Raw genomic sequence first — 72089 nt, forward strand, 5'->3', positions numbered from 1 at the left:
GGTGGATGATTCTTGGGAGTATGATATTTAATCTATTAGCTAGCGCTTTGGCCTAGATCTTTATATCAGTAATTAAGAGGGAGATGGGTCTGTAATTCTGTATGTTCTGGAGATTTACCGGGTTTGGGTAACACAACAATGTGCTTCTCTAACATAGATTCGGGAAAAGCTTTGCTTTTCAAAATAGCATTGAAAAGATCAGCTAGAACAAGAGCTATTATTCCACTAAATTGAGAGCAGTATTTAGTGGTATAGCTGTCTGTGCCCGGCACTTTACCTTTTGCTAATTTCTTAATTATCCCTTGTATTTCTTCTACAATAAATGGCTTGTGCAGTAAATGTATTTCCTCTTGAGTTACAGAGGGCAAATATATCGAGGATAGATACTCTGAGAACATGGTTTTGAGTTAGGTCTAACATTTTACAATTGTTCTTTCTCTGTACTCTTTTTATCTTCTTTTTTTTCTTAATTCACTCTCAACCATGCTGTGTTATGCTCTAAATATTAAGGCCTAGATTGCAAGTGGAGCGATATTGATCATGTGCTGTGCGTTATTTTGCGCTCATCCTCACACAATAAATGTTTAATCTGGTATAGCAAGTTTATTTAAATGTTTAATCAAAGCATTTTTCTTTTTAAATTAATCTTTTATTGAGGTTTTGAGGTAAATGGTACATATAACATTGGTCATGTCACAATAGAAGCAGTTTCAAAGACAATTTTCAAACCAATAATCAACATTAATACTAAGTAACAGTTAAGTATATTATATGTTAAACCAATATAACAAAAAACCTCAATAATTAATATAGGGTTCTCCCACTGAAATAAAAGGGCTATTTTTTAACCTGTCAGCATTCACCTAGTTTGTATAAGGGAGTCTAGCAATCTGAGGAGCTTCTTTTTTGGCCCTATAATAATGCAATGCAATGAATGCTGTATATTAAGAAAATAATTCTATATGCACAAGACAACTATTATGTAGGGATAATTAAAATTCTATATGCAAAACACAACTATGATCTAGGTATAATGGTTTAGTATATGAAAAACCACTATGAGAAAATTAGGAATTAAAATAAGTATGCCAAAAGGTGAGCTTGCTAAGAATGGTGGGCTAAGTGGGACTCGACAAAGTAAGAATGAGACTAGAAATCAAAAATCTTATGTTAGTGCCTATATAAGACTGTATAAATACGGTGAGGACTCTAGAAGGACATACAGCAAATAGCATGATAAAATAAATGGTTCAATTTCTATCAATATATTTAGCATCTGAACAGATTTGTTGTGACAAGGAAATCCATAGAGGTCTCATGAGAGTGACTATACTCTACTGTCCAGGCCGAAGATGTGGAGATACGGCACCACATATGAAGGAGGGTAACTAGTGATACATTACAAACCTCATCTTGGGGATACCACAATAACTAGTCACACTGTTAAATAATCCCATAGTCAGGGGCTGTGTTTGCAATAACTAGTAATGACATAAATGTCTGTTGTATCATTTTAAAATATCTCAAGGAGGAAAATAATGATAATATTTTGGACTCTTAAATGACAGATAAATGACTACTAGCATCAATAGCTAACAGATACATCTCATAAAAGAAAGTAAGATGCAATTCCTCGCACTCAAATCATGAGTAATTGCATATTACTTTGTGTTATTTCTGAGGCCAAGGTAGAGCCTCTTGTTCCCGGGCACCTGTTTCATGCACTGCAGTTCCGGAGGATTTGTTTGTGTTGAGCACATACGTCATGAAGCACTCTAAACCCAAGATATTTATGTCTTTCTTTCTATCTATCTATCTATCTATCTATCTATCTGTTTGTCTGTCTATCTATATATCCATCCAACTATCCGTATTTTAACATTTACTTAGGCTCTTTAATTATCTTCCTAAGCAGAGACTAATGTCATGAGATGCCTAGATTTAATGATTTTGTTATTAATGGGACAAAGAAGAAATTCATTGAGTTAGCTGCAACCTTTCAAGTCACTTTTAATACTGCATGCTTTGCTTTTGCATACTATAAAATAAGCTCACTTTATTTCTGCAGGTTACAGTTGCTTCAGCTTTTTTTTAAATTGGGCTGTGTGTAAAAAGGCCAATTAAATATTGCATTCCCAAGCCATTGTATGCAAAAAGTGCATTGGAGAGGAGGGGTTAAGAGAAACAGTAAAGCTCTGTAAATACACAAAGGAGCAAATTTATCAAGCGGCATTTGCAGAATGTGAGGCTTTCTGGTGCAGGCTCACTGCAACCAGAAACTGCTAATTTAGCTTCTTTGCTACCTCAGAGGTGGCGAGATAAAACAAGCTGACACTCACCTGTTCAGGGTGATTGACATGCCCTGATTTTGCGCAATTGGTTGTATGAGAGTAGGGAACAATATAGCACAAGAGAGCTCTTTTGCAGTGGTAAATTTTGCCACGTAATGCTGTAATGCATGTGGCAATGGCAGATGGACGGGTTCTCTACTTAAAGGGCCATTAACGTCATAATAAGACAATCATGATTTAGACAGAGCATACCATTTTAAACAACTTTCCAGTTTACTTTTATTATTTAATTTGCTTCCTTCTCTTGTTATAATTGCTGAAGGGTTTATCTAGGAAAGCTTAGGAGAAGCAAAGAACCTAGGTTCTAGCTGCTGATTGGTGGCTGCATATATATACCGATTGTCATTGGCTCACCCATGTGTTCAGTTAGAAACCAGTACTGCATTGCTGCTCCTTCAACAAATGATACCAAGAGAAGGAAGGAAATGTGATAATAGGAGTAAACTGAAAAGTTGTTTAACATTGTATGTTCTATCTAAATCATGAAAGAAAATGTTTGGGTTTCATGACCCTTTAAGAATTTGCTCACCTATTTTGTCTCTGTTCCCTGAGGCAGTGAACACCCAGGAGTATTCTCCTATTGAAGATAATAAGGTGAAAAAGGCCTTCAATTGACTGTATCTCCTACAGCCTAATTAAAAAAGTATATGTTGGGTAGATGCTACAGAAATAGGATGAGTTTAATTTGAAACATGCAAAATGAAGCACCCTGCACCTTATAATACTGTACTGTCTTGAAGAGATGATTTCAACTTAATGTATCCATGATATTTTTTTATTGTAATGTAAAATATGTTTCCCCTTAAAGGGACATTCCAGTCAAAATATAAATGCACATAGATTTATTGCATCTTTGAATAGAAACATATTTGCAATATACATGTATTGGCAAAAAAGCTTCTATTAAGAGTTATAACTGTTTTAGTGTTAACATTTTTCTCTGCACGTGCATGTGAAGCATAGCTAGATATTTTCACTGCACCCACATTTTAAAAAATGCAGCTGCTCAGATCATCAGTGGGACCTGTATCATGTCAGCAATTAACAAATTGATTTATTAACAGATGGTACAAGCACCTTAGGCTCTCTGAACAAGTGTTGTGTTTAAAATGCTGGTGCACGGTGCATACTTAAATACACTTTTGAAACAGCTATAGCTTTTATTAGAAGCATTTTTGCTAATGCATGTATATTACAAAATTGCTTCTGTTCAACACCAAAATGCACCCAAGGGGTTTCCAATTTTAGCTGGAATATCTCTTTAATGTGTTTCTAATGATTTATACCAGCTGCATAGTATTAAATGTATGGGAAATGGTTACTTTATTTATTTTTTGTTAATTTAATACAACTACTTTTGCTAATTGACTGATTGAAACCACAGCAAATTGTTCTCAAAAACATACCTATTCAAATGGGCTGAAACTGCAGGAAGTGCAGACTCCTTATTTTGTCTTACTTTATACATAAAGGCCAATACTTATGTACTGACATTTTCATTATGGGTAGGGATTTTAATGAGAAAAAACAGCTATATAAATTGCAACCCTAAAGTTGCAATTTGAAATAAATTTAAAGGGGCATTAAATATTTTTCTTTCATGATTCAGATCATGTGATTTTAAACACATTTTAAATTTACTTCTATTATCTAATTTCGTTGGTTCTTTTGGTATCCTTCCTGTGTTCAAAGGCTCAAGAGCTACTGATTAGTGGCTGCACATTTATGTCTCATGTTTTTGGCTCACACAATGCGTTAACCAGCTTCTTCAACAAAGAATACCAAGTGAACGTAGCAAGCTAGATAACAGAAGTAAATTGTAAAGTTGTTTAAAATTGTATTCTCTATCAGAATCATAAAAGAAAAAAAATCAATGTCATCCCCCTTTAATACTATTCAGCTTGTATAATATGTCTTCGGGAACATATTAAGGGGAAAACATAGTGTACAGTGTAGTTTTATGGTAAAGGGCAGTGAATTGAAAATGTAATCCCATATCAAATGTTTGTATATAATTAAAGCATTTTGCATTACGCTTTTATTTTTTAGTTTGCCTCCTTTTCGCATAATTTTACTCTGAAAGTAGTGATGTTTCCACTTCTCTCAGAGAGGCTTGATTAGGGTTAGAAAACGTTACTGCTATACACAGGAATTAGATCAAACTGAAGCACAATCATTTCAATAACATCAAAGAATCATAAAGAGGGCAGGAAACAAGGAGGAAAAAAAAACAGCACTTCCTTCTATAACATTCTGCTACAGCGCCACCTACTGTCCTGTGACCTGTCTGCTAAACACATTTTATTTATACATAGTTTACATTGAAAGCTACCCAAACACCATCTGCATGGGGGGGGGGGGGGGGGTCCGTTTTTTTTTATAGTTAATACAACCATAGAGTAGTATTGTAAAACATTTGTTTGAGTAAATTAATAGGTTGTATTATATGGGAGACTTTAGGGTGGTTAAATAGTGTAAACAAAGATTAGATAGACGAATATAGATTTAAAAAATTTTTTTTTTAGAGATATATCAACATAATTTAAATCACCATCTCTGAAATGCATATAATACTGTGTAATTAGATATATGAACACATTATTTTATGCATAAGGGACATAGTAACAAATGGCTAGTTTTTATTGGAAACTCTAGATATAGCCAGGGCCGGATTTGCCATTAGGCACAGTAGGCATGTGCCTACAGGCGCCTTGCAGTGAGGGGCGCCTGCCTGTCAGTAAAAAAAAAAATATATATATTTTTTTGTGAGTGCATTAATTTTAGTAAGAATTGTGCTGCCAGGTGCTTACAGAGTCGAGTGTTTCATTGGGAATATGTTACAGCAGTTGAGGGAGCCATGAAGGAGAGAAGGGCAAAGATTAAAACTAAACCCCTCCCATTTTCGCCAGTCATGTTTAGTTTCACTTTTATTTTCTGTACTTCTGTTGCCTCACACAGCCAAGCTCCATGCTGATGTCTAGCAGATACTTTTGTTGAGGAATGAAAGCTTCAGAATCAGAACAACAGGTTAGGACTGTACAAGGCTTCTAATGCTGCCTAGCATGACAACATAACAAGCAGAGCACTTTAACCCCTTGGCTACCAGAGAGGGTTGTAGTGTATTCACTTGTTATGTGCTGTAGGGCATTTTTATAGCCAGGGGGTTAAATTCTGCTTCAGGATTAATGTTTTTGTTCTATAAAGGCATTGGAGGTGAGGAGTTTATGTGGGACTAGCTGCTCTGCTCTTTATTACAAGCTGCTGATTTACAGCCTTTAGGGCACTTTGACAACAAAGTTTGTAGACTGTAAGGCTGTAAAATGTGTATGTGTGTAAACCACTCACATGGCATATTTGTTTTTGTATATATGTATATGTATGTGTGTGTATATATAAATACACATACACATACACACACATCACATTAAAAATTGTTAATCTGTTATTTTATCAAGTAAGTGTGGTATGTTTGTGTTTTGTGGTAAATTGAATTTCTAATTTCTAATTTTAAACACATTTGTTGACCCATGGATTACATATAATCTACAACATTCCATTTTTTCCTTTAAGAGCAACATCATATTATATTTATATTTCAGAACAAAATAAATGTAACATCTGTGTGTATTTGTACCAAAAATATCAGAGTTCACAAGATTTTTTTCATGTAGTGGAAAAAAGACCTACATTTTATATTTTCTTCCACTGGCTGCAAAGGTTGTTGATGAGCTTGCATGCTGCTAGTTTTAATATTGCTATTGTTTACACAAAACTGTGTTTAACTCCAACAAAATGTTAAGCACATAGTCAAATTCATCTCCAGAAAAGCAATACACTAATGGCTTTTAAGTAAACATGTGCTATGAGCCCATTTGGGTCTGCACAGATGTGTATTACTGTCTCAGAACTGACATTGACTATGTGTTTAACTCTTTTGTGAGAGGCTAACACACTTCTGTGCAAGCACTAGTGCAATAATAAAATGCCCTAGAAAACTGTCACATTTTATGTCCCTTTAAATAGGGTTTTCTTTAGAATATTTTGCATTAAAAGTTTAACATGATTTGTTTATGTTATACATAATAGAAATTGTATGGCCATTTGAGTCAAGTGAATATTGATTTTTGGTGTAGCTTCCATTACAACAAATATTGCAATTGGTGTGTGTATTTATGTATCTCCATAAAAGCGAAAATGTAATTTTACATCTAATATTTATTTCTAGTTGTCCTAAATAATAATAAAAAAGTCCTCATTTTTTCCACTTTTTTGGGGTGGGGGGGCCTCAGGTTTTTGTGCCTACAGGCACCTGAGATGTGAATCCGGCCCTGGATATAGCATTTTAGTGTGTTTTGTTTATAAAATGTGTATTTATACTAATATAAAAAAACAACTGTTTGAAAAAAAGAATGACACTTTTTTAGGGATGTACTAAAAGGAATGACAAGGGTGAATGACAAAATGGAATGCCCATGGACTTTAATAGGATGTAATATTTAAAGTGTAGAAGCAACAAAACTATGAGACAATATCAAATAGATATTACAAGATTTGTTTTCCAGGTACAGTAGCAAATTCTGAAAGTGAGATTACATCAGATTATAGCTGCTTGCTATGGAATGACAAGGGTGAATGACAAAGTGGAATACCCATATACTTTAATAGGATGTAATATTAAAAGTGTTGAAGCAACAAAACTATGAGATGTATCAAATAGATATTTACCAGATATGTTTCCCAGGTACAGTAGCATATTCTGAAAGTGAGATTACATCAGATTATAGCTGCTTTCTATGGAATGACAAGGGTGAATAACAAAATGGAATGTCCATAGACTTTAATAGGATGTAATATTAAAAGTGTTGAAGCAACAAAACTATTAAACATATCAAATAGATATTTATCAGATATGTTCTTCAGGTACAGTAGCATATTATGAAAGTGAGATTTCTTCAGATTATTGCTGCTTTCTATGGAATGACAAGGGTGAATGTCAAAATGGAATGCCCATAGACTATAATGGGATTACATTTTAAAGTTCTATAGCAAGAAAACTATGAGATATATCAACTAGATATTTATCATATATGTTCCCCTGGTACAGTAACATACTCTGAAAGTGAGATTACATCAGATAATAGCTGCTTTCTATGGAATAACAAGGGTGGATGGCAAAATGGAATGCCCATAGACTTTAATAGGATATAAAATTAAAAGTGTTGAAGCAACAAAAATATTTGACATATCATATTGATATTTACCAGATATGTTCCCCAGGTACAAAAGCATATTCTGAAAGTGAGATTATGTCACATTATAGAAGTTTTCTATGGAATGACAAGGGTGAATGACAAATAGAATGTCCATAGACTTCAATGGGATGTAAAAACAAAACTAAGACATATCAAGTAAATATTTACCAGTTATGTTCCCCAGGTACAGTATCACATTCTGAAAGTGAGATTATGTCAGATTATAGCTGCTTTTTATGAAATAACAAGGGTGAATGACAAAATGGAATGCTTATAGACGATAATGGGATTACATTTAAAAGTGCTATAACAACAAAACTATGAGACATATCAAATAGATATTTACCAGATATGTTCCCCAAGTACAGTAGTATGTTCTGATTGCATGGAATTATAGCTGCTTTTTATGGAATAACATATGTGAATGACAAAATAGACTTCAAAAGGATGTGAAGTTAAAAGTGTTATAGCACATAGTATAAATTAACCCCTGACATCTAAAAATCATTCATAAGACTTTTACTAGAAGAATTGCTGATACTGTATATTATATATATATATATATATATATATATATATATACAGGTGAAACTTGAAAAATTAGAATATCGTGCAAAAGATAATTTATTTCACTAATGCAACCTAAAAGGTGAAACTAATATATGAGATAGACTAATTACATGCAAAGCAAGATAGTTCAAGCTGTGATTTGTCATAATTGTGAGGATTATGGTTTACGGCTCATGAAAACCCCAAATCCACAATCTCAGAAAATTAGAATATTACATGCAATCAATAAAACAAGGATTGTACATAGAACAATATCGGACCTCTGAAAAGTATAAGCATGCATACTGTATGTACTCAGTACTTGGTTTGGGCCCCTTTTGCAGCAATTACTGCCTCAATGCGGCATGGCATGGAAGCTATCAGCCTGTGGCACTACTGAGGTGTTATGGAAGACCAGGATGCTTCAATAGCGGCCTTCAGCTCTTCTGCATTGTTCGGTCTCATGTCTCTCATCTTTCTCTTGGCAATGCCCATAGATTCTCTATGGGGTTTAGGTCAGGCGAGTTTGCTGTCCAATCAAGCACAGTAATCCCACGGTCATTGAACCAGGTTTTGGTGTTTTTGGCAGTGTGGGCAGGTGCCAAGTCCTGCTGGAAAATGAAATCAGCATCCCCATAGAGCTTGTCTGCGGAAGGAAGCATGAAGTGCTCCAAAATCTCCTGGTAGACGGCTGTGTTGACCCTGGACTTAATGAAGCACAGTGGACCAACACCAGCAGATGACATGGCTCCCCAAATCAACGCAGACGGTGGAAACTTCACACTGGACTTCAAGCATCTTGCAGTGTGTGCCTCTCCATTCTTCCTCCATACTCTGGGTCCTTGGTTTCCAAATGAGATGCAAAATTTGCTCTCATCAGAAAAAAGGACTTTGGACCACTGAGCAACAGACCAGGTCTGTTTTTCTTTAGCCCAGGTAAGACACTTCTGATGTTGTTTGTTGTTCAGGAGTGGCTTAACAAGAGGAATACAACATTTGAAGCCCATGTCCAGGATCCTTATGTGTGTGGTGGCTCTTGATGCACTGACTCCAGCCTCAGTCCACTCCTTGTGAAAGTTCCCAACACTTTTGAATGGCCTTTTCCTGACAATCCTCTCCATGCTGTGGTCATCCCTGCTGCTTGTGTACCTTTTTCTTCCAGACTTTTCCCTTCCATATAACTTTCTATTAATGTGATTTGATACAGCACGTTGGGAACATCCAACTTCTTTTGCTATTACCTTTTCAGGCTTTCCCTCTTTATGGAGCGTGTCAATGATGGTTTTCTGCACAACTGTCAGGTCAGCAGTCTTTTCCATGATTGTGATTCCTACTGAACTAGACTGAGAGACCATTTAAAGGCTCAGGAACCCTTTGCAGGTGTTATGGCTTAATTATCTGATTAGAGTGGGACACTTTGAGCCTAGAATATTGCACCTTTTCACAATATTCTAATTTTCTGAGATTGTGGATTTGGGGTTTCATGAGCTGTAAGCCATAATCATCACAATTATGACAAATCACGGCTTGAACTATCTTGCTTTGCATGTAATGAGTCTCTCTCATATATTAGTTTCACCTTTTAGGTTGCATTAGTGAAATAAATGAACCTTTGCACAATATTCAAATTTTTCGAGTTTCACCTGTATAAATATATAATATATACACATACAGTATATATTGTAAATATGTTTCTATCTAAAGATGTAATTAACCTAAGTGCACTTTAATTTAGACCACAATGACCCTTGACTTTCATTCCTACATGGAATGCTACACCAACAGCTCCATAAGCAAATTGGCCTCAATGGCTACCAATATCCACTAAATGCATTATTTGCCTATTAGGGTGCTTAAAAGTGCAAGCACCACTGCTGACATACATTTGTGTTAGCAGGAGCAGTGATGTGTATGTCGTTTGAGGGATATGTTTAACCCAAATTATTTTGTGATTTAGACAGAGCATATCATTTAAAAAGTTTCCAATTTACTTCTATAATCAAATTAGCTTCATTCTTATTGTATTCCTTGTTAAATAAATACCTAGGTAGGTGTCTGGAGCACTACGTAGCAGGAAATAGTGCTTCAATCTAGTGCTCTTGCAAATATATAAAATTCTTGCAAAACTGCTGCTGTATAGTTCTCCAGACACAGGCACGCTCCTTAGCATACATTCCTGCTATCCAACAAAAGATACCAAGATAAAGAAAAATTGATTATAGAAGTAAAATAGAAAGTTACATAAAACTGCATGGTATCTGAATCATGAAAGAAAAAAAAAATGGTTTCATTTCCCTTTAATGCTCCTGTTCAGAGAGTTTGAGGAGTCTGGAACATTGGCAAATGGTGCTGGAACACTGAACACAACCCTTAATTCCAGGGCTGCTCCTACAGGGAGGCTCTTTCATTGAGAGTGTACTACTCGCTTCACTATAAACCCATTGCAGTTTTTGGAGTTGTTTGTCAAATATTTGTTTGAAGGAAAGCTATCATCATTATATGAAATTATGGGTTTCATAACAGGATTGGTGCTCCCTTTATGTTCAGTAAAGTAGGTACGCATATGAGTGGTCAATGTCATAGATAATGGGGTCAGCTCTTTGGCAGCCTGATGTGGTCCTTTAAAAAATACAACAAGCATTACCGAAAACAGCTAACATTATTGCAGGGGAGCTTTAGTGAGATAAGTTACACAGTTTAAATTACCAAATAGCCTTACAGTGTAATATATCTTTCAGGGTTCAAAATATGGAGGTATCTAACTTGAGAGGCTTTAAAGGACACTAAATCCAAATTTTTCTTTTATAATTCAGATAGAGCATGCAATTTTCAGCAACTTTCTAATTTACTCCTATTATTGAATGTTCTTTGTTCTCTTGCTATCTTTATTTGAAAAAGAAGGTATCTAAAGAGACAGTCAATTTTTGGTTCAGACCTCTGGAAGGAACTTTATTGGTGCTGTTCAATCAGCAAGGACAACCCAGGTTGTTCACCAAAAATGGGCCGGCATCTAAACTTACATTCTTGCTTTTTGAATAAAGATACCAAGAGAATGAAGAAAATTTCAATATAGGTGTAAATTAGAAGGTTGCTTACAATTGCATGCTCTATCTAAATCACGAAAGAAAAAAATTGGGTTCAGTGTCCCTTTAATCTGAAATAAGTGACCTCTCTTTGTATTACTAAAATAAGACTGATATAGAGTGTAAGTGTAATTTATATACTGTATATGATTCAATAAGCCCTTTGTATATAGCCTTATCTAGTATAACAATTTTATTGCTAACTCTATGTCAACTAGTGTATTGTATTATTGCATTATTGCGATATAAACTTATTTGCTTTCTAATATAATACAATAGTTGTTGTTTTTTACTTTGTGCATCAGGGAATTTTTCAAAATAAATGTTATATGATATTTACTGAAGTTTCTTCACAATGAGGTGGTGGAAATAAAAACAAAAACAAATTACTTATGTGACATACATTAGTGTATTCTAAATATTACCTACACCTGTAAAAACTGCTGTACATGGTCTAGAGGAGAGAAATGCAGAATATGTTTTACAGATTAGTGATTTGTTTATATCCAGGATGAGATTTAAACATAAGAAATTAAGTGTTATAACCAGGTCAGATTAGCAAATGTCTGCAGGCCCTCAGTCACTTCTTATTGGCTGTCTTTCAAAACTTAGATGCAGTTGGAACATAGTCTTTTTCTTTAGCAATTTAGATAGAGCATGCAATTTTAAGCAACTTTCTAATTTACTCCTATTATCAAATTTTCTTCATTCTCTTGGTATCTTTATTTGAAATGCAAAAATGTAAGTTTAGATGCCGGCCCATTTTTGGTGAACAACCTGGGTTGTTCTTGCTCATTGGTGGATTAATTCATCCACCAATGAACAAGTGCTTTCCATGGTTCTGAACCAAACAAATAGCTTAGATGCCTTCTTTTTCAAATAAAATTAGCAAGACAAAGAAGAAAAATTGATAATAGGAGTAAATTAGAAAGTTGCTTAAAATTGCATGCTCTATCTGAATCATGAAAGAAAATTGGGTTCAGTGTCCCTTTAAAACTTTATGCCATGGCTCACATTAATGCTTATATGAGTAGCCGCAATGATGAAATGTCTTTGGAAGAAGTTTACAATATTCTTTTCAAAACAGACTGTGATGAGAAGAAAATTATTTCACTGCCCCCTATTTTACAAAGGGGGGGAGAGCTGTTTCTCTACTGTGCCTCAAATAATAATCCTGACCATCAGGGCCGCCATTAGGGGGTGACAGGGGTGACTCCTGTCAGGGGCCCAATGGGCTAGGGGGGCCCCATGAGGCAAGAACTAAAAAAAAAAAAAAAAATGTTTTTTTTTTTTTTTTTTAATTTTGGCAGCCACCAGTGGGTACTACAGCAGAGTGCTAATTGAGCATGGGAAATGTTATTACAATAAGTAAAGTATTAGCATTTGAGAGGATTTCTGAGTGTGCACTAAACCACTATGCACAGTGTGAGACAGACTTGGCACTTTGTTTGTAGAGTGTGTGCCTGAGTCAGACGGCTGATCACTTTCATTTGCAGAGGAGGTAGGAATTACTTATCAAATGTTTTTTTATTTCTTTGTGCAATTTAAGATTGTAACTTCAGTGTGGTAGTAGTTGTATGGTGGGGCCAGGGATCCATAAAAATACATTTTTTAGCAGCAGTGTATTTATGATTATTTGACAATGCTGTAGAAATTCTATATTTAAAACCATGCAGAAATGTTTCCTCCTCAATACACAAATGATATATATTACATTCCAGTTTACTGCCCCTTTATGCAAGGACTTTCCAGATACAAGGAGGCATTTTATCTAAGATTTTTACATCTGCATAACATGTTATACTCTCAGACTAAGATTGCTCAGTGTTGGAAATGAGACAGGTTAACTTAAAACTATTCAGTTTACTCTACAGCTGACTTAATTTTGAAATGCATACCAACAATCTTAAATCCTGCATTTAACCAGATCTAATGGCATGAGTACCACAGCTTATGGTTCCACCAAGACCATATAGAGTACAGCATTTTCAAAATCCACAAGTACAGCTGACAGATGGGAACATTTGTACACTATATTTGAAGTGGTGCTCTTGGTTGGGGAAAATGGAGAAAATATCAAACAAACATATGTCAACCTTTTAAAAATACTTTTCTTCATCTAGCCATCTACCCAGATCATTAATGTACAATTTTGAATTCACAGAATTATTTTTGTTTGCACATTTACAAATATGATTCTTTAAAAAGTGATCTCTTAATTTCTGCATTTTTTTATCATGCATGTCACACACTGTTGATTTAGGGGATGCAAGGTGCATAAATGTTTCCTACTGTGAGTGTTTCTGTGGGTGTCTGTGTTTATGTCTTTGTGCTTTTGTTTGTGTCTCTATGAGTGTGTATGTATTTTTTTTCTGTTGGTATCTCTGTGAGGGTGAGTGTGTATGTCTTTGTGCATTTTCTGTGGATGTCTGTGAGGGTGTGTGCATATGTCTTTGAGATTTTTCTATGGGTGTCTCTGTGAGGGTGGGCGTGTGTTTGTCTTTGTGTATTTTCTCTGGATGCCTCTGTGAGGGTGGGTGTGTATGTCTGTGTTTTCTGTGGATGTCTCTGTGAGGGTGTGTGTGTGTGTGTGTGTGTGTATGTATGTCTGTGTTTTCTGTGGATGTCTCTGTGAGGGTGTGTATTTTCTGTGGGTGTCTCTGTGAGGGTGTGTGTATGTCTTTGTGTGTTTTCTGTGGATGTCTCAGTGAGGGTGTGTATGTATGTCTTTCTCTCTGTGTGTGTGTGTGTGTCTTTGTGTGTTTTCTGAGGCTGTCTCTGTTGGTGTTTCCTTGGGTGTATGTGCAAGTTTGAGTTTGTGTGTGTGTGTGTGTGTGTGTCCATTGTCTGTTCATTTTTAGGACATTTTGATCTTACTACTGATTATTCACATCTTTCTACAGACTTTGAGACTAATGAGACCTTTCCGGAAGTCACCAATCTACCATTTAACCTTTAAATTATTGTTTAGGCAGTTCAGGGCCCTTCCTTTCAGCCCCTGCATGCTGTTGTCATCATTTACTTGGTATCTTCCTTTACAAAAAGATAATCAGAACTCCATATTTTGTTTTCTAAATCTCCTTTTTTTTACAAAACTGTAGTTTACCTCATTACTTGTCAGGTCAATGTAAACCAGTGCTAAGTGTCTGTTTGGGTGACTGTGTCTGAGTTTCTTTGCGTGTTTGCTAGAGTGTCTATATGTGAATTCTTATGTGTGAGTGTGTGTGTGTTTCAGTGTATGTTACTACCTTTACAACATTTCCAAGTTTAAATAGACACTTAAGAATAAAGTGCATATACGTTTTAGTCACTTGGTCAAAAATTGCACATGTCAAAGGAGGGGGGGGGAGGGCCCTGATCAATGGTTAAGTCAGGGGCCCCAAAATTTCTAGTGGCGGCCCTGCTGACCATGAACTAGACTTCTGTTTTGATCAGTACCGTTGGATATCTAAAGGATCAAACTTCCACCCTAAGCGTGGGAATCCTCCATTGGTACTCAAAAGATACTACTACTTAAATGATCCAAATGGAAAAAAAAGGAATCTCTTCATGGTTTTCAAAAACATGTATGCTGCTTACTAGCATGCGCCAAACCAAGGAAACTATATCTTTTACATTACTTGGGGGTTGATACTTTGTATCGTGCAGTGTGCCATGGAAATAGTAAAAGCCGTAAAAGACTTTTTCTTGGCACAATGAAAAATGCTATCATGAGCTCACATTCATACCATGGATCTGACAAAAAACATGAGTGTTGATCGTCCCAGAAATTTGAAACAAGTCCAACATTTCTCCCACCAAGAAAAAAAGAAGAAAATAATTTGCAATGATGAAATCGTTAGTCTAGCAGTCCATCTTGATGAGTACATAAAAAAGATAATATTTTTTTTCAGATCTTGTGGTGTCATTTAGTCACACAGAGATAATAATGGAAGCATACAAGATTATTAATTTATCTAATAACGATGCTTCATTGCCACAACTCGTATCCTATGATACCACATTTAGCATTGGAGACTTTTACTTATCAGCATTTGTAATGAGAAATATTGCTTTAACTGGCAACCCAATATTTCCAGTTTCTTTTCTTCTACATGAGAGGAAATTCACACCATGCCACAAAGATTTTTTATGTGATCTTCTCAACTCTTTAAATGGCAAGATAATTACATGCATTCCATTTGTTACTGACAGAGAAAGAGGTATTGTGGAATCTCTACAGACTTATTTCCCAAATATACCACATATATTCTGTACAAACCATATATATTTTTTTTTTTAAGATTTAAACTTTTATTGAGATTCAAAGTGGCTTACAATAATAAAATGTTACAGAAAAGTCAAAGACAAGCATTACAATTATTTCGCAAATTACATCTACATATGTCACAAGGTTAATAAGTATCCACTTATATCTTAAACCATCATACACACGTGTGAACTCTAGAGGTCTAGAGCAACATTCGGTTCAGTAGGAATCTCAAACAAGGAAACAAGGAAATTTAATGCGTAACGCAAGAAACTTGCGCCTAGATTTAGAGTTCTTCGTTAGCCATCAAAACCAGCGTTAGGGGCTCCTAACGCTGGTTTTGGCCGCCCGCTGGTATTTAGAGTCAGTCAGGAAAGGGTCTAACGCTCACTTTGCAGACGCGACTTTTCCATACCGCAGATCCCCCTACGCCAATTGTGTATCCTATATTTTCAATGGGATCTTTCTAACGCTGGTATTTAGAGTCTTGGCTGAAGTGAGCATTAGAAATCTAACGACAAGACTCCAGCCGCAGAGAAAAGCCAGGAGTTAAGAGCTTTCTGGGCTAACGCCGGTTCATAAAGCTCTTAACTACTGTGCTCTAAAGTACACTAACACCGATAAACTACCTATGTACCACTAAACCGAGGCCCCCCCACATCGCCGCCACTCTAATAAAAAATTTTAACCCCTAATCTGCCGACCGCACACCGCCGCAACCTACGTTATCCCTATGAACCCCTAATCTGCTGCCCCTAACACCGCCGACCCCTATATTATATTTATTAACCCCTAATCTGCCGCCCCCAACGTTGCCGCCACCTACCTACAATTATTAACCCCTAATCTGCCTATCGGACCTCACCGCTACTATAATAAAGTTATTAACCCCTAATCCGCCACACTCCCGCCTCAATAACCCTATAATAAATAGTATTAACCCCTAATCTGCCCTCCCTAACATCACCGACACCTAACTTCATGTATTAATCCCTAATCTGCTGACCGGACCTCACCGCTACTATAATAAATGTATTAACCCCTAAAGCTAAGTCTAACACTAACACCCCCCTAAGTTAAATATAATTTTTATCTAACGAAATAAATTAACTCTTATTAAATAAATTATTCCTATTTAAAGCTAAATTCTTACCTGTAAAATAAACCCTAATATAGCTACAATATAAATTATAATTATATTGTAGATATTTTAGGATTAATATTTATTTTACAGGTAACTTTGTTTTAACCAGGTACAATAGCTATTAAATAGTTAATAACTATTTAATAGCTACCTAGTTAAAATAATTACAAAATTACCTGTAAAATAAATCCTAACCTAAGTTACAATTAAACCTAACACTACTCTATCAATAAATTAATTACATACAAATACCTACAATTATCTACAATTAAACCTAACACTACACTATACTATCAATAAATTAATTACATACAAATACCTACAAATAAATACAATTAAATAAACTAACTAAAGTACAAAAAATAAAAAAAGAACTAAGTTACAAAAAATAAAAAAATTATTTACAAACATTAGAAAAATATTACAACAATTTTAAGCTAATTACACCTACTCTAAGCCCCCCAAAATAAAAAAAATGCCCTACCCTATTCTAAAATACAAATAGAAAAGCTCTTTAACCTTACCAGCCCTTAAAAGGGCCTTTTGCGGGGCATGCCCAAAATAATTCTGCTCTTTTGCCTGTAAAAAAAAACATACAATACCCCCCCAACATTACAACCCAACACCCACAGCCAATAGAATGCAAGCTCAATCTGATTGGCTGATTGGATCAGCCAATCGGATTGAACTTGAATCTGATTGGCTGATTCCATCAGCCAATCAGAATTTTCCTACCTTAATTCCGATTGGCTGATAGAATCCTATCAGCCAATCGGAATTCGAGGGACGCCATCTTGGATGACGTCCCTTAAAGGAACCGTCATTCGTCGGGAAGTTGTCGGTGAAGATGGATGTTCCGCGTCGGCGGGATGAACTACATGGATCCGGAAGAAAGAAGATTGAAGATGCCGCTTGATAGAAGACTTCAGTCGGATCATGGACCTCTTCAGCTCCCGCTTGGATGAAGACTTCAGCCAGATCAATGACATCTTCAGCCCCCCGCTTGGGCTTGGATCAAGACATCGGAGGCTCTTCTGGATCGATCGGTGAACCCGGCGTGGTGAAGACAAGGTAGGGAGATCTTCAGGGGCTTAGTGTTAGGTTTATTTAAGGGGGGTTTGGGTTAGATTAGGGGTATGTGGGTGGTGGGTTGTAATGTTGGGGGGGGGAGTATTGTATGTTTTTTTTTACAGGCAAAAGAGCTAAATTCTTTGGGGCATGCCCCGCAAAGGGCCCTTTTCAGGGCTGGTAAGGTAAAAGAGCTTTTCTATTTTAATTTTAGAATAGGGCAGGGCATTTTTTTATTTTGGGGGTCTTTATTATTTTATTAAGGGGCTTAGAGTAGGTGTAATTAGTTTAAAATTGTTGTAATATTTTTCTAATGTTTGTAAATATTTTTTTATTTTTTGTAACTTAGTTCTTTTTTATTTGTTGTACTTTAGTTAGTTTATTTCATTGTATTTATTTGTAGGTATTGTATTTAATTAATTTATTGATAGTGTAGTGTTAGGTTTAATTGTAGATAATTGTAGGTAGTTTATTTAATTTATTTATTGATAGTGTAGTGTTAGGTTTAATTGTAACTTAGGTTAGGATTTATTTTACAGGTAATTTTGTAGTTATTTTAACTAGGTAACTATTAAATAGTTATTAACTATTTAATAGCTATTGTACCTGGTTAAAATAATTAAAAAGTTGTATGTAAAATAAATATTAATCCTAAAATAGCTACAATATAATGTTAATTATTGTAGGTAGGTGGAGGCCACATTGGGGGCGGCAGATTAGGGGTTAATAAATATAATATAGGGGTCGGTGGTGTTAGGGGCAGCAGATTAAGGGTACATAGGGATAATGTAGGTTGCGGTGGTGTACGGAGCGGCAGATTAGGGGTTAATAATAATATGCAGGAGTCAGCGATAGCGGGGGTGGCAGATTAGGGGTTAATAAGTGTAAGGTTAGGGGTGTTTAGACTCGGGTACATGTTAGGGTGTAAGGTGCAGACTTAGGAAGTGTTTCCCCATAGGAAACAATGGGGCTGCGTTAGGAGCTTAACGCTGCTTTTTTGCAGGTGTTAGGTTTTTTTCAGCTCAAAATGGCCCATTGTTTCCTATGGGGTAATCGTGCACGAGAGTTGCAGTGGCGGTAAATTATGCTCTATGCTCCTTTTTTGGAGCCTAACGCACTGAAAACGCAGCCATTCTGTGAACTCTAAATACCAGCGGTATTTAAAAGGTGCGGGGAAAAAAAAGCATGCGTTAGCTACGCGGGTCGTTACCGACAAAACTCTAAATCTAGCCATTAGGCAGTTGTTTGTCGAATATATGGAAGAGAGCCTGGCCAAGAGTCAGCTGCACATTCACATTCATGGAATGCAGAAGAGTCTCAACATCTCGCCAGAGATCGTGAATCTTAGGGCAGGAACACCACACGTGGGGGTCCGATCCCTCGCCTCCACAAAGCCTCCAGCACCTTGAAGAGGTGGCAGGGAACATTTTAGATAATCTAGTAGGCACTCTATACCAACGAAGGATGAGTTTCATATAGCCTTCGAAGATTGTTTTGCATTGAATAGTTTTCTTCGTTAGAGTGATAGCAATGCTCAATTCTGCATCTGATATTTTTAAGGACAATTCTCTACACCACTTTTTAATTTGTCCGGGGAACCTATCGAATGATCCTGTAATATAGCCCGGTAGTGGAACCTGAGAGCCTTGTGTTTACCCATCTCACTCGTCCATCTCTCCTCCCACTGAGAATGTGGTCTAAGCCCCTGGGCTCCAAATTTCCAAGAATGCAACAAACTCAGATTTAGAGTTCTGCGTTAGCCATCAAAACCAGCGTTAGAGGCTCCTAACGCTGGTTTTGGGCTACCGCTGGTATTTAGAGTCTTGTAGGTAAGGGTCTAACGCTCACTTTCCAGCCGCGACTTTTCCATACCGCAGATCCCCCTACGCCATTTGCGTATCCTATCTTTTCAATGGGATCTTTCTAACGCTGGTATTTAGAGTCTTGGCTGAAGTGAGCGTTAGAAATCTTACAACAAGACTCCAGCCGCAGAAAAAAGTCAGTAGTTAAGAGCTTTCTGGGCTAACGTCAGTTCATAAAGCTCTTAACTACTGTGCTCTAAAGTACACTAACTCCCATAAACTACCTATGTACCCCTAAACCGAGGCCCCCCCCACATCGCCGCCACTCTATTAAAATTTTTTAACCCCTAATCTGCCGACCGCACACCGCCGCAACCTACGTTATCCCTATGTACCCCTAATCTGCTGCCCCTAACACCGCCGACCCCTATATTATATTTATTAACCCCTAATCTGCCGCCCCCAACGTCGCCTCCACCTACCTACAATTATTAACCCCTAATCTGCCGACCGGACCTCGCCGCTACTATAATAAAGTTATTAACCCCTAATCCGCCTCACTCCCACCTCAATAACCCTATAATAAATAGTATTAACCCCTAATCTGCCCTCCCTAACATTGCCGACACCTAACTTCAAGTATTAACCCCTAATATGCCGACCGGACCTCACCGCTACTCTAATAAATGTATTAACCCCTAAAGCTAAGTCTAACCCTAACCCTAACACCCCCTAAGTTAAATATAATTATTATCTAACAAAATAAATTAACTCTTATTAAATAAATTATTCCTATTTAAAGCTAAATACTTACCTGTAAAATAAACCCTAATATAGCTACAATATAAATAATAATTATATTGTAGCTATTTTAGGATTTATTTTTATTTTACAGGCAACTTTCAATTTATTTTAACTAGGTACAATAGCTATTAAATAGTTATTAACTATTTAATAGCTACCTAGCTAAAATAAAGAGAAATTTACCTGTAAAATAAAAACTAACCTAAGTTACAATTACACCTAACACTACACTATACTTTAATAAATTATTCCTATTTAAAACTAAATACTTACCTGTAAAATAAACCCTAAGATAGCTACAATGTAATTAATAATTACATTGTAGCTATTTTAGGATTTATATTTATTTTATAGGTAACTTTGTATTTATTTTAGTTATTAACTATTTAATAACTACCTAGCTAAAAGAAATACAAAATTACCTGTAAAATAAATCCTAACCTAAGTTACAATTAAACCTAACACTACACTATCATTAAATTAATTAAATAAATTAACTACAAATAACTACAATTAAATACAATTACATAAACTAACTAAAGTACAAAAATTACAAAAAGCTAAGTTACAAAAAATAAAAAAAATAAGTTACAAACATTTTAAAAATATTACAACAATTTTAAGCTAATTACACCTAATCTAAGCCCCCTAATAAAATAACAAAGCCCCCCAAAATAAAAAAATGCCCTACCCTATTCTAAATTAAAAAAGTTCAAAGCTCTTTTACTTTACCAGCCCTTAAAAGGGCCTTTTGCGGGGCATGCTCCAAAGAAAACTGCTCCAAAGAAAACGTTATTTGTAGTTAATTTATTTAATTAATTTAATGATAGTGTAGTGTTAGGTTTAATTGTAACTTAGGTTAGGATTTATTTTACAGGTAATTTTGTATTTCTTTTAGCTAGGTAGTTATTAAATAGTTAATAACTATTTAATAACTATTCTAACTAGCTAAAATAAATACAAAGTTACCTGTAAAATAAATATAAATCCTAAAATAGCTACAATGTAATTATTAATTACATTGTAACTATTTTAGGGTTTATTTGACAGGTAAGTATTTAGTTTTAAATAGGAATAATTTATTAAAGTATAGTGTAGTGTTAGGTGTAATTGTAACTTAGGTTAGTTTTTATTTTATAGGTAAATTTCTCTTTATTTTAGCTAGGTAGCTATTAAATAGTTAATAACTATTTAATAGCTATTGTACCTAGTTAAAATAAATTGAAAGTTGCCTGTAAAATAAAAATAAATCCTAAGATAGCTACAATATAATTATTATTTATATTGTAGCTATATTAGTGTTTATTTTACAGGTAAGTATTTAGCTTTAAATAGGAATAATTTATTTAATAAGAGTTAATTTATTTTGTTAGATAATAATTATATTTAACTTAGGGGGGTGTTAGGGTTTGGGTTAGATTTAGCTTTAGGGGTTAATAAATTTATTAGAGTAGCGGTGAGGTCCAGTCGGCATATTAGGGGTTAATACTTGAAGTTAGGTGTCGGCGATGTTAGGGAGGGTAGATTAGGGGTTAATACTATTTATTATAGGGTTATTGAGGCGGGAGTGACCAGATTAGGGGTTAATAACTTTATTATAGTAGCGGTGAGGTCCGGTCAGCAGATTAAAAAAATATGCAGGGGTCAGCGATAGCGGGGGCGGCAGATTAGGGGTTAACAAGTGTAAGGTTAGGGGTGTTTAGACTCGGGGTACATGTTAGGGTGTTAGGTGCAGACTTAGGAAGCGTTTCCCCATAGGAAACAATGGGGCTGCGTTAGGAGCTGAACGCTGCTTTTTTGCAGGTGTTAGGTTTTTATTCAGCTCAAAATGCCCCATTGTTTTCTATGGGGGAATCATGCATGAGCACGTTTTTGAAGCTGGCCGCGTCCTTAAGCACCGCTGGTATTTTTGAGTTGCAGTGGCGGTAAATATGCTATACTCTCCCTTTTGGAGCCTAACGCAGCCCTTCAGAGAACTCTCAATACCAGCTGTATTTAAAAGGTGCGGGGAAAAAAAAGCCAGCGTTAGATACGTGGGTCGTTACCGACAAAACTCTAAATCTAGCCGTCAGTATTCTAGAACATTCAAAATGGAACCACAATGGAGGTCCTCTCAGGGAGTCAAGAACTTAAGGGGTCGTCAATACCCTGTTGTTGGAAAATAATTTTTCTACCATATTGAAATCGTGCTGGAACAAACCATATTTTAAGAGATATTGATACCTATTTCAGAAAGCATGGTGGAAAAAGGATGACATTTAAGTTCTGAAGGACAACGGTGTACAATTGATAAATAGTGAATCTTTTTTAACATTTGAAAGCTTTTACAGCTGATTGAAATTACAGTGGAGTAAAGAATGTAGAGCCTATTTTGACAAACATCTAAAGGATTTCATCTGAAAACATACAGCAAAGTTTATAACATCCAACTTTGCAGCTTTTGGCACTGACCCTGCAACAAACAACATAAGTAAAAGTTTGAATAGGGTTATAAAAGATGAAACAGAATGGAGAGAAGTACCTGTAGATGTAGTTGTGTTTGCAATGTTTTACACGCAGTCTTATTATCTGTATGAATTAAAAATGTCATACTGTAGGCTTGGAAATTATGAACTTATATAATATAACTTAATATATATATAATATAACTCTATAATTGATAGAATACAAAAACCTTATTTATCTCCAGTGAAGGGACTGGAAAAGGCAAAACATTACTGAATGAGCCAAAGGTCTTTGGCAAAATACTGTGTGGAATCTTGTGGTATTACCCTCTGTCCACAGTCATTCATGCAGTAAACCTTCTGCCAGAACCAGCTTTTTGTTCGTGCCTTAGCACAGGGCTGTGTTACCATATTATTGCAGCTCAGATATCGATTGGATCTAAGGAGCTAGTAGATAAACAAACATATTCTTTATCAGTCCTTTGCAAGAAAAAAAGAAGAAGATCAAAAAGATCAGGAAGGAAAAAAGCAAGAAAAGGAGACTATGGCCTAGATTTAGAGTTGGGCGGTAGCCGTCAAAACCAGCGTTAGAGGCTCCTAACGCTGGTTTTTACCGCCCGCTGGTATTTGGAGTCAGTCAGGAAAGGGTCTAACGCTCACTTTGCAGCTGCGACTTTTCCATACCGCAGATCCCCCTACGCCATTTGCGTATCCTATCTTTTCAATGGGATCTTTCTAACGCCGCTATTTAGAGTCCTGGCTTAAGTGAGCGTTAGAAATCTAACGACAAAACTCCAGCCGCAGAAAAAAGTCAGTAGTTAAGAGCTTTCTGGGCTAACACCGGTTTATAAAGCTCTTAACTACTGTGCTCTAAAGTACACTAACACCCATAAACTACCTATGTACCCCTAAACCGAGGTGCCCCCACATCGCCGCCACTCTATTAAATTTTTTTAACCCCTAATCTGCCGCTCCGTACACCGCCGCCAACTACGTTATCCCTATGTACCCCTAATCTGCTGCCCCTAACACCGCCGACCCCTATATTATATTTATTAACCCCTAATCTGCCTCTCCGTACACCGCTGCAACCTACATTATCCCTATGTACCCCTAATCTGCTGCCCCTAACACAGCCGTCCCCTATATTATATTTATTAACCCCTAATCTGCCGCCCCCAACGTCGCCTCCACCTACCTACAATACGTAACCCCTAATCTGCCGACCGGACCACACCGCTACTATAATAAATGTATTAACCCCTAAAGCTAAGTCTAACCCTAACCCTAACACCCCCCCTCGCATTCTATTGGCTGATCGGAACAGCCAATAGAATGCAAGCTCAATCTGATTGGCTGATCGGATCAGCCAATCAGATTGAACTTGATTCTGATTGGCTGATTCCATCAGCCAATCAGAATTTTCCTACCTTAATTCCGATTGGCTGATAGAATCCTATCAGCCAATCGGAATTCGAGGGACGCCATCTTGGATGATGTCCCTTAAAGGAACCTTCATTCTTCAGTTGGACGTCGAACGAAGAGGATGTATCCGTGCCGGAGGTCTTCAAGATCAGCCGCTCGTCATCCCATGGAACAACATAGAAGATGCGGCTTGGATGAAGATGTTTGCCGGTCCGGATGTCCTCTTCTGCCCGGATAGGATGAAGATTTCTTCCCGAAGATGGACTTCTTCATTTGCCGCTTGGATCCAGACTTCAGCCGGAGGATGGACGTCACTCTTCAGCCCCTGCTTGGGCTTGGATGAAGATTTCGGAGGCTCTTCTGGACAGATCGGGACCCGGTGTGGTGAAGACAAGGTAGGGAGATCTTCAGGGGCTTAGTGTTAGGTTTATTTAAGGGGGGTTTGGGTTAGATTAGGGGTATGTGGGTGGTGGGTTGTAATGTTGGGGGGCTTGGGTATTGTATGTTTTTTTTTACAGGCAAAAGAGCTGAATTCATTGGGGCATGCCCCGCAAAGGGCCCTTTTCAGGGCTGGTAAGGTAAAAGAGCTTTTCTATTTTAATTTTAGAATAGGGTAGGGCATTTTTTTATTTTGGGGGTCTTTGTTATTTTATTAGGGGGCTTAGAGTAGGTGTAATAAGTTTAAAATTGTAATATTTTTCTAATGTTTGTAAATATTTTTTTATTTTTTGTAACTTAGTTCTTTTTTATTTTTTGTACTTTAGTTAGTTTATTTCATTGTATTTATTTGTAGGTATTGTATTTAATTAATTTATTGATAGTGTAGTGTTAGGTTTAATTGTAGATAATTGTAGGTATTTTATTTAATTTATTTATTGATAGTGTAGTGTTAGGTTTAATTGTAACTTAGGTTAGGATTTATTTTACAGGTAATTTTTTAATTATTTTAACTAGGTAACTATTAAATAGTTATTAACTATTTAATAGCTATTGTACCTGGTTAAAATAATTAAAAAGTTGCCTGTAAAATAAATATTAATCCTAAAATAGCTACAATATAATTATAATTTATATTGTAGCTATATTAGGGTTTATTTTACAGGTAAGTATTTAGCTTTAAATAGGAATAATTTATTTAATAAGAGTTAATTTATTTCGTTAGATTAAAATTATATTTAATTTAAGGGGGTGTTAGTGTTAGGGTTTGACTTAGCTTTAGGGGTTAATACATTTATTATAGTAGCGGTGAGATCCGGTCGGCAGATAAGGGGTTAATTATTGTAGGTAGGTGGAGGCGATGTTGGGGGCGGCAGATTAGGGGTTAATAAATATAATATAGGGGTCGGCGGTGTTAGGGGCAGCAGATTAGGGGTACATAGGGATAATGTAGGTGGCGGCGGTGTACGGAGCGGCAGATTAGGAGTTAATAATAATATGCAGGTGCCATCGATAGCGGGGACGGCAGATTAGGGGCTAATAAATATAACATAGTGGTCGGCGATGTTAGGGGCAGCAGATTAGGGGTACATAGGGATATAGGTTGCGGCGGTGTACGGAGTGGCAGATTAGGGGTTAATAATAATATGCAGGGGTCAGCGATAGCGGGGGCGGCAGATTAGGGGTTAATAAGTGTAAGGCTAGGGGTGTTTAGACTCGGGGTACATGTTAGGGTGTTAGGTGCAGACTTAGGATGTGTTTCCCCATAGGAAACAATGGGGCTGCATTAGGAGCTGAACGCTGCTTTTTTGCAGGTGTTAGGTTTTTTTTCAGCTCAAACAGCCCCATTGTTTCCTATGGGGGAATCGTGCACGAGCACGTTTTTGAAGCTGGCCGCGTCCGTAAGCAACGCTGGTATTTAGAGTTGCAGTGGTTGTAAATATGCTCTACGCTCCCTTTTTGGAGCCTAACGCAGCCCTTCTGTGAACTCTAAATACCAGCGGTATTTAAAAGGTGCGGGAGAAAAAAAGCCAGCGTAGCTAACGCACCCCTTTGGCCGCAGAACTCTAAATCTATCCGTAAGATTCTAATGTTGAACCAGCACCTAATTCTATAATTTGCTGCTCACCTGAAATATGGAATTTACAGCAACAAAAAAACTGAAGAAAAAAATGTTACAGCAAAAAGAAAAGTCTGTGGGTTAATGAACAGTATACACATTCAACACTACAAAAAGATGTGATAAGAACTAGTGAAACCTATGAAGTTGATAAATTATTTACTTGGAATTTGCCAACAACTGAAGCAGATGTCAAATGACTAAATACAGTGGGAAAAACTATTCTGAGAACACTAAATCCTGGAGAATGGCTTTCTGATGAAGTTTTAGAAGACGCTATAAGCAACTTTATCTGTCAGAGAAGTCTTAACAGATAAGGTTTTGTTATGTCCCACCTACATTTACCAGAGATAATGCAGGTATTTTCTATAGCTTCTTTGGGAAAATTGTTGCTTTAAACAAAGACATTCTCTTGTTGCCTTTTAACACAGATTCATGGGGTTCTGGAGGACACTGGTGCCTTGGTGTCATCATCTTTAGTACCAAATAAGTAATTATAGTAGACTCTATGAAGGATAAAAAGAGAACAAAAGGAAATGGTGATATAATATTGTCTATTACTGCAGCATGTTACCAGTTAGCAGATATATCTTTTATCACACAAGAATGGACAGTATACTATGCGAAGATACTATTCAGCAAAACATTAGTTTTGACTGTGGTGTGTACACTGTGCTGAATGCATATTCTCTTATTTATAAAGAAAAATATGATAGTTTTTTAGGTCAGCATGTCCAAAAATGGATAGCAATTAATTAGCACAACACAAACAGTGCAATTGCAAAAGAAAAAAGACAACCAAATGCGGCAATGGTTCTTATAGTAAAAAACATGAATCTCTTTTGAAAATGAATTTGAATAGTAATGTCATTGAAAAGCTACTGGTTAACTATTTTTTATCAATTGTCGATAAGGACAGCAGCAGATGGTTAATGTGCAGAAAATACATGTCCAGTAACTAACAATTATATCTACTGAGTTCATGGTTTTTTTGTTGCCTCTGCCGCCGGTGGTATCATACATCTTGCCTGGTGCAAATTACCTCAAAGCTCCCTACATATCACCAATGTAAAAAATGCTCAAAATAAACATATGTGCTTTGCTTATTGCCCATAACAAAACAGTCTTCTCCCTCACGTGGTGAGCATACATGAATATATTGACATTGTCTGCAGAGTGTTTATCTTTAGTGCAATTCTAGTGGTTTTGTGTTATTTATAGTTTAGTTTCTATTTTATTATTTTGATATGCACATACAAATTGGATATATAAATGTTGAATTGTTACATATTATATTTTTTGGGTGTTGGTGGGTGAGGAAGGTTGTACAGTTTAGTGGTATCCTAAAATGGTTTCATTTAGTCTCATTTTAACCTTTAGATTCTCATTTCATAGAACTGTGTTAGCCAAGTTGCTTGTCTCTTGATTGGCACTGAGAAAGGCATTTGAATTAAAATTAAAAATGCTAATATTTAGATAATGATTTTAAAAATGATTACTCAGTTAAAATTGTTTTAAAGGGGTGAGGTTTAAATGATGGTGTCATTATATTTTTTATTGTCCCTTTAAACGGACAGTCAAGTCCCAAAAAAACTTTCTTGATTCAAATAGGTCATGTAATTTTAAACAACTTTCCAATTTACTTTTATCACCAATTTTGCTTTGTTCTCTTGGGGTGCGATCCGATATACGGCGTAGTTTTTGGCGCAAGCGAGGGAACCCGCGTCGCCCGCAGTTTCAGCTCGCATCTCGAGCTATCCAATATACGGCGCCGTCAGTTGCTAATGTGCCGTAAGTCGGATAAACCAGCGATGTCCAGAAATCTGCGTAAGTACAAATTTCTGGCGTCGCCAGTGACTTACGCCACGTTAGAAACTGCCGGCGCCTACAAAACCTGACTAAAGTCTAAATCACCCGCACTGTCTAACACGCCTCCCTACATAGCCCGACACGTCTAACACGCCTCCCTAACATAGCCCGACACGTCTAACCCTCTATCCGCTATCCCCCCTCACTATCCTAACAATAGAAAAAGTTATTAACCCCTAAACCGCCGCTCCCGGACTCCGCCGCTACCTAATAAAGTTATTAACCCCTAAACCACTGCTCCTGGACCCCGCCGTTAGTTATATTAAATCTATAACCCCCTAAAGTGAGCCCCTACCCCGCCGCCATCTACCTTACCTACCCGCTAAAGTGAGCCCCTACCCCGCCGCCATCTATTTTAAAATTATTAACCCCTAATTTAATCCCCCTACCCCGCCGCCATCTATATTAAATTATTTAACCCCTAAAATACTAAACTATCCCTACCACTAAACCTAAGTCTAACCCTACAAATAGCCCTGAAAAGGGCTTTTTGCGTGGCATTACCCCAAAGTAAACTGCTCTTTTGCCAGCCCTTAAAAGGGCTTTTGGCGGGGCTTTGTCACAAAGTAAACAGCTCTTTTGCATCTAATCTACATCCCCCTACACCGCGGCCACCTATAATAAATGTATTAACCCCTAATCTAATCCCCCTACACTGCCGCCAGCTATATTAACTATATTAACCCTAAATATATTAGGGTTAATATAGTTATTATATTATATATATTAACTATATTAACCCTAATTATATTAGGGTTAATATAGTTAATATCGTTATTATATTATTTATATATTAAGTATAATAACCCTATCTAACTCTAACATCCCTAACTAAATTCTTATTAAAATAAATCTAATTAATATTAATATTATTAATTAAAATATTCCTATTTAAATCTAAATACTTACCTATAAAAAAAACCCTAAGATAGCTACAATGTAATTAATAATTACATTGTAGCTATGTTAGGGTTTATATTTATTTTACAGGTAAATTGTTAATTATTTTAACTAGATATAATAGCTATTAAATAGTTATTAACTATTTAATAGCTACCTAGTTAAAATAATTACCCAATTACCTGTAAAATAAATCCTAACCTAAGTTACAAATACACCTACACTATCAATAAATTAAATAAACTACAAATATCTATCTAAAAATACAATTAAATAAACTAAACTAAATTACAAAAAAAACAAACACTAAATTACAAAAAATAAAAAAAAGATTACAAGATTTTTAAGCTAATTAGACTATTCTAAGCCCCCTAATAAAATAATAAAGCAACCCAAAATAAAAAAAAATCCCCTACCCTATTCTAAATTAAAAAAAAGTTCAAAGCTCTTTTACCTTACCAGCCCTTAAAAGAACCTTTTGCGGGGCATGCCCCAAAGAAAACTGCACTTTTGCCTGAAAAAAACCCACAATACCACCCCCCAACATTACAACCCACCACCCACATACCCCTAATCTAACCCAAACCCCCCTTAAATAAACCTAACACTACCCCCCTGAAGATCTCCCTACCTTATCTTCACCACGCCGGGCCGAACTCCTCATCTGATCCGGGCGATGTCTATCCAAGCGGCAAAGAAGACGTCTTCATCCCGGCGATGTCTTTATCCAAGCGGCAGCAAAGTCTTCTTCCATCCAGAAGCATCTTCCATCAAGCGGCATCTTCAATCTTCTTTCTTCGCTCCACCGACGCGGAGCATCCATCCCGGCCGACGACTGAACGACGAATGAGGTACCTTTAAATGACATCATCCAAGATGGCATCCGTCGAATTCCGATTGGCTGAAAGGATTCTATCAGCCAATCGGAATTAAGGTAGAAAAATCTGATTGGCTGATTTTTCTGTTCCGATCAGCCAATAGAATGTGAGCTCAATCTGATTGGCTGATTGGTTCAGCCAATCGGATTGAACTTTAATATGATTGGCTGATTCAATCAGCCAATCAGATTTTTCTACCTTAATTCCGATTGGCTGATAGAATCCTATCAGCCAATCGGAATTCAACGGACGCCATAAAGGTACCTCATTCGTCATTCAGTCGTCGTCCGGGATGGATGCTCCGCGTCGGTGGAGCGAAGAAAGAAGATGCCGCTTGATGGAAGATGCTGCCGGATGGAAGAAGACTTTGCTGCCGCTTGGATAAAGACATCGCCGGGATGAAGACTTCTTCTTTGCCAAAAATGGACCGGCATCTAAACTTACATTCTTGCATTTCAAATAAAGATAGCAAGAGAACAAAGAAAAATTGATAATAGGAGTAAATTAGAAAGTTGCTTAAAATTGCATGCTCTATCTGAATCACAAAAGAAAAAATGTGGGTGCAATGTTCCTTTAATGTATAGATTTTCGTCATTTATAATACTCATGCTCTTATCTGAATGATTAGTTACATATGACACATTTAAAGGAATATTCAATGCATACTATATGTTTTTCTTTACTGCATTTAAAAGAATGAATATTAAAGGGACATGCAATAAAATGTTTATTTCATGATTTAGACAGAGCATACAATTTTAAACAAGTTTTACTTCTTTTATCACTTATGTGCATTAGTCAGGGGCTCACATTCAGTTTTAGAAACTCACAATCAGTACAGCCCTCATGATATGAGGAAAGGGGTCCTATTCACATTTAGTGTTAGGGGTTCACACTCACTATCAGGGTCTCAAACTCACTGTCAGTAGTGCACACTCATAGTTCATTCATATGCTCAGGCAAGGGATCACATTTATAGTTGTTCAGAAATCACCTACACCCTCTGGAACATTCACAAACTTAGGTATAAAACACATACATAGAGGACCACTAATACTCTCAGACAAGGGGTCATATTCACACTTAGAACCCGATGATCGAAAGGGCTGCAAGGCAGCGATATTTTCAAAAGGTATCCGATGCAGTGTCGAGAAATGCCAGCAAAATATTAAAAAGTGCAGACATTACTGTTTAAAGGCAGCATTGCTGAGAGGCGTTTTACTATATATTGCAATGGGTGTCGATTATGGGGAAATATTACAAGCAGCATCAGCATCGACATTGGCAATGTAAAATAAAGGATGCCTTTTAAATATTTTGCACCAAGCCTAATAAATACACCTATGTACCCCTAAACCGACATAACCCACCACTGCAAACTAACCCTACACTACTTAACCCCTGCCCTGCCAATAGCACACCGCAATAAAATTTATAACCAATTAACATCTATACTGTCAATAGCCTACTGCAATAAACTTCCAAACCTATTAACCCCTATACCGCCAATAGCCCACCGCAATAAAACTACAAACCTATTAACCACTATACTGCCATAACCCCCAACCACAAACACCACCTAACTATTAATCTGTAAGTATGTTAATAAGATCTCAGTAGTGCTCTCCAAAAAATATGTCAGTATATGGCAGGGTTATAACACAATATATTTAATAATTATCCTTTAAAAATAAACCCTCAATCAATATGCATATACTAGACAATAAAATGAATATACATTTCTAAATTCTTTTTATTAGTTAATATCTATGAACACATTGAAATATATTTGTAAGAATCAGAATATGAATCAATACTACAGGGAGTGCAGAATTATTAGGCAAATGAGTATTTTGTCCACATCATCCTCTTTATGCATGTTGTCTTACTCCAAGCTGTATAGGCTCGAAAGCCTACTACCAATTAAGCATATAAGGTGATGTGCATCTCTGTAATGAGAAGGGGTGTGGTCTAATGACATCAACACCCTATATCAGGTGTGCATAATTATTAGGCAACTTCCTTTCCTTTGGCAAAATGGGTCAAAAGAAGGACTTGACAGGCTCAGAAAAGTCAAAAATAGTGAGATATCTTGCAGAGGGATGCAGCACTCTTAAAATTGCAAGCGTTTCATTCAAAATAGTAAACAGAGTCGCAAGAAGCATGTGGAAAAACCAAGGCGCAAAATAACTGCCCATGAACTGAGAAAAATCAAGCGTGCAGCTGCCAAGATGCCACTTGCCCCCAGTTTGGCCATATTTCAGAGCTGCAACATCACTGGAGTGCCCAAAAGCACAAGGTGTGCAATACTTAGAGGCATGGCCAAGGTAAGAAAGGCTGAAAGACGACCACCACTGAACAAGACACACAAGCTGAAACGTCAAGACTGGGCCAAGAAATATCTCAAGATTGATTTTTCTAAGGTTTTATGGACTGATGAAATGAGAGTGAGTCTTGATGGGCCAGATGGATGGGCCCGTAGCTGGATTGGTAAAGGGCAGAGAGCTCCAGTCCGACTCAGACGCCAGCAAGGTGGAGGGGGAGTACTGGTTTGGGCTGGTATCATCAAAGATGAGCTTGTGGGGCCTTTTCGGGTTGAGGATGGAGTCAAGCTCAACTCCCAGTCCTACTGCCAGTTTCTGGAAGACACCTTCTTCAAGCAGTGGTACAGGAAGAAGTCTGCATCCTTCAAGAAAAACATGATTTTCATGTAGGACAATGCTCCATCAAACGCGTCCAAGTACTCCACAGCGTGGCGGACAAGAAAGGGTATAAAAGAAGAAAATCTAATGACATGGCCTCCTTGTTCACCTGATCTGAACCCCATTGAGAACCTGTGGTCCATCATCAAATGTGAGATTTACAAGGAGGGAAAACAGTACACCTCTCTGAACAGTGTCTGGGAGGCTGTGGTTGCTGCTGCACGCAATGTTGATGGTGAACAGATCAAAACACTGACAGAATCCATGGATGGCAGGCTTTTGAGTGTCCTTGCAAAGAAAGGTGGCTATATTGGTCACTGATTTGTTTTTGTTTTGTTTTTGAATGTCAGAAATGTATATTTGTGAATGTTGAGATGTTATATTGGTTTCACTGGTAAAAATAAATAATTGAAATGGGTATATATTTGTTTTTTGTTAAGTTGCCTAATAATTATGTACAGTAATAGTCACCTGCACACACAGATATCCCCCTAAAATAGCTATAACTAAAAACAAACTAAAAACTACTTCCAAAACTATTCAGCTTTGATATTAATGTGTTTTTTGGGTTCATTGAGAACATGGTTGTTGTTCAATAATAAAATTAATCCTCAAAAATACAATTTGCCTAATAATTCTGCACTCCCTGTATACACGTTTAAAAACTATTAAAATATGCTATGTAAAGTTCATAAAAGTTTACCTTTAAAACTAGCCTTATTCACAATAGAATTTCATTCAATTAACACAATGAGACTAAAATATAAACCACTAAACATTCAGACTGGTACAATTTTAACAGTCCTTAATTAAACAATAGGACAATATATATATACACAGCTATTTAGTTACAATTGATTCTAATACAATTCTAATTACAATACTAAAAATATATATATTCTTAATGTAAACAGTTACTTTAAATGTCTATTTATTTAAACAGGAACAAATTCTTAGTTACTTATAATTAAAACCAATAATAAGATATATATATATATATATATATATATATATATATATATATATATATATATATATATATTCTATATTTTGCACAGATGAATTACTTAGCATACAAGAGACAAACTTAACATTATACAGGACTATGAACACAGTTAAAATACTGAGTACTCCTTTAAATCTCTTAACAATAAATTGACTATGTTCTTACCAATAACCTTTGTTTCAAATATTAAAAATTAGAACAATTATACTTCACCAATTTGAACCAATTTGTAGTTGTCTTTAGATCATCTCATTTGAAGGAAAGTTATCGCATAGATCAAGGTAAGTTTTCAGTTTCTTGCTTAAATGAATGTGTACCCAAGTATGGCCGACAGATATCAATCACCAGTCTAAGCAAGTCACACAAAAACTGTCCCATGTTTGCATTTAGCCATTCCTTATATCTAATCATTGATGATATTTTTTGTTCACGCCCATGGTGCTTGTCCCTTCCTATTGGATAATTTGAGGAACGCTCCCCCATTGGCTCTGTATATATTGTCACTATGGAAATGCATCTTTTAACAGTTATATATATATATTTTTTTTTACTGTTATACTGGATTCTGGCCATCGGGGGGGCAGCGAACAAACACACAGATTCATTTAACCATTTCTAACATTTATCCCATACAATGATTATTTTAAATATACTGTAATTTGTTGCATTAATAAATTACAATACCAATTATAGATGGGGTAGTATCATATCATTTTTCTGATTATTTTAATATGAAACATCATATGTCTTTAACATTATATTATATTAAAAACAATTATACTGCTAATTATTCCAAAATCAATAGCATTTAAAATCCTGATATATATATTCATACAAATACAGCATGTTTCACATTCAGTGTACTTCTTCCTGAATATACAAATTGATGCCCATGATCAATTGTTGTCTGCAACACAAAGAAATAATTGTTAGAAATGTTTAAGCATTCATATGTCTATTTGCGATATTATCAATGTAGTTATTATTCAATACAGCAATTATTTATTTAATATAATATGTCCCAGATCAATATATATATATATATATATATATATATATATATATATATATATATATATATATATATATATATATATATATATATGTGGGTTATTTGAATTATTTCCAACACACATGAAAAACTGGCATCATTCCTTTTGCAAGATGTATTTATTTTGATGTTGTCTTTTAACAATGGTTCCAAGAGTACAATTTAAAACATGTGTCTCTGCCAGTCAAATTTGTACTGCCTCAATATACAAGCAGAAACTAATTAACAAGTCTATGCTAATCACTATGTAGTCATAATTTAACTTGTTTATCTGATTTTAGGCCCAGAATGTTGTTTCCATGCACAGCAGTTACATAGTAGGGGTCATTTTACAAGCCTGTGCTAATTACCAGTTCCTTGGGATTTTAAATTCACACCTCAGTGGTACTAAATTTTTACACAGTGCCATTTGCAGCTTTTAGAAATTAAATGAATTATTTGATGTACATAGCCACATACCTTGACATAAATCCCCCTTCCAATTCAAATATATGTAGGACACATGTATTTGAATTGGTTTAAAGTCAGTGGTATTTGTTGAATGTGTTGACCGTACACATCATAGACAGTCTTCTATGTAGAAAGTCCATCATTTTTGAGCCTTCATGTTTATCAGCTAGGCATCTTTAAACTACAATATGTCTTTATTGCATTTGGGGGTATGACACTTCATTCTCCCTCTATGACTTGTAGTTGGGATCTAGGATGGCACGCTCGCAGCTGATTGATATGGACCCATTTATCTATGAAACTTTCATTTTTGGGGATCCTTATTTTTTAGGCCACTGGAGATATTTTGTCAGTAATGACAAAAGGACCTTTCCATGAGGGAAGAAATTTCTTCTCCCTAACCTGATATCTTCCAAAGTTATAAAGATAAACTTTATCATTTATTTCATATTCCGGCAGAGTTTATCAAGTTCTGGTCTGATGTCCGGTACAGTAGATGCTGAGGTAGAACCATTCTTCTACAAGTCATTAGTTCAAAAGGTGACATCTTGGTAGCATTACTTGGAGTTGCTCTTAATGCCATTAAGACTAGAGGTAGTTTTACATCCCAGTCTTTACCCGTTTCACTCACAAACTTTTTGAGGATTTTCACAATGGACTGGTTGGACTGGCTCTACACCACCACTTGAGGCAGCTCTATAAGCAATACGGAGCTTACTTTTAAGCCCTAATATTTTCCACATTTTGGTCATCACTTCGCTAGTGAAGTGGGTTCCCCGATCTGATTTCATTCTTTGGGGCAAACCAAATCTGGAAAACATGTGGTTGATGAGCAATGCTGCGCATGTTTCAGCACTATTGTTAGGTGCACTGATGCACTCTACCCATTTAGTGAACAGGCATGTCACTGTTAACATGTATTTGTTACCTCTTGATGACCTAGTTACTGGACCAATAAAATAAATTTGTATATCTGACCATGGCATTACCATCCCCCTTTTCTGCAATGGCGCTCTATGCATTGGCGCAGTGGGTTGGAACTGTGGGCAGATTTAACAACCTTGACAGTAGGTTTGAACATCTTTCAACATGTGTGGCCAAAAAGCGTAGTCACGCAATATTTCATACGTGAGTTTGGCACCACGATGACCAGATGTGGGAGCATCATGGGCATGTTGAAGTATTGGACCTCTGAACTTGATGGGTACTACCCATTGCTGGATGCCAGTTTTGGAGGTTCTAATTAACAAACCATCCTGTAACTTGAATTGTGTTCTGGATTTCATTAAGATTCTAAGATCTTCTTTGCCAATACAATCATCTTTTGAGATGGGGTTGCTTTCAAGTTCTACTATGTGTTTATAGAAGATGCCTACAATGGGGTCTTCTTTTTGACTAGTGATCAGGTCCTCACTAGGAGAATTCTGACTCCATTGCATCAGGTTAGGCTCACTCTGTTGTTTAGCCTGGTTTCTGGTAATGGCTTCTACCTGAATTGCACCCAATAAGTGGTCAATTTTAAGGAGTTCTCCAGTTATGGCTCCTTGTTTGGCTAATGAATCCGCAAGATCATTGCCTTCCTTATCAGAACCTAGAACCCTGGAATGACCCTTGGTCTTCTTCCAGTGCATGGTTAAATCATTGGATACCACCAGATTATCAATCTCGCAGAAAAACTTGCCATGCTTGACTGGTTTGTTATTACTTTTCTGCATTCCATTTCTTTTCCATGTTGGCAGGTATTCAACAAAACTGTCACGCACATAATTTGAGTCAGTTATGATCACAAATTCATGAATATCTTGTTCAATAGTCATTTTAATGGTAATTTTAATGGTTTTTAGAACAGCAGTGAGTTCTGCAACTTGACTGGATCTTGGTCCAATGTTGCAACCTATAGATATATTTGGGAAGCCATTTGCCCAAGTTATACCAATACCAGCGACTAGTCTGCGATCATTATCAATAGTGGTATGGTAAGAACAACCATCAACATATACCCATGGTAATGTTTGACAATGGTCCTCATTGTACATTTTATATGAGGAAAGCAATTGTTCCCAAAGAAAATCATCTTCTGATAATTCTTCCCCAGGATCTTTAGCAGTACAGTCGTGGAGCTCAGCAAGCCCCTGTGCGACTGGATTCTTTCTATTCTGCTTGTAGCGAATTTCTAAAGGCCAGCCTTGTAAGGAAAGAGTCCACGCTGTTTGGTGGCTATTAGATAAATGCCCATCTCTTATTCTCTTAATTTGCAAATATAGCAAAGGCTGGTGGGCCGTTTCTACAATAATTTTCTCACCCTGTATATAGCTGCGGAAATTTTGTAGAGCCCATACAGTAGATAAGAGGGCTTTTTTGCAATCGCTAAATTTTATTTCTACTGGGGATAGAGTTTTGTTCGCATAAGCAATGACTTTGCTTACATTATCCTGCTTTTGGTATAAAACAGCACTCATGCTTATATCTGTGTAACCTGTTTCTAAGAAGAAAGGTTTACCACCTTCAGGGTACGCTAAGCAAGGTGCTTGAGTGAGTTCTCTCTTCAGCTCTCTTATGGCTGTCTCTTGAGACTCACTCCAGTGCCATTTCACATCCTTCTTTAGAAGAAGTAGTAGTGGTTTAGCTAATTCTGCATAATTATCAATGAATTTGCGAGAATAATTCGTCATACCCAGGAATAATCTCAATTCCTTTAAGTTAGTTGGGTTTTTAGAATTTACTATAGCTTCCACCTTTTTCTTCTGAGTATTTAGCCCTTCAAAAGTAACTTCATGTCCCAAGAAGTTTAAACGAGTGCGGCACCATTGAGCTTTTTGTAGAGATAATTTGACACCTGCCCTTGTAAGTTGGCTGAGGACTGGTTTAAGCTCTGCGATGTGTTTTTCAAAGTCTGTGCTTTTGATTAAAACATCATCAACATAATATAAGGTCCCCCTTTCCAGTGCATCAGGCATAGCCTTATGCATGAATACAGTAAATTCATGTCCAGAATTCATGTATCCAAAAGGGAGTTTCTGAAATGCATACTGGACCTTTTGGAATGAGAATTCCAGCTTATACTGGTCCTCCTCATGTACCTTTATGGTCCAATATCCCTGTGCACAATCAATGGCAGTGAATATTTTGGATCCCTGCATTTGTTCTAGGCACTGGTCAATATATGGCACAGACTCATTTGTTTAGCTGTCTTAAGTCAGCCCTCAAACGCCATTGTCCATTGGGCTTAAGAACACCTAGAATAGGATTATTATAGGACCTGTGCACCTGTCTGATAATACCTCTTTCTTCCAAGTTCCTTATGATTTCTGTGAGAGAATCATATGAGGCTAAAGGAAGTCTGTATTGTTTAACAAAGACAGGTGGCACATTGGGATCTGTTTGTATTCTTGCAATGTGCAAGTCTGTAGTACCACAGTCATAAGAATCCCTAGCAAAAATATCCTTGTACTCCATCAGGAGTTCTCGCAGCAGTTGGCATTCATCATCACTGGAACAGCCATTAGCTAAGGATATTTGCTCTTAGACTATTTGCTGAAATCCTGGAAAGATTTCAGGCTGTCCTATTTCATAGGCTTCTTCCAATCTAGAGGTGAGATCCCCTTGATTATAATTTACATTGCCCCCATGACTCTGGGTATTGGGGTATTCTTGCTGTTTGTTTGGCTGATCAAATACTATAGAGGCTTCTTCAATTTTACAGATACCTTCCTCTGAGCTGAAGGGATAAATAGACTGAATAGTAAATAGACCCTCTGGCATAGATGCAATGGATTGTTCTATTAGTTGTTCTTCAGTTAAGTATCCTTCAGGTATTAGCCCAATTATATTATTCTGGAATCCAAAAGTGTAATAACTTGATTCCAGCGCATATCCAATGGTAGTCCCCTTGGATAAGGTTATATCTTGTGGGGTCATGTTATGTACAATAACATGTATTGAAATAGTTCCAATATTTACCATAGGAGTATAGGTCATTGTGACACCCAGATTTTGTATTCTATGGGAGAGGCAAATTAGTGTTTTAGAAGTTTTTAATTTCTGACCTTTCTTTACCTGTAAGGGTAAAAGAAATTTATCAGCCACGGCAGGAATTATAACATAGCTAGACACCTGCATATTCACAGCATATGGCAATTGCTGGTTTGATTTCAGGGCTGCATTTTCATCCTGAAATACTTCAGGGTCCTCCTTTAACCTGCTCCAGAGGCAAAGGTTAATCAAATCTATTTGTATGGCATATCTATGTAAGATATCATTGCCAATGTAAATTTGATTATGGGGAGTATTTAAAACTAAAAACAGGTGCTTCACTGACTTATTACCTATAGATACAGATAATAAGCACTTAGCTGTGATGTTATAGCTTTCAAACCTGTTATCCAGGCAGTGGACACAGTGGTCTTGGGGAGAAAGATATTTAATCACTTTAGGTTCAGCTATCTGTGCTAATAAACCTTCGCTTATATAGCTAGCTTCCTGTTTTAAGCTCAATTTGGCATATTTTGTTGTACCAAGGTCACGCACTTGTATAGGGATAAATAGATCCTCTTTAACTCTCTCAATTACTGCGAGATATTGAGTGTGCCCCCCCCTTAGGGATTTTATGATCCCCCTTGTGGAGAGATATGGTTAATACATTGCTGTCTAAGGAAATATTTGCTATCTTTCCAGGCGAAATTTTAAAAGTATTACCATCAGAACCACTTAAAGGAGTCTGATCATCTATCTGTAGGATAGTGATTTCAGGTACAGAGTTATTCCTGAAATGAATCTCACAGCACAGCATCTGGCTTCTCTTCCACCATGTGACAGTTATGTCGGGGGCGAGATATACCAGATTTCTCATAATTAATAGACCTTTTAACTTGTGACCAAATTACATTATTTATGCAATCAATTATGGTGCTTAATCGCTTCAGATCACTACCAATAATTAAACGATCAATTGGCAGATCCACTATAATGACAGGGTGTCTTATGACCCTGTTCCCCATTTTAAATTTTAACCATGCCGTACCGTGGACTTTTAGAGAGTCACCCCCAACACCTATTAGAGAACCATCAAATTATTTTATTTTAGGTTTGTGGGGTGTTAGTTCGTTTAGCTGTGTGTAGTACCTGTGGGATAAGATAGTTGCCTGAGACCCAATATCAATTAATCCTATGATAGGGTTGGAGACTGAATCTTGTAGCTCAGCTAATACATAATATCTCCCTGCAGTTTCTACCATTTCACACATAAAATTGGCATGATTGTATACTTGTGGGCTTCGCCATGTGTTACCTGAATCCGCCATGTCTTCTGATGCAGAAGAAACTTTATACCTACCGGTCCCCTCTATAATAGGGTCGGCTGGATTCTGGTATACTGCATCTGTGGAAATAAGGTTAAGAGAACACTGCAAAGGAAAAGATTGGTTAATGCTTTCAGGCTGAGGTTGCTTGTCATCACAGCTAAATCGTCCGTTTCCGGTCTGTGGGGAGAGAACATGATTAGTACCATAATTGACATTTATCATTACATTTTGTATATCTCTCCCCTCCCTTTCAGATGATACTGCAGTTTTTATGACTGTGCCTGTAGCCCACTTCTGACCACTGGCTGTACCCCTAAAAAAGTATTGTTCAGTTGCTGAGCTGTAAAAAGTTGACGCATATTAGCGAATTGTTTGCTCAACCGATTTAACTGGGTATAAAGCATATCTACCTGATCGTACAAGTTACCTCTACCCCTGGGCCTATCTCTTGATGCCCCATAATAATGATTCCTGGACCATTGGGTCCCCTCAGAATCAGGGCCTCTATTTCTATCCTGGCGTGGTTGCCCTTGGGGTTCAGCTTGTTCAGCATTAGTATTTTGGGGAGCATTATTTACTTGGGGTGTCTGGTTACCCTGAAAATATCTGCGCCATCTATTGTATCTACCCTTTGCGTGGATACCAATTATTTAGGGGGTATTCTCTTTGGGAGTAATTATTTACCTGAGTATGTCCCCCACTTTGGTTATAGTTTCTCTGCGCCTCAGCCCGTGTTAGGGAAGGGGTAGAGTTAAACCTCTGTGGAGATGGCCTGTTTCCTTTGGCCACCTCCGCATAGGTTTTCTTTTTAGACTCCAAATTGAGGGGGCTAGATGACACCCTAGTTTCTGCCACAATTTTGGGTTTTGATTCCCTTTTAACCCCCTGTTCACCGGACTGCTGAATAGAGTATAACGTTGTACTCTCTTTGATCAGCCACTCCAATGAACAGTTCTCTAGCTAAATTAATTTTGATGGGTGTGGGCAGTGCTTCAAAAAATAAATTTACAAATTCTGAGCATTCAAATATGGGATTATCTTCAGCCATACTGTACGCATTTTTCAGTATGGAAAGGAAATCTATGGGGCTCTGATTTGCACTAGATTTTAAACCATATACAGCTATTTTCACTGCAGTTTTAGTGCAATGTTGCCCGAATTCCTTTCTACACTGTCGTTTTGTTTCACTCCAGGAATGAATATTCATATCCTTTAGTGAAGCAAAGAATTTGTGATATTTACCTTCAAATACCCAGGGCAGAAATTTAATTTTTAATTGCTCACTTGTAACATTCATTATAGCTAATGCATTTTCAAAGGCCTCTAAGGGATCAATTACAGAGTTTGTTCCCTTGCTGGAGAATATAGGTACTGCACCCTTTAGGAAAGTAATTATTTTATGGGAGTCATATACCTTATTAGACTTATTTTGGAGTTCTCTAGGAGCCTTATTTTTGGGTTGGAGTGTTCCCTATTTTCACTATGGGGAGACCCCCTACGTATATTATTGTTACGTGGGCTATTTGGGTATCTAGCTCTGCCCTCTGACTCTCTATTAAAGTTTCCCTCCCCCTCATCAGCTGAGTTATAACAGTTCCCTAAATTTACATCATGAGGTGACTCCTTTGTCTACATTCTTCCATATATTTCTGCATTTCGTCCCTGACGCATTCTCTAATGGAGTTATCTGCATTATTCTCACTGTTAATATAGGGGTTTTCATTATGGTGATATGACCTTTTTAAATCACTTATGGCTAGATTTAGAGTTCTGCGGCCAAAGGGGTGCGTTAGCTACGCGTGTATTTTTTCCCTTGCACCTTTTAAATACCGCTGGTATTTAGAGTTCACAGAAGGGCTGCGTTAGGCTCCAAAAAGGGAGCGTAGAGCATAATTTACTGCCACTGCAACTCTCAATACCAGCGGTGCTTACGGACGTGGCCAGCTTCAAAAACGTGCTTGTGCACGATTCCCCCATAGGAAACAATGGGGCAGTTTGAGCTGAAAAAAAACCTAACACCTGCAAAAAAGCAGCGTTCAGCTCCTAACGCAGCCCCATTGTTTCCTATGGGGAAACACTTCCTATGTCTGCACCTATCACCCTAACATGCACCCTGAGTCTAAACACCCCTAATCTTACACTTATTAACCCCTAATCTGCCACCCCCACTATCGCTGACCCCTGCATATTATTTTTAACCCCTAATCTGCCGCTCCGTATACCGCCGCAACCTACGTTATCCCTATGAACCCCTAATCTGCTGCCCCTAACCCCCGCCGACCCCTATATTATATTTATTACTCCCTAATCTGCCCCTCCCAACGTCGCCGCTACCTACCTACAATTATTAACCCCTAATCTGCCGACCGGACCTCACCGCTAATCTAATAAATGTATTAACCCCTAAAGCTAAGTCTAACACTAACACCCCCCTAAGTTAAATATAATTTTTATCTAACAAAATAAAATAAATCTTATTAAATAAATTATTCCTATTTAAAGCTAAATACTTACCTGTAAAATAAACCCTAATATAACTACAATATAAATAATAATTATATTGTAGCTATTTTAGGATTAATATTTATTTTACAGGCAACTTTGTATTTATTTTAACTAGGAACAATAGCTATTAAATAGTTAATAACTATTTAATAGCTACCTAGTTAAAATAATTACCAAATTACCTGTAAAATAAATCCTAAGCTAAGTTACAATTAAACCTAACACTACACTATCAATAAATTAATTAAATAAACTACCTACAATTACCTTCAATTATCTACAATTAAATCAACTAAACTAAATTACAAAAACAAACAAACACTAAATTACAAAAAAAACAAACACTAAATTACAAAAAATAAAAAAGATTACAAGAATAACTAATTACACCTACTCTAAGCCCCCTAAAAAAATAACAAAGCCCCCCAAAATAAAAAAATGTCCTACCCTATTCTAAAATAAAAATTGTAAAGCTCTTTTACCTTACCAGCCCTTAAAAGGGCCTTTTGCGGGGCATGCCCCAAATAATTCTGCTCTTTTGCCTGTAAAAAAAAACATACAATACCCCCTCCCAACATTACAACCCACCACCCACATACCCCTAATCTAACCCAAACCCCCCTTAAATAAACCTAACACTACCCCCCTGAAGATCTTCCTACCTTGAGTCGTCTTCACTCAGCCGAGCCAAATTCTTCATCCAATCCGGGCAATGTCTTCATCCAAGCGGGGGCTGAAGAGGTCCATCATCCGGATGAAGTCTTCTATCAAGCGGCATCTTCAATCTTCTTTCTTCCGGCTCCATCTTCATCCCACCAACGCGGAACATCCTTCCTCCATGACGAACTCCCGACGAATGAAGGTTCCTTTAAGGGACGTCATCCAAGATGGCGTCCCTTCAATTCCGATTGGCTGATAGGATTCTATCAGCCAATTTGAATTAAGGTAGGAAAATTCTGATTGGCTGATTGAATCAGCCAATCAGATTCAAGTTCAATCCGATTGGCTGATTGGATCAGCCAATCAGATTGAGCTTGCATTCTATTGGCTGATCGGAACAGCCAATAGAATGCGAGCTCAATCTGATTGGCTGATTGGATCAGCCAATCGGATTGAACTTGAATCTGATTGTCTGATTCCATCAGCCAATCAGATTATTTCTACCTTAATTCCGATTGGCTGATAGAATCCTATAAACCAATCGGAATTCGAGGGACACCATCTTGGATGACGTCCCTTAAAGGAACCTTCATTCGTCGGGAGTTCGTCGTGGAGGAAGGATGTTCCGCGTCGGCGGGATGAAGATGGAGCCGGAAGAAAGAAGATTGAAGATGCCGCTTGATAGAAGACTTCAGCCAGATGGAAGACCTCTTCAGCCCCCGCTTGGATGAAGACTTCAGCCGGATGATGGACCTCTTCAGCTGCCGCTTGGATGAAGACATCGCCTGGATTGGATGAAGAATTCAGCTCGGCTGAGTGAAGACGACTCAAGGTAGGAAGATCTTCAGGGGGGTAGTGTTAGGTTTATTTAAGGGGGGTTTGGGTTAGACTAGGTGTGTGTGGGTGGTGGGTTTTAATGTTGGGGGGGGTTGTATTTTTATTTTACAGGCAAATTTTACAGAGCTGGTATCTTTTAAATGTAGAATAGGGTAGGGATTTTTTTATTTTGGGGGGCTTTGTTATTTTATTAGGGGGCTTAGAGTAGGTGTAATTAGCTTAAAATTGTTGTAATATTTTTATAATTATAATATTATAATGTTTTTATTTTTTGTAACAGCTCTTTTTTTATTTTTTTGTACTTTAGTGTATTTATTTGTAGGAATTTGTATTTATTTTATTTAATGATAGTGTAGTGTTAGGTTTAATTGTAACTTAGGTTAGGATTTATTTTACTGGTAATTTTGCAATTCTTTTAGCTAGGTAGTTATTAAATAGTTAATAACTATTTAATAGCTATTGTACCTAGTTAAAATAAATACAAAGTTGCCTGTAAAATAAATATTAATCCTAAAATAGCTACAATATAATTATTATTTATATTGTAGCTATATTAGGGTTTATTTTACAGGTAAGTATTTAGCTTTATATAGGATTAATTTATTTAATAAGATTTATTTTATTTAGTTAGATAAAAATTATATTTAACTTAGGGGGTGTTAGGGTTAGATTTAGCTTTAGGGGTTAATACATTTATTATAGTAGCGGTGAGGTCCAGTTAATAATTTTAGGTAGGTAGCGGCGACGTTGGTGGGGGGGCAGATTAGGGGTTAACAAATATTATGTAGGTGTCGGCGGTGTTAGGGGCAGCAGATTAGGGGTACATAGGGATAATGTAGGTGGCGGCGGAGTGCGGTCGGCCGATTAGGGGTTAAAAAAATTTAATAGAGTGGTGGCGATGTGGGGGGACCTCGGTTTAGGGGTACATAGGTAGTTTATGGGTGTTAGTGTACTTTAGTTTTCAAAGAGTTTTATTGGTATTTTATCACAAAAATACAGTGATGTTAGTGAGATAACATTTCTTTAAACATTTAACTTTACAACACGGTTCACGTCAGCTTAACATATGAAAGTTACTTTCTGAGATACATCTCTTCCTAGTATATATATAGTCTGGGCGAGCATTTTGACAACTTCATGCTTACTAGTTTCATGTTATACATTCTACTTCCTATACACCTATATAAGTAATCACTCAGCACCCCGCTTCTAGCCTCATGTCTCGTTCCAGGGGTGTTGAAGGCTGGGCCAGCCATGATTGTGTGAAACCTGCTTTTGTCAGATCCCAATATAATTTGATGTCTAAAAATAATGCCTTTCTCTGTGTTTTAAAATAGCCGTATTCCCCTAATAGTAGTGTGTCATCAACATGTTTCATCCACTCCTGCACTGTAGGTTGTACAGGGGTTTTCCATTTACTAGCTATCAAGGACCTAGCTGAGTTTAGAGAAAACTGGACCATCTTTTGTCTGATTTGGCACATATTTCTGGGGAGGGCATTCAGCAATGCAATAACAGGGGTTAGTGTGAATGTGTTGCCTACCAGTTGCCGTAGGAAAAGTTCTATCTCTCGCCATAATGGCCTAACCATGGGACAATACCACCACATATGGGACAATACCACCACATATGGGACATAGACCCCCTGTGGCTGCATCCCCTCCAGCAGAGGTCAGATGTGTGTGGGTATATGCTTTTAAGGCGTGATGGTGTCAGGTACCACCTGGATAATAACTTATAATTGAGTTCTAGCATTCTAGTTGATGATGATGATCTCCCCACCAGGGCATAGATTCTACTCCATTCTTTGTCCTCTAGGTCAATATTTAGGTCTTGTTGCCATTTGGTGGTATATGACGGTCGTGTAACCCTGCCGTCTGCCTGTAACATGGATTTTGCTAGTGATAAAGTGTGCCTGAGGGGGCCTTGAGCAGTACATATGGTCTCGAAACGGGTCATGGGTCTCGTCCAGTCAGGTTTATGCTTAGACGTTTCAAAAAGGTGTTGCAACTGTCCATACTTCAACCAATTTGCAAAAGCCCCATGCAGGATGTCCCCTAGCTCTTGTCTATTTTTAAGCCTCTGTCCATTCAAAACCATATGTATGGGTATCGTGTATCCAATCTCATCTGGGATTATGTTTACTAGACTATACTCCATACCGCCCTAAAATTCTGCATTCGGGGACACCGGGGTCAGCGGTGATCTCAATGTGGAGATGAAAGGGCAAGTCCTCAAAATTTCGTCCCAGATCGTAAATACTGAGGTGTAAAATTTGAAAGTGTTAGTCGCTACTGGTCTTTGTGACTTGGGAATCCAACACAGGGCTCCCACATGCAGGGTTTTCAATATGTGGGAATCAATCGTTATCCAGGCTTTTGTGGCCTCATTCCTATTCCAATCTAATACCCTCTGAACCCCTATTGACCTATAGTATGTCTCCAAGCAGGGGAGTAGCCAGAGCCCCACCCGCAAGAGTCCTGTAGAGTGTGTTCCTATCCACTCGAGGTTTTATCGAGCCCCACACATATTTGTTCAGTAAAGCCTGTAGGTTTTTGATAAAGCTGGGCGGAAGGTGTATTGGAAGCGCTTGCATAATATATAAAATTCTAGGGAGAGCTGTCATTTTCAATGTTTGAATCCTCCCCCACCAAGAGAAGGGCTTCGTCCCCCAGACCTTTAAATCTTTCTGTGTGTTATTATAGAGTGACCCAAAGTTAAAATTAAACAGAAGCTTGTGCTTTGGCGCTAATTTTATTCCTAGATATTTAATAGCCTTAGACTGCAATTGGTAGGGGCAATCCTTCATTAGTGATTCTAACTCCTTTTCTATCAAATTTACGTTTAATATCTCAGACTTTTGATGGTTAATTGAAAAATATGATAATCTGCCAAATTCCCTGAACTCCTTGTAGTTATTTGGTTCTAGGGGTATCCCTTTGATTAGCTCATTCTGTCTTATGCGCGCCACCAGCGTTTCAATACCCAGCACAAATAGCAAGGGGGACAGAGGGCACCCTTGCCTCGTCCCATTCCCTATCTGAAAGGAATCAGACAAAACACCGTTCACCTTAATCTTTGCTGTTGGTTTGACATACATTGACTGAATTCTATTTATTACTAACTCTCCGAAGCCGAATTTTTCCAGGGTAGTAAATAAAAAGGACCAATTAAGGCGATCAAACGCCTTTTCTGCATCTGACGCTAATAAAATGGAGCTTATTCCCTGTGTCTTGGCGTATTCCATTAACTGCAGGGCTCTTATGGTGTTGTCCCTGGCCTCTCTGCCAGGAACAAAACCAACCTGGTCTGTAAGTACTAATGTTGGAAGGAAGGGGCTAATTCTAGCTGCCAGGATTTTTGCGTAGATTTTCAAATCCGTATTCAGGAGGGATATTGGTCTGAATTTAGATGGGGTATCTGATAGGTTTTCTAATTTCGGGATCACTGCGATGTGCGCTTCTTTGGTTAGAGTGGGGAACTGCTCTCTTTCATCAACAGCCTGAAACAACGAAAGTAGGTGGGGCGCTAGGACCGTACTAAGGTTTTATAGTATTTATTTGATAGGCCGTCTGGACCAGGGCTCTTTCCTGCAGGTAGCGATTTAATAGCTTTAAGAATTTCTTGTATTGTTATTGGCTCTTCCAGCGCTAATCTTTGTTGTTCGCTCAACCGTGGGAGATCTACAGATCCTAAGTAGTTGTCAATATCTGCTTCACTAGGGAAGGTATGGACCTGTCCAAATTGTAGATGTTGTCATAGAAGCCTCTGAAAACTTCTGCTATCTCTGGACTCTTATGAATGTTATTTCCAGAGCTGTCTTTTATACTAAAAATGTGGTGTTTGGCTGTTTTCTTGCGTAGAGCTTTTGCTAGTAGTGCTCCCGCTCTATTACCTCCCTGGAAATATACCCTGTTCAGAAATAATGCCCTCCTATGAGCGACTTTGGTTAGATACGAGTTAAGCACTAATCTAGCCTCTGTTAACTTAGTGAGGGACCTGTCATCAGTGGGGGTCTGTTTGTGAGTGGTTGCCGCCCTGTGCAGTTCTGCTGAAAGTTCTTTGTATGTCAAGTTATGGAGTTTCTTTAGTCTGATGTCGTGACTAATAAAATTACCTCTTATTACAGCTTTATGAGCTTCCCATAGGACACCTTTCGTATCTACTAAGTCGGAATTATGAGCGAAATATTCTTCCAGTTTCTCGCTAATATCTTGTACTATTTCAGGGTCGTGAAGTTGTGAGTCATCTAGTCTCCAAAATGAGTGTCTCTGGGGTTTTGTGGGCCAATCTATCTCTAAAAGTACTGTCGCATGATCAGACCAAGCTGCCGGGGTGATCTCTGTATGGGTTGCTAAGGTGAGGTGACTGTGTTCTATCAACAGGTAGTCTATTCGGGAGTATGATTTCTTTGCATATGAGTAAAAAGTGAAGTCTCTAGAGCGTGCATGCTGTAGTCTCCATACGTCCACTAATGCAACTGATTTAAGGCTGTCTGCGACACTTATGATAATATTATGGGGTCCCCTTAATCTAGGAGCTGAGCTATCCATCTTCGGCTCTAGGGGTACATTCAGGTCACCACCCACTATTAATATTCCTCTTTTAATCTCAAGGAGTCTTTCACATACCCTTCTGATAAACCTCGCTTGTTTCACGTTGGGAGCATAGACACAGGCCAGAGTGACTGGTGTTTCGAATATAGAGCCTCGCAATATGAGGAGTCTGCCCTCTCTGTCTTCATATTTATCTAGTAGTTGAAAGGGGACATTTTTATTTAACAGGACCCCTACTCCCGCTACCTTCTTGTTTGGGTTGGCGTTAAAGAAACCCAAAGAGTAATCCGGTGACATAAATTTGGGCGCGTTAGATCCCAAAAAGTGGGTCTCTTGGATGAAAACTACGTCACCCTTAAGTTTACGACCTCTTTGTGGGGGAGTTGAGGCCTCTGCAGTTTTGGGACAACAACACTAGTGGTTTGCTAGCCATAACTTATGAAACCTAAGTGGTTTGTGCTGTTCAGCTAGTGTTTCGGTGTGTATTGTAGTGTGGTGCAGGCCGGCCTCCCCCACCCCCAGAAAAATACGAGACTTACCGCTGCTTTCTCTATCTCTCGACTGTCTAAAAATTCCCACGCCTTTATGGACAGTTGTAACGCTTACATAGGAATAGTATCTCTGGTGAATCGCTGGCTGACTTCTTAAAAACAAAACAACAATAACAAAAATCAATAATAACATAACAGAAACAGAATTATCAAAAACAATTAACATATTGTGGTCTTCAGACAAAGTAGTGTCTGAGCTAAATAGGGAGTGGATAGAAACTGAAATACTCTCAACATTCACATTGGGAAATGGACAGTAATAGAATCTTATTGTACATGCATATCTTGTGAAATTTACGGATCTAGCTCTTCATTAATCTAACTTATAAAGGGCAACAGCATTATAAACCTCAAAACCAAGATGCTGCAATTATGTCTTCTCTTGACTAGGTCATTATTCTCATAATTTAAAAGTCCTATTTATGGAGGGTGAGCTCTCATTCATGGTCATTGACCCTTCTTATAAGTCTCACTCTCAGTTGATCAAGTGTGTCTTAGCGCAATTCTAAGGTAAAGATGCTATATTGGCCCCTTTAGATTCTTACTTGTGATCCGGAGTGGGTTGTTGATAATCTGCAGCCTTTTCTATTGCGGGTTATAGGTAGGTTCGGCTCCAGTGTGATCTGTATGACACTCCGGTGTCTGTGTAGCTGCGGGGCAGGGTCTTTCTCCTTTCGAGTGCTTTGTAGCAGCAGTGCTGTTTATAGAGGGGTGACAGGCTATTAAGGGCAAAAAAGTGCGGTCGATTACATGCTTATCTGCTCCCAATGTAAACTATCACACAGAGCTTCTCCTAAATGCGACTCTCCATCTTGGTAGTCGGCTCCGCCCCCGTGTTAGTGTACTTTAGAGCACAGTAGTTAGGAGCTTTATGAACCGGCGTTAGCCAAGACTCTAAATACCAGCGTTAGAAAGATCCCATTGAAAAGATAGGATACGCAATTGGTGTAGGGGGATCTGCGGTATGGAAAAGTCGTTGCTGGAAAGTGAGCGTTAGACCCTTTCCTGACTGACTCTAAATACCAGCGGGCGGCCAAAACCAGCGTTAGAACCCCCTAACGCTGGTTTTGAAGGCTAACGCAGAACTCTAAATCTAGGCGTTAATTATTTCTGGCTTTGCGCAAGCTGTTTATTTAATTTATTTTAGTAAATCAAAGTTATGCTTATCTAAGGTGGTTAGGTCTTGGGCAAACTCATCAATTTTATTTTTGGCTATTTTTAAATTCTCTTCGCATCTGCGTGAGGAGCGAATACTACTTTCTAGTTCCTGTATTTGCAATTCTTTCTCTATGAGATATAGCGACATTTCTTCAATAATGCATATCACAAGGGGCCAAGATTTTAGTATTAGTTTGTCACGCTTTTTGAGAACCTTGCATTGATTAATCATTAATAATTCTTGGAATAATTAAATTTTTTCATTCCACCTATTATCATCAATTGCAATATTTTTAGCCTTAATTTCAAGCATATTCATGTACTCATTGAATTCACCCGCAATATTAAACCTCTCTTTAATGTGGCCTATAATGTCCCTCTTAAGGACCTGACCTCGAGTAAAGGGTATTGTTATGGCATAATCTTCAACGTTATGTACAGAATTAAATGATTCACGCCTGGCTACAGACATTATTATATTGGCTTAGTATTTAGTTAAATTAAAATGCTAATACAATTTTTACCAATAAAAAGAGAGAAAGAAAAAAAAATTATGTTTTTTAAAAAAAAAATATTAATTTCAAAATATGAAAAATTTATATTTTTATGAATTTTGAAATATGAAAAATAAATATTTTTATGAATTTTGAAATATAAAAAATTAATATTTTTGATTAATTTTGAAATATGAAAAATTTATATTTTTATAAATTTTTCAAAAATTAATCTTTAATAATATTTCAAGATATTAATATTAATCTTGAAATACGAAAATCAATATTTAAATTTAAAAAAAAACAACTATATTTTCAAAATATTAATTTCAAAATATGATTTTTTTTCTTTTTTTATAATAATTTCTATTTACTACAAATATATTATATCAATATGATAAATATTAATAATATCTCATGCAGAAGTGCCTCCATATAATATGTAAGTATGTTAATAAGATCTCAGTAGTGCTCTCCAAATAATATGTCAGTATATGGCAGGGTTATAACACAATATATTTAATAATTATCCTTTAAAAATAAACCCTCAATTAATATGCATATACTAGACAATAAAATTAAAATATACATTTCTGAATTCTTTTTATTAGTTAATAACTATGAACACATTGAAATATTTTTGTAGGAATCACAATATGAATCAATACTATACACGTTTAAAAACTATTAAAATATGCTGTGTAAAGTTCATAAAAGTTTACCTTTAAAACTAGCCTTATTCACAATAGAATTTCATTCAATTAACACAATGAGACTAAAATATAAACCACTAAACATTCAGATTGGTACAATTTTAACAGTGCTTAATTAAACAATAGGACAATATATATATATATATATATATATATACTCAGCTATTTAGCTACAATTGATTCTAATTAAATTCTAATTAGAATAGTAAATATATATATATATTCTTAATGTAAACAGTTACTTTAAAGGGCCACTGTAAGTAAATATTTTCTATGCCTGTTACTAACTAACTACCCCAAATACACTTTTTATCAATAGCATTTCATTAATATATCTCTACCGAATATCAGAAATCTTGTCTGCAAATTTAATTGTTTTCCAAACCCACTCTGTGGGTATCCTTTGCTCTGTACCAATCCGCTTACAATACCTAGGTTTCAAAATGGCGCTTTAAACACAAAGTTATTGGTTTAAGTATTTTGAACATGCAGTGCTGAAAATAGTGGGCAGGATAACGTGACATCATCGGCGAATAAAAGATATAACTTTTAGAACGTTATGAAACTTCGTTTTGGAGAAAATATAGGTCAGTAGGTTTTAATTAATGTTTATTAACTTTAATATGTTAGTTGTTTAGCTTAAAAATTATAACAGAAAGTAATCCTTTAAATGTGTATTTATTTAAACTGGAACAAATTCTTAGTTACTTATAATTAAAACCAATAATAAGATATATATATATATATATATATATATATATTCTATATTTTGCACAGATGAATTACTTAGCATACAAGAGACAAACTTAACATTATACAGGACTATGAACACAGTTAAAATACTGAGTGCTCCTTTAAATCTTTTAACAATAAATTGACTAAGTTCTTACCAATAACCTTTGTTTCAAATATTAAAAATGAGAACAATTATACTTCACCAATTTGAACCAATTTGTAGTTGTCTTTAGATCATCTCATTTGAAGGAAAGTTATCGCATAGATCAAGGTATGTTTTCAGTTTCTTGCTTAAATGAATGTGATCCCAAGTATGGCCGCCAGATATCAATAACCAGTCTAAGCAAGTCACACAAAAACTGTCCCTTGTTTGCATTTAGCCATTCCTTATATCTAATCATTGATGATCTTTTTCGTTCACGCCCACGGTGCTTGTCCCTTCCCATTGGATACTTTGGGGAACGCTCCCCTATTGGCTCTGTATGTATTGTCACTATGGAAACGCATCTTTTAACAGTTACATTTTTTTTTTACTGTTATACTGGATTCTGGCCATCGGGGGGCAGCGGACAAACACACAGATTCATTTAACCATTTCTAACATTTATCCCATACAATGATTATTTTAAATATACTGTAATTTGTTGCATTAATAAATTACAATACCAATTATAGATGGGGTAGTATCATATCATTTTTCTGATTATTTTAATATGAAACATCATATGTCTTTAACATTATATTATATTAAAAACAATTATACTGCTAATTATTCCAAAATCAATAGCATTTAAAATCCTGATATATATATTCATACAAATACAGCATGTTTCACATTCAGTGTACTTCTTCCTGAATATACAAATTGATGCCCATGATCAATTGTTGTCTGCAACACAAAGAAATAATTGTTAGAAATGTTTAAGCATTCATATGTCTATTTGCAATATTATCAATGTAGTTATTATTCAATACAGCAATTATTTATTTAATATAATACGCCCCAGCTCAATATATATATATATACATATGTGGGTTATTTGAATTATTTTCAACACACATGAAAAACTGTCATCATTCCTTTTGCAAGATGTATTTATTTTTATGTTGTCTTTTAACAATGGTTCCAAGATTACAATTTAAAACATGTGTCTCTGCCAGTCAAATTTTTACTGCCTCAATATACAAGCAGAAACTAATTAACAAGTCTATGCTAATCACTATGTAGTCATAATTTAACTTGTTTATCTGGTTTTAGGCCCAGAATGTTGTCTCCATGCACAGCAGTTACATTGTAGGGGTCATTTTACAAGCCTGTGCTAATTACCAGTTCCTTGGGATTTTAAATTCACACCTCAGTGGGACTAAATTTTTACACAGTGCCATTTGCAGCTTTTAGAAATTAAATGAATTATTTGATGTACATAGCCACAGATCTATTAAATAATAATAAGTATACCTGTGTATATCATCTAATAATATTTAAAATACCTTGACAAACCACTATGCCACCATAACTCCCACCACAAACACCACCGTACCTATTAACCAGAGGTGTAACTAGAAACCTCAGGGCCCCAGTGCAAAAATCCATGAAAGGCCCCCCGCCCCCCCCCAAAAAAAAAGTTTTTTACTTAAATATATATATATATATATCACACACAAATGCACACACATTCAAATACATTCTCTCACATACACACTGTGGTTTATATATATATATATATATATATATATATATATATATATATATATATATATATATATGCACACATGTATATAGATATACACACACACCACACATATATAAACACACACAGACATACACATATATTGAATGGGTGACAGATTACTAAGAACGTATGAAAACACTATACAATGGTGTAACTGTTGAGCTGTTGTTCTTGCATAAGTTGTGCAGTCTTTTTATACAACGTGTGCATTAAACGTTCTGTACTGATCACTTCTGATACTTTTGTTTAGCTACATGTCCTTTAACCCCACGTACGAAATAGTTTTAGACAAGCAACTTATGGTAATGCAGCGAAGACAAAGCAGATGATGGACACAAACCCTATAACAATACTCCAGTATTCCCAGGCACTCTCTACACACTGCTGCAGTAAATGCCAGATCCAGCAGCCCCCGGCTTGAAATCAGAGTGGCCGCTCACCTCTGGCTACTACCTCTCACACCACTCTCTATAGATGCATGCGCGCAGGCTGTAACCATTTGCTGCTCTCTGCCCTTACTACCGCCACCCCCCCTGCTTTTAAAATAAGCAAAATAAAAATAATAAAAATATATTTATCACCGACACCTTCTAAATGATGGAGGCATGTAGCCATTAAAATAAATAAATGATAGAAGCCAGTTGAAAGCACCTTAGAGGGAACACTGCTGGGCCCCATTCCAGTGGCAGACCTCCAGGGGCCGTTCGCAAGTGCGACCTTCGCGACCATGCAAGTTCCACCCCTGCTATTAACCCCTATACCGCCATAACCCCCCACCACAAACTACCCCTACACTACTTACACTACTTAACCACTATACCGCCATAACCCCCACCACAAACACCACCTAACCTATTAACACTTAAACTGCTACAACCCCCAAATCAAATAACCTTAACCCCTTAATGACCACAGCACTTTTCCATTTTCTGTCCGTTTGGGACCAAGGCTATTTTTACATTTTTGCGGTGTTTGTGTTTAGCTGTAATTTTTCTCTTACTCATTTACTGTACCCACACATATTATATACCATTTTTCTCGCCATTAAATGGACTTTCTCAAGATATCATCATTATTTTCATCATATCTTATAATTTACTATAAAAAAATTATAAAATATGAGGAAAAAATGGAAAAAAAACACACTTTTTCTAACTTTGACCCCCAAAATCTGTTACACATCTACAACCACCATTTTCACAAACTTTAGGTTTCTCACTGAAATTATTTGCAAACAACTTGTGCAATTGTGGCACAAATGGTTGTAAATGCTTCTCTGGGATCCCCTTTGTTCATAAATAGCAGTCATATATGGCTTTGGCATTTTTTTTTGGTAATTAGAAGGCCGCTAAATGCCACTGCGCACCACACGTGTATTATGCCCAGCAGTGGAGGGGTTAATTAGGGAGCATGTAGGGAGCTTCTAGGGTTAATTTTAGCTTTAGTCTAGTGTAGTAGACAACCCCAAGAATTGATATAGGCCCATCTTGGTATATTTCATGTTACCATTTCACCGCCAAATGCGATCAAATAAAAAAAAATTGTTCACTTTTTCACAATTTTAGGTTTCTCACTGAAATTATTTACAAACAGCCTGTGCAATTATGGCACAAATGGTTGCAAAAACTTCTCTGGGATCCCCTTTGTTCATAAATAGCAGACATATTTGTCTTTGGCATTGCTTTTTGGTAATTAGAAGGCCACAAAAAACCACTGCGCACAACACGTGTATTATGCCCAGCAGTGAAGGGGTTAATAAGGGAGCTTGTAGGGAGCTTGTAGGGTTAAGTTTAGCTTTAGTGTAGTGTAGTAGACAACCCAAAGTATTGCTCTAGGCCCATTTTGGTATATTTCATGCCACAATTTCCCCGCCAAATGCGATCAAATAAAAAAAAATCGTTCCCTTTTTCACAAACTTTAGTTTTCTCACTGAAATTATTAACAAACAGCTTGTGCAATTATGGCACAAATGATTGTAAATGCTTCTCTGGGATCTCCTTTGTTCAGAAATAGCAGACATATATGGCTTTGGCGTTGCTTTTTGGTAATTAGAAGGCCACAAAATGCTACTGCGCATCACACGTGTATTATGTCTAGCAGTGAAAGGGTTAATTAGGTAGCTTGTAGGGAGCTTGCAGGGTTAATTTTAGCTTTAGTGTAGAGATCAGCCTCCCACCTGACACATCAGACCCCCTGATCGCTCCCAAACAGTGCTCTTCCGTCCCCCACCCCACAATTGTCCCCGCCATCTTAAGTACTGGCAGAAAGTCTGCCAGTACTAAAATAAAAGGTATTTTTTTAAAAAAAATTATATATATATATTTACATATGCTGATGTGTAGGATTCCCCCCTTAGCCCCCAACCTCCCTGATCCCCCCCAAACAGCTCTCTAACCCTCCCCCTCTACCTTACTGGGAGCCATCTTGGGTACTGGCAGCTGTCTGCATCCACCCCGTGCACATGCCCGCCCCCGTGCAAGCGTGCGCGTCTGTGCGCGTCCCCGGCAATCCCACCCACGATCCCGCCCCCCTCAACGTCACATGGCCCATCGATGGCCGTCCACCCGCCTCCCACGTAAGCTCCCACCCACCAACAATACCGGCCATCGATGTCCGGTGCAGAGAGGGCCACAGAGTGGCTCTCTCTGCATCGGATGGCCAAGGGGGGTTATTGCAGGATGCCTCGATATCGAGGCATCACTGCAATAACTGGAAAGCGGCTGGAAGCGAGCAGGATCGCTTCCAGCTGCTTTCCAGACCAAGGATGTACGCCATATGTCCTCGGTCATTAACTGTATTTTTTTTGAGGACGTATGGTGTACGTCCTTGGTCGTTAAGGGGTTAAAGGGACATGAAACCCAAATTTTTTCTTTCGTGATTTCGAAAGAGCATGTCATTTTAAACAACTTTTTAATTTACTTCTATTATCTAATTTGCTTCATTCTCTTGATATCACTTGCTGAAAAGCATATCTAGATATGCTCAGTAGCTGCTGATTGGTTGCTGCACATAGAGGCCTTGTGTGATTGGCTCACACATGTGCATTGCTATTTCTTCAACAAAGGATATCTAAAGAATTGAGCAAAATAGATAATAGAAGTAAATTGGAAAGTTGTTTAAAATTACATGCCTATCTGAATCATGAAAGTTTAATTTTGACTAGACTGTCCCTTTAACCTATTAACCCCTAAACCACAACAACACCCCAAAGCAAACACCCCCTTACTTTTATTCTAAAATGTATTGTATTTTTTTTATTTATTTATTTTTTAAAAAGAGCTAAGTCACTGTTATGCAATACCTTACAAAAAGCCCTTTTAAGGGATATTGGTATAGCAACTTTTAGTGTTAGTATAGGGTTTTTTATTTTGGGGTGTTTTTTTTATAGGGGACTTCACTTTTAGTATAGGCATAACTGTGGATTGTTGTTTTTTTGGAGTGTTTTGTGGGTGTTTTTTTTGGTATTTTTTTTATTTTCATTAATTTTAGTGTTATTTTTGTAATTTAGGGGGTGTTAGATTAAAGGTCTGTTAGGTAATTTAGTAGTGTACGGGTAGTTATGCAATGATGTGATGGTTTAGGGGTTAATAGGTTTGGGCGTGGTTAGGTCTTTAGGTTATGCCAGATTAGGGGTTAATAGTGTAAGTTGCACTGGGGGTGAGGGCATGTAAGGGGTTTGATAGTTTAGTGTAGCATTGCATTTATATACAATGTTAAAATATGCCTTGTGATGTATACTGCATATTATGTGAAGTATGGTATGTACATTAAAATGTAGATATTTTTGCTTGTTCATTTCATTATTTTAAACATAAATATTTATTTTAAATAATATATTTATGTTTAAATAATACAATTTTAAATTATATACAATACTTAAAATAAAATACATTATACATGACAATGCATATAATTTTAACATTGTACACAAATGTAGTGACATAGCTCCTATAGTTATAATAGTGAGTTTTTTTTGTATAATTTCTTAGGCCTAGATTTAGAGTTTGGCGTTAGCCGTCAAAACCAGCGTTAGAGGCTCCTAACGCTGGTTTTGGGCTAACGCTCACTTTCCAGCCGCGACTTTTCCATACCGCAGATCCCCTTACGTCAATTGCGTATCCTATCTTTTCAATGGGATCTTTCTAACGCCGGTATTTAGAGTCGTAGCTGAAGTGAGCGTTAGAAATCTAACGACAAAACTCCAGCCGCAGAGAAAAGCCAGGAGTTAAGAGCTTTCTGGGCTAACGCCGGTTCATAAAGCTCTTAACTACTGTGCTCTAAAGTACACTAACACCCATAAACTACCTATGTACCCCTAAACCGAGGCCCCCCCACATCGCCGCCACTCTTTTAACCCTTAATCTGCCGACCGCACACCGCCGCCACTTACATTATACCTATGTACCCCTAATCTGCTGCCCCTAACACCGCCGACCCCTATATTATATTTATTAACCCCTAATCTGCCGCCCCCAACGTCACCTCCACCTACCTACAATTATTAACCCCTAATCTGCCGACCGGACCTCACCGCCACTATAATAAATGTATTAACCCCTAATCCGCCTCACTCCCGCCTCAATAACCCTATAATAAATAGTATTAACCCCTAATCTGCCCTCCCTAACATCACCGACACCCCTAAAGCTAAGTCTAACCCTAACCCTAACACCCCCCTAAGTTAAATATAATTTAAATCTAACGAAAGAAATTAACTCTTTATTCCTATTTAAAGCTAAATACTTACCTGTAAAATAAACCCTAATATAGCTACAATATAAATTATAATTATATTGTAGCTATTTTAGGGTTTATATTTATTTTACAGGCAACTTTGTATTTATTTTAACCAGGTACAATAGCTATTAAATAGTTAAGAAGTATTTAATAGCTACCTAGTTAAAATAATTACAAAATTAACTGTAAAATAAATCCTAACCTAAGTTACAATTAAATCTAACACTACACTAGCAATAAATTAATTAAATAAAATACCTACAATTATCTACAATTAAACCTAACACTACACTATCAATAAATAAATTAAATAAAATACCTATAAATAAATACAATTAAATAAACTAACTAAAGTACAAAAAATAAAAAAAGCTAAGTTACAAAAAATAAAAAAATTATTTACAAACATTAGAAAAATATTACAACAATTTTAAGCTAATTACACCTACTCTAAGCCCCCCAAAATAAAAAAATGCCCTACCCTATTCTAAAATATAAATAGAAAAGCTCTTTTACCTTACCAGCCCTTAAAAGGGCCTTTTGCGGGGCATGCCCAAAAGAATTCTGCTCTTTTGCCTGTAAAAAAAAAACATACAATACCCCCTCCCAACATTACAATCCATCAGCCAATCAGATTTTCCTACCTTAATTCCGATTGGCTGATAGAATCCTATCAGCCAATCGGAATTCGAGGGACGCCATCTTGGATGACGTCATTTAAAGGAACCTTCATTTGGACTTAGGACGTCGCAAGAAGAGGATGGATCCGCGCCGGAGGTCTTCAAGATGGAGCCGCTTGTCACCGCTTGGAAGAAGATGGTTGCCGGTCCGGATCTACTCTTCTGCCCGGATAGAAGGAAGACTTTGGAGCCTCTTCTGGACCTCTTCAGCCGCCGCTTGATAGAAGACTTCAGCCGAATGATGGATCGCCAGCCCCCGCTTGGGCTTGGATGAAGACTTCGGAGCCTGGAGCGATCAGTGATACCTGGCATGGTGAAGACAAGGTAGGAAGATCTTCAGGGGCTTAGTGTTAGGTTTATTTAAGGGGGGTTTGGGTTAGATTAGGGGTATGTGGGTGGTGGGTTGTAATGTTGGGGGGGGTATTGTATGTTTTTTTACAGGCAAAAGAGCTGAATTCTTTGGGGTATGCCCCGAAAAAGGCCCTTTTAAGGGCTGGTAAGGTAAAAGAGCTTTTCTATTTTAATTTTAAAATAGGTTAGGGCATTTTTTTTATTTTGGGGGGCTTTGTTATTTTATTAGGGGGCTTAGAGTAGGTGTAATTAGCTTAAAATTGTTGTAATATTTTTATTATGTTTGTAATTAATTTTTTTATTTTTTGTAACTTAGCTTTTTTTATTTTTTGTACTTTAGTTAGTTTATTTAATTGTATTTATTTGTAGGTATTTTATTTTATTTATTTATTGATAGTGTAGTGTTAGGTTTAATTGTAGATAATTGTAGGTATTTTATTTAATTAATTTATTGCTAGTGTAGTGTTAGGTTTAATTGTAACTTAGGTTAGGATTTATTTTACAGGTAATTTTGTAATTATTTTAACTAGGTAGCTATTAAATAGTTATTAACTATTTAATAGCTATTGTACCTAGTTAAAATAAATACAAAGTTGCCTGTAAAAAAATATTAATCCTAAAATAGCTACAATATAATTATTATTTATATTGTAGCTATATTAGGGTTTATTTTACAGGTAAGTATTTAGCTTTAAATAGGAATAATTTATTTAATAAGAGTTAATTTATTTCGTTAGATTTAAATTATATTTAATTTAGGGGGGTGTTAGTGTTAGGGTTAGACTTAGCTTTAGGGGTTAATAAATTTATTAGAGTAGCGGCGAGGTCCGGTCGGCAGATTAGGGGTTAATACTTGAAGTTAGGTGTCAGCGATGTTAGGGGGGGCAGATTAGGGGTTCATACTATTTATTATAGGGTTAGTGAGGCGGATTAGGGGTTAATACATTTATTATAGTAGCGGTGAGGTCCGGTTGGCAGATTAGGGGTTAATTATTGTAGGTAGATGGAGGCGACGTTGGGGGCGGCAGATTAGGGGTTAATAAATATAATATAGGGGTCGGCGGTGTTAGGGGCAGCAGATTAGGGGTACATAGGGATAACGTAGGTTGTGGCGGTGTACGGAGCGGCATATTAGGGGTTAAAAAAATATGCAGGGGTCAGCGATAGCGGGGGCGGCAGATTAGGGGTTAATAAGTGTAAGTTTAGGGGTGTTTAGACTCGGGGTACATGTTAGGGTGTTAGGTGCAGACTTAGGAAGTGTTTCCCCATAGGAAACAATGGGGCTGCGTTAGGAGCTGAACGCTGCTTTTTTGCAGGTGTTAGGTTTTTTTTCAGCTCAAACTGCCCCATTGTTTCCTATGGGGGAATCCTGCATGAGCACGTTTTTTAAGCTGGCCGCGTCCGTAAGCACCGCTGGTATTGAGAGTTGCAGTGGCAGTAAATTATGCTCTACGCTCCCTTTTTGGAGCCTAACGCAGCCATTCTGTGAACTCTAAATACCAGCGGTATTTAAAAGGTGCGGGGGGAAAAAAGCATGCGTTAGCTACGCGGGTCGTTACTGACAAAACTCTAAATCTAGGCGTTAGTGAGGTAGATTGCAGTCATGATGTAGATGTAGGCCTTCTGTGGGAGTTAGCTGAGCATTCCAGGTGAGTTTAGGGAAGACATGCAGTAGGTGTAGGCGATCTGCGGGAGTTAGCTTTGCATTCCAGGGGAGTATAGCAAAGACATAACAGAGCTATAGACCTTCTGTCGGAGTTAGCAAGGGGAGTAATCTGCACTTTGATTGGGATATAGTTATGTCGCGAATAGTTCGCCGGCAAATAGTTCCCGGTGAACATAGCATGTTCGCGTTCGCCGCGGCGGGCGAACATATGCAATGTTCGATCTGCCCCCTATTCGTCATCATTGAGTAATACTTTGACCCTGTACCTTACAGTCAGCAGGCACATTCCAGCCAATCAGCAGCAGACCCTCCCTCCCAGACCCTCCTACCTCCTGGACAGCATCCATTTTAGATTCATTCGGAAGCTGCATTGTTAGTGAGAGGAGGGACAGTGTAGCTGTTGCTGATTTAGTAGGGAAAACTATAGCTAGGCTAGTGTATTCAGTGTCCACTACAGTCCTGAAGGACTCATCTGATCTCTGCTGTAAGGACAGCACCCCAAAAAGCCCTTTTTAGGGCTGCTTTTTTTTTTTTTTTTTTCTGTGTAATCTAATTGCAGTTGCCTGCCTGCCAGCGTGTGTGTCAGGCTCACAGCGTATACTGTGCCCACTTGCCCAGTGCCACCACTCATATCTGGTGTAACAGTAGTGTAGATTTAAAAAAAAACAACACTTTTTTGACTGTGTTAAATAATAGCAGTCAGTTTCCTTCACACGTGTGCGTTTAAGTGCCTGCCTGCCAAGGCACAGTGTCACCCCAGTGCAACTCATATCTGGTGTAACAGTAGTGTAGATTTAAAAAAAAAAAACATTTTTTTGACTGTGTTAAATAATAGCAGTCAGTTTCCTTCACACGTGTGCATTTCAGTGCCCTCCTGCCAGGGCACAGTGTCACCCCAGTGCAACTCATATCTGGTGTAACAGTAGTGTAGATTAAATAAACTTTCATGATTAGAGCATGTAATTTTAAACAATTTTCCAATTTACTTTTATCACCAATTTTGCTTTGTTCTCTTGGTATTCTTAGTTGAAAGCTTAACCTAGGAGGTTCATATGCTAATTTCTTAGACCTTGAAGCCCACCTCTTTCAGATTGCATTTTAACAGTTTTTCACCACTAGAGGGTATTAGTTCACGTATTTCATATAGATAACACTGTGTTCGTGCACGAGAAGTTATCTGGGAGCAGGCACTGATTGGCTAGACTGTAAGTCTGTCAAAAGAACTGAAAAAAGGGGCAGTTTGCAGAGGCTTAGATACAAGATAATCACAGAGGTTAAAAGTATATTATTATAAATGTGTTAGCTATGCAAAACTGGGAAATGGGTAATAAAGGGATTATCTATCTTTTAAAACAATAAAAATTCTGGTTTAGACTGTCCCTTTAAACGGGGAGTTTGGTCTGTCACTGTGAAGCAGACGTAACCCTTACACTACCTGATCGATACAACATCATACCTGATGTTTTAAAGCATGTTGTTCCAAACAATTTAGCAATGTTAGGTGATTTATTTCCCTTTATGGATTAAAACCAGACTCTGCATCAACTATGTAATTTTCCATGGGAGTTTTGCCATGGATCCCCCTCCGGCATGCCACAGTCCAGGTGTTAGTACCCTTGAAACAACTTTTCCATCACTATTATGGCCAGAGAGAGTCCCTGTGGGTTTTAAAATTCGCCTGCCTATTGAAGTCAATGGTGGTTCGTGCGGTTCGCCCATTCGCGAACAGTTGTGGAAGTTTGCGTCCGCCGTTCGCGAACGCAAAATTTTAGGTTCGTGACATCACTATTGGGATACATCACCATCAGTTAACATATTTCAATCTCTGAAATACAGGTTATGTATAGGGTGTCAGCCATGTTTGTCTTGCCACCTTTTGAGTGGTGAGACTTTAAAGTGTTAGGCAGGTAGTATAGGTGAAATTACCTTTAGGTCACACAGGCATTATCAGAAGTGTTCCTGTACTGAAGCTGTGTTTGGTTTGAGTGAGTGCATTGTCTGTGCTGTGTAGGAACATTTCAAGTACATCCCCCCCCCGCCCCCTTTTTTACAATATATCCACAGATCAACGGACTGCAAGGCCGACAAGGCCAGAAAGGCGGTTTCTCATTTGTCTGTCGATGCTTTGAATATCGGGACCTTAGTGTCAATGGATCAATCGCACCCAATGCCACTCAGTACCCTTAGTATTGCTCCCTGTAACTTACCTTCAGCTTGCTCCTCCATCCTGCCTGTACTCTTCATGCAGCAATCCCCCCCCCCCCCATGTTACTGACATCCTGGACAGCTCCGCCAGCATTACGTTCACACCAAGGCGGACGTGCACTGTTATGCAGTCTTGTGGCTCAGTTTTCCTGGCACTGACGAAAAAATTCCCTTTCCACATATGCTGCCTGCGCTACACCAAGAGGGAAGATATGAACCACCACCACACACCTTAGGAGAACATTAATCACTTTCCAACAACAGAACTGTGCGTATGTTCCACACATACTTTCAACATCAAAATTATGTTATATTTTAAATAGTGCTATTTAATATACCTGCCAGAACTATTTTGAATTTATTGGTGTTTAAAATCCTCTGCACAAAGCAATATGAGAGCTCTCGCACACACACAGTGTAGCATTCATTAGAATGTGATTTTTAAGAAACCAAGGCATCACATGCAAAAAGATTTAAGTCAGGAAACCCATAAAAATGGGTATCAGAATGATAGCATTATTTATGTATGAGCAATTTATTGGTTTCTGATTGTGGTGTACAAAAAACATTGATAAGAAAAACAATACACACTAGTTTTGCTAATTTCTATGCTAACATTTTTAAAGCAGCATTGGCCTAAGAGTATATTCTTTAAAGGGACAGTCTCTAGTCAAACATAAAATGTCACGATTCAGATAGCGCATGCAACTTTCCAATTTACTTGTATCAAATTTGCTTTGTTCTCTTGTTATTATTTGTTCAAAGTTAAACTTAGGTAGGCTCATATGCTAATTTCTAAGCCCTTGAAGGCTGCCTCTTATTTTAGTGCATATTGACAGTTTTTCACAGTTACATACTGCTAGTTCATGTGTGCTGTATAGATAACTATCAGCTGGATTACGAGTTTTGCGTAATGGATGTTCGCAAAAGAACCTCGTTACACATCGCGTTAACACGAATACTGTGTTTATTTCATTTGCGTAATCACGGATGCGTAATGGATTATCCCATAGAGATCAATGCAAACTGAAGAATAAACAGATTTTTTATCTAACACTCGATATCGCGAGAACTACACACTGCTCTGTCACATTACACATACATCATAATGGACACTAAAAATAATCATGTCAAATGTACAAACAACAATCGCTCACACAACATAGCACATCCGCATTCAACATTCACAATCGTTTACAACAAATACTACATAACATTTACACTAAACAAGGATTCGGAAAATACATTTGGATCTGCATCACGGAACAAAAGAACAAGAAAAAAGATTTTCACACTGATACACAAACAAAACATTCGCTTTGGCGATTAGGAAAGATCATTAAAAATAAACATTTAGAACAATTAACAAATACAATACGATCAGAAATCATCATTTGGATTTTGATATACTAAATTATGATAATGTTGTGCAAAGCGATCCCTATGACATCATCGCATTATACACATTCCATAAAAACATATGTGCAGTTAGAAACTCAATATGAGCATGTGCAAATTAAAACAACTACTACACATTGTACACATACAAATCTTCACTAATGCACACCTGGACCTCCTTTATTTTGCAAACCGGTACATCATTAACTCATTAACCATTTACATAGGGTATATAAGTACGCTCTAAACATGGCTACCTTGACTGTATTGCTTTTTCGAGACAGGTACAGGTCTAGGCGTTGGAGGTTACAGATAGTCAGAGATAGTTAGTGAGAGAGTTAGTGAGAGAGAGAGTTAGTGAGACAGAGAGTTAGTGAGAGAGAGAGTTGGAGAGAGAGTTAGTGAGAGAGAGTGAGTGAGAGAGAGAGAGTTTGTTTACGACTTTGTCTGGGTGAGTGTGCGAGTGCTGCTTTGTTTTTCATTACTTACACATAGTTAAACACATTTACTTTAATTTACACACAAACACATTCAATACATACATACACATAGCAGTAACACTACATACACACACACATACACTCCATACCCCATTCCCTTTAAACCTATACCCAGCCCATAGTTATATTTTGTTCCTGCTAGATCAACTTATTATTTACATACCCTCATTTAGTCCTTTTTTTTAAATACGTTTGTCTGTTTATTACTACCCCTTACCCTATTTTATAAATCCCATTCACACTTTGAGCACTTTTTACTTTTATTTCATTATTTTGGCCCTCTTTCATTTGTGCACTTTCACCTTCTGAAAGGTTATGGCTCGAAGGAGGACTAGGGTAGAGCCGAGGAAGGAGATTAGTGAGGAGATGAGGGAGGAGATTAGGCAACAGATTAGGGACAAGATGAGGCAGGAGATTGAGGACATTAGGGAGGAGATGAGGCAGGGGAGTGGGACAGGAAGGGGGAGATTAACTAGAGAGGAAGGGGGAGAGGTAAGGGTGGGTGGGCCCCGGGTGGGCCCCCAGCCACATCCAGTCACATTGTTAAAGATGGGGTGAGCCCCCAGCCACATTGTTAAAGATGAACAAGTGGCTGGGCCTAGTGGGGTAGATCAGGAGCACAGACAGGGCGCATTATAGTCCGGAGAACAGAGGCTCACATCACAAGGGAAGTCCAGGCAGAGGAAGGAGAGGTATACCAGGGAGGAGAAGGAGGTCCTTATAGCGGCCTATATGGAGAGGCCTACAAGGCTGCAGGCAACGAAGGCCACCCCTTCAGTAAAGAAAAAGTTGTGGATGGAGATAACGGATGCTGTCAATGCAGTGGGGGAGTTCAGGAGGAGGGATATAAAATCCATACAGCACCGCTACCGAGACTGCAAAAGTGAGCTAAAGAAGAAAATATCGAGGGAGAGGCAATATAATACTGGGACCACTGGCGGGCCGGAGCAGACATTCGTCTACAGCCTGGGAGGAAATGCTGCGTCCCAACATCTCCGAGGTGGCCCTAGTCAGGATCAAAGGAGGAATCAATAAAGGGAACCTGCACTTCTCAACTGCTGGTAAGCTCATTTACTAATCTCTTTCCATCCACCCCATAACCTATTCACACACAAAATAAATTATGGACATGACTAACGCAATTACGCTTTTTTAAACATTATTATGAAAACACATTCAGAATTACCTTGAGAAAATTGGATATGAAGAAAAGCCATCACATTAGTATTTAGTCTACAGATTATGTGTGCATTTAAACATATTTAAGACGCACACAAAAATACATTCATATTGACCATCTAGATATCTGAAAGACGGGTTTGCAAATATGTAAATCGTATTGATTGCTTTTAGTTACAATTGAATTATGAAGGCAGCCTAAATCTAACATTTACATCTTTATTTGGAACTGTGTTAATATCTCTTATTTCTTTAATTTACAAATATACAGAGTCTAAGGCCGGTGAGGAGGAAACACAGCAGGAACATGCTCCTCCTTCACCCAGGCATGAGAGTGATGAAGAAGGTGACACATCACCTCGGGGAGAACTGGAGAATAACCTTGCAGAAGATAACCCTGCACCAGCCTTGCATGCAGCAGCAGCCCCCCCTGCAGAAGATATCCCTGCACCAGCCCCCCCCCATGCAGCAGCAGCCCCCTGAGGAGAACACCCCTCCCCAAAATCCCCAAGGTGGAGCTGATGAGGGTCTTCCTGGAGGAAATACAGACCTCCCGGAGGGCACAACAGGCACACACACAGTTTATAGAAGGACAAACAAATATTGTCAATGTTCTAAATAATATATTGCAGGTCCTCCGGGAGGTGGCAAGCAGACCAGATCCAGAATTGGGAAGACCACAAGAGCCTGGACCATCAGCTCCTGTGCCTCCTTCATCTCCTACTCTGCCTGGTCAATCCCCAATCACTCACAGTACTCCTCCTCCCCTTCTTCCACAACCATCTCCAATGAGGACATTTCTGAGGAGGCATTTGACCATCCCAGAGCTTCACTCTCGTGGGAAGAAAGGAAGGAGGAAGAAGTAATTATGTTTAGATATTAGTGTTTTTAATTTAAAGTTAATGTGTAAAGGATAATTATGTGATAATCTTGTCTTCTTACACTTGTGGAGCACACTCTCGGCTCGATTACGAGTTTTGCGGTAAGAGCTGCTCGGTACTAACTTGCAAGTTATTGTCACCGCTCATTTACCTACAGCGCTGGTATTACAGGTTTACAAAAACCCGGCGTTAGCAGGCAAGAAGTGAGTTTAGAGCAAAATTGAGCTCTATACCGCGCTCCAATACCAGCGCTGCGGTAAGCTGGATTTACATGCTCGTGCACGATTTCCCCATAGACATCAATGGGGAGAGCCGGCTGAAAAAAAGCCTAACACCTGCAATAAAGAAGCATAAAGCTCTGTAACGCAGCCCCATTGATTCCTATGGGGAAAGAAAATTTATGTTTACACCTAACACCCTAACATAAACCCCAAGTCTAAACACCCCTAATCTTACACTTATTAACCCCTGCCGCCCCCGACATCGTTGACACCTACATTATAATTATTAACCCCTAATCTGCCGCCCCCGACATCGCCAACACCTACATTATACTTATTAACCCCTAATCTGCTGCCCCCAACATCGCCGACACCTACATAATGTTATTAACCCCTAATCTCCTGCCCCCAATGTCGCCTCAAGCTACCTACACTTATTAACCCCTAATCTGCCGCCCCCAAAGTCGCCGCCACTATACTAAATTTATTAAACCCTAAACCTAACCGTAAGTCTAACCCTAACACCCACTAACTTTAATGTAATTAAAATAAATCTATTAATAACTAAATAATTCCTATTTAAAACTAAATAGCAAGTTTGTATTTATTTTAACTAGGTAGAATAGTTACTAAATAGTTATTAAAGGGACACTGAACCCAAATTTGTTCTTGTGTGATTCAGATAGAGCATGCCATTTTAAGCAACTTTCTAATTTACTCCAATTATCAAATTTTCTTAATTCTCTTGGTATTTTTATTTAAAAAGCAAGAATGTAAGTTTAGATGCCGGCCCTTTTTTGGTGAATAACCTGGGTTGTCCTTGCTGATTGGTGGATAAATTCATCCACCAATAAAAAAGTGCTGTCCAGAGTTCTAAACCTAAAAAAAAAGCTTAGATACCTTCTTTTTCAAATAAAGATAGCAAGAGAACGAAGAAAAATTGATAGTAGGAGTAAATTAGAAAGTTGCTTAAAATTGCATGCTCTATCTGAATCACAAAAGAAAAAAATTGGTCCAGTGTCCCTTTAACTATTTACTAACTACCTAGCTAAAATAAATACAAATGTACCTGTAAAATAAAACCTGACCTGTCTTACACTAACACCGAACCTTACACTATATTTAAATCAATTACATAAATTAAATACAATTAACTAAATTACAAAAAAAACAAAACACTAAATTGCACAAAATAAAAAAAGAAATTATCAGATATTTAAACTAATTACACCTAATCTAATAGCCCTATCAAAATAAAAAAAGCCCCCATAAAATAAAAAAATTCCGCCAAACCCTAATCTAAAAATAAAACCCACCCAAGAAACCCTTAAAAAAGCCTAACACTAACCCCCGAAGATCCACTTACAGTTTTTGAAGACCCGACATTGGCTGATTGGACTGTAAGCTTACGAACCGGCCCATTTTTGGTTCATCACCCTTTATAGGGCTTGCTGATTGGTGGGTATATTTCGCCACTAATCAGCAAGCTGTGCCCAGGTACTGAACCAAAGATGAACCGGCTCATAAGCTTCCCTTCCTGCTTTTTTAAATAAAGAGACCAAGAGAACAAATACAAATTGATAACAGGTGTAGATTTGAAAGTTGCTTAAAATTGCATGCTCTATCTGAATCATGAAAGAAAAAATGTGGGTTTCATATCCCTTTAAAGGTGCCAGCTGCTCTGAATTAGCATGGGAATCCCCCTTTTACATGCATAGTGCTATACCTAATAGGAGGATCACGGGAATGGAAGGACAAAGGGTTTTAAAAAAATAATAATAATAGGGATAGACCATAGAAGATGAGTTCCACTACCAATACAACCCTGTAACTTCGGTTTTAGCTTTGTGTCACCTTTGTCGTCACTCTTGCATCATAGTGATCAAATCATAAAATCACTAGTCTTCCTAGTAGCAAATATATGGTATTATAATGATGATACATGGGGGCATATGTATCAAGCTCCGAATGGAGCTTGATGCCCCGTGTTTCTGGTGAGCCTGCAGGCTCGCCAGAAACATCAGTTATTAAGCAGAGGTCACAAAGACCGCTGCTCCATAACCTGTCCGCCTGCTCTGAGCAGGCGGACAGATATCGCCGGAAATCAACCTGATCGAGTACGATCGGGTTGATTGACACCCCCTGCTGACGGCTTATTGGCTGCGAGTCTGCAGGGGGCGGCTTTGCACCAGCAGCTCTTGTGAGCTGCTGGTGCAATGCTGACTACGGCGAGCGTATTGCTCGCTGTATTCAGCGATGTCTGTCGGACCTGATCTGCACTGTCAGATCAGGTCCGACAGACCTTGATAAATAGAGTCCTTAATCACATAGTGCAAAGACAAGCATTTATTCATGGGAGGTATAATGTGCTTTTAAAAAAAAAAAAGCTTTCATACATTTCAAATAACCTTCATTGCACGTATGTCAATGATTTTTCAAGCACACGTTTTCTCTGAGGCCATGTCTGTAACAGATAATCTTATGGCAGAAGTCAGAACAAGATTCCAGCTCATTTATCATGTCTTACTCCAATATTTTACTGACTTGACTATCAATGCTGTACTTTGCATAAATAACATATGTCTGTATTAGACGTATCGTTTTAACCATATATGTATTATAGTATTGCTTTGGGATTCTTTACATTTTATTTTATAGTTTAAAAAAATGAATGAAGCGTAAGGAAAAAAAATAATTAAACATGAATAATAACCGACTGTACCCAATAATTTAAAATGCAAGATAATGCAATTAGTTTACAGCAATAACGTTTAGAAAGAATATTCTATATTTGAAAGAAACATAAAAAGATTGAAACAAATTACTTGTAAAGCAGATGAATATAGATATGCTCACCAAGTTAAGCAAATCTACTGTCAAAATATTATTATTAATATTTATTTGTAAAATGCTGCAAAAAGGACAGCATAGCCTAGATCTCTGGTTTTTAAACCTGTCCTCAGGCCTTCCTAGCAGGCCAGATTTTGAGGATATCTGAACTAGAGCAATGGTAAAATAATCAGCTGATTAGTAAACCTACGACTAGATTATGAGTTGTGCGTTACGAGTGAAAAAGCAGCGTTATGGCTCTTTTTCACTACCGCTGCTATTACGAGTCTTGTAGTTATATCTGTACCGCACACCTTTGTAGCTGTAACGCAACGTAACTACCGCACCTTTCAAAAAGTCCTTTTCAATGGGACTTCCATAGCGCTGGTATTACGAGTTTTGCCTGGAAGGCCAAAAAGTGAGCGGTGCTGCCTATGCCTACAAGATTCGTTCCGCCATCTAAAGTCAGTAGTTATAGGTTTAGCGCTACAAAGCTGTAGCATAAAACTCATAACTAAAGTGTTACAAAGTACACTAACACCCATAAACTACCTATTAACCCCTAAACTGAGGCCCTCCCTCATCGCAAACACTATAATAAAATTATTAACCCCTTATCTGCCGCTCCGGACATCGCCGCCACTATAATAAACATATTAACCCCTAAACCGCCGCACTCCCGCATCGCAAACACTAGTTAAATATGATTAACCCCTAATCTGCTGCCCCCAATGTCGCCGCCACTATACTAAAGTTATTAACCCCTAAACCTAACCCTAAGTCTAACTCTAACGTAACCCTAACCATAACACCCACTAACTTTAACATAATTAAAATAAATCTAAATAAAAATTACAATTAATACCTAAATAATTCCTATTTAAAACTAAATACTTACCTATAAAATAAAACCTAAGCTAGCTACAATATTACTAATAGTTACATTGTAGCTATCTTAGGTTTTATATTTATTTCACAGCTAAGTTTGTATTTATTTTAACTAGGTAGACTAGTTAGTAAATAGTTATTAACTATTTACTAACTACCTAGTTAAAATAAATACAAATTTACCTGTAAAATAAAACCTAACCTGTCTTACACTAACACCTAAAATTAC

The sequence above is a fragment of the Bombina bombina genome, chromosome 5 (genome assembly GCF_027579735.1).
Source record: "Bombina bombina isolate aBomBom1 chromosome 5, aBomBom1.pri, whole genome shotgun sequence".
Taxonomy (NCBI): Eukaryota; Metazoa; Chordata; class Amphibia; order Anura; family Bombinatoridae; genus Bombina; species Bombina bombina.